At 42.6% G+C, this 72,089-nt stretch overlaps 1 long non-coding RNA gene across 1 annotated transcript; it reads left to right on the plus strand.

The window, feature by feature from the left end:
- Window positions 1–18,170: 18,170 nt before the first annotated feature.
- On the plus strand, window positions 18,171–22,658 carry LOC127334047 (uncharacterized). The gene is made up of 4 exons (XR_007871903.2): window positions 18,171–18,487; window positions 18,573–18,744; window positions 19,776–19,835; window positions 22,189–22,658. It is a non-coding gene; the product is annotated as an uncharacterized lncRNA (long non-coding RNA).
- Window positions 22,659–72,089: the final 49,431 nt, after the last annotated feature.

The following is a 72,089-nucleotide window of genomic DNA, read 5'->3' on the forward strand; positions in this document are numbered from 1 at the left end:
GCTTACAATTCCAATTCAAATATAAAAAGGGAGTTGATAATGGGGTGGTAGACTCCTTATCTCGTGTGGGGCATTTGATGGAGACATCTGTGTGCAAGCCTGCCTGGGTGTTGGAAGTGACTAACTCTTACACTACAGATAGTGACATGACTGCCTTGTTGCAGCAGCTTGCTATACAATCTCCAGATGAAAAAGGTTTTAGTTCGGAGCATGGTATTATTAAATATAAAGGTCGCATGGTAATTGGAGCCAATTTGGCCTTGCAAACCAAGTTGATTGCTCAACTACATGACACTCCAATGGGAGGGCATTCTGGGATTCAGGCTACATACCAGCGAGCTAAGAAGTTGTACTACTGGTCAGGCATGAAACTTGCAGTGGAGCTCTATGTTAGGCAGTGTCTTATCTGTCAACATGCCAAGCACTCCAACGTTAAACCTGCTGGTCACCTACAACCATTACCACCACCTGAATACCCTTGGGAGGCAGTCACCATGGATTTCATTGAAGGGTTGCCCTTATCAGATCATGCCAATACCATTCTTGTCGTAGTCGATCGACTGACAAAATATGCCCACTTTCTACCCTTGAAGCACCCATACACAGCCAATGCAGTTTCCAAAGTATATTTGGACAACATTGTCAAACTCCATGGTGTCCCTCTGTCCATCACGTCAGACCGAGACAAAATCTTTACAAGTGCTATTTGGCGAGAGTTAATCAAGGCTGTTGGCACAAAGCTCCATTATAGCACAGCATACCACCCGCAAACTGATGGACAAAGTGAGAGGGTGAAGCAATGCCTAGAGCAGTATCTCTGGTGTGCCGTACAAGATAATCCAAAAACGTGGCGTAGCATGCTGTCCATGGCAGAGTTTTGGTATAATACCAGTTATCACACTGCCATTGGCATGTCTCCCTTAAAGCCTTGTACAAGAAGGAACCCAACTTTGGTGCTTTTCCAAATATCACGGTTCCTACAACTTCACCAACGGCTGGAGATGCTGCAGACTATCAAGCTCATACTGATACTTTGCGAGACAAACTGTACCAAGCTCAACGACGCATGAAAGCGTATGCTGATAAGCATCGAACTGAGAGACAGTTGGCGGTGGGTGAACAAGTTATGTTGAAGCTTCAACCTTATGCACAACAATCAGTTGTCAATAGACCTACCCGAAGCTTTCTTATAAGTTCTTCGGCCCTTACTCTATCCTGGAACGAATTGGAGCAGTTGCCTACAAATTACAGTTACCCACTACTGCGAAGGTGCATCCTGTTTTTCACATTTCTCAACTGAAACCTTTTACTCCCAAGTATTCTCCTGTGTACAGTGAGTTACCAAATGTGCCGGACCTAGCGGCGTCTGCTGTTGAACCGGAGGAGATTCTGGAGCGCCGTATGGTACGGTCGGGCAATGTAGTTTTTGTGCAAGTATTTATCAAGTGGAGCGGCATGGAGGCAAAACAAGCAACCTGGGAGGACTATGATCTCCTGAAGCTTCGCTTTCCAAGTGCATCGCTATGGGAAGCCGATCAAACTGAAGGGGAGGGTAGTGTCACACCTGATGCCTCATCAGTGGACATTGAGTCAACAGTCCAAGAAGACCATGGAAAGCCGACGAAGGCGGGTCCACCGGCAGTCTCAACACCAAGTGGCTAAACTGGTGTGGACTTGTAATTCCTGGACCAAGTGCTGTGAGCCAGTGGGGCCCAGCTGTAATAGGTGTGCGTGTGGTTAAAAGGGGCAGGTTGGCCTGTCGTCAGGGTATGCTTGTAAATGAATCTGAGTTCATCTCATCTAAACGTTGTCTGTGTTTCCCACCCCGTATGCTTCTCCTCATCCTTGATCTAATTTCCCATCTCTTGCTTGCTGTTTGTGTGTGTGGTTCGATCCCATCATAGATCGGACACCACAATGATCACCGAGGCGGACGTCATCTAAGGATGAACTCGAGTTTGATGCTAAAATTGGCACAATCGGTATGGGTTTTACAAAGTGTCTCGAGAGAAACTTTGTGAATGAACGTGGTGGAGAATAACGATAGACGCACGGTGCTTTTCTTGGTTCTCATTGATATGAGCTGAGGAGAGAGATCGGGAAATGTATGCCGACGGGTGGCATTTGGGACGTTGGTTTGTTTGGACAGATGAAGACAACTAAATGGAATATCAACTGCCCTGAAAGGATTCTCCATCAAATATTGAGTAATTTACGTGCTGATGGTGAATTGAAACGTCCACTAGAATTGACGAGAGAGGGAAGGGAAAACCTAGTCATAACCATGGTTGTAATGTATGTGCCTGTATGTGCCAGGAGGAAGAAGAATACCGAGCGCTGCCTGGCTCGCAAGTACGCTAGTGGGCTGGGCTTTGATACGTCTCCAACGTATCTATAATTTCTTATGTTCCATGCTAGTTTTATGACAATACCTACATATTTTATTCACACTTTATAATGTTTTTATGCATTTCCTGGGACTAACCTATTAACAAGATGCCACAAAGGCGCTCGTTTTCTGCTGTTTTTGATTTCAGAAAAGTTGGTTTACAAATATTCTCGGAATTGGACGAAACAAAAGCCCACGACCCTATTTTCAACGGAGTGTTCCAGAAGACCGAAGAAGAGTCGAGGAAGGCCAGCAGGGGGCCCACCCCATAGGGTGGCGCGACAGTGGGGCCTCCCGCGCCAAGGTGTGGTGAGGGAGCCCCTGGCTCCCCCGATGCTTCCCCTTCGCCTATTTATTCCTTCGTCTCCGAAAACCCTAGCACCGAGAGCCAAAATACCAGAACAGTTCCAGAGACGCGGCCGCCGCGAACCCTAACTCGGGGGGTTCAGAAGATCTCCTCCGGCACCCTGCCGAAGAGGGGAATCATCACCGGAGGGCTCTACATCACCATGCCCGCCTCCGGACTGATGCGTGAGTAGTTCATCCTTGGATTATGGGTCCATAGCAGTAGGTACATGGTTGTCTTCTCCTATTGTGCCATCATGTTTAGATCTTGTGAGCTGCCTATCATGATCAAGATCATTGTAACATCCCAACCTTGTTATCATAAATAAATGAGTGTTCATGTGCATTGCATGCATATAGTTTGTATTTGAGTAAAATTTGCATCAAAGCTGAATTGTGTTCAATTATGCAAACCCTTCTCTTTCCTTTCTCATTCAAATCTCTCAAGATTTTCAACACTAAGCAACATGACTTTGTTGTTATTCAATAAGTCATGTGTGTTTCTTGTTCTCTGAAAAGTTTGAGTTTTCAAACTCTATTCAAAAACATATTTGAGTTTGGTTTTGAATTGGAAATAAAACCAGAAAAAATGGAGAAACCCTCTCTCTCCCTAACCTGGGCGCAGCCCACTCCCCTTCTCTCTATTTTCTCCCCCTGGCGCAGCCCACACGGCCCAGCAACGAGCCCAGCAAGCCCCACCAGCCCAACTTCCCCCGCAGGGGGTTTTCTGCAAAACCTCCATCGTCTCCTCGCGCCTCCAAGCAGCTCGGTGGCGCACGGCCGGCCACCCGATGCTCCGGCAGGCCAGGATCCTCGCCGCCGCCCCCTAGCGCCTACAAATAGCGCGCCGCCGCCGCCCCTAACCCTAGCCCCCACTTCTCCCCTCTCCCACGCTCCCCCGCGGCTCCAAGACCTAACCCTAACCCTTGCAGAGATGGCCAACCTTCGCTCAAATTCGTCGCCGGCGAGCTTCCCCGGCCACCGCCGACCCCTCCGGCGCGCTCCTGGTGAGGTCCCGCACCTCCCCATGCCCTCAGCTCCCTCTTTCTGCCCCTCTAGCTCCGCCCCCGCGTGCACTTGCCCACGGCCGCCGCTCGACCTCGCCGTCGGCCGTGCTCCGGCCACTAATCCATGGAGGCGCCGCCTCCTTTAGGTCGCCCGCGTCGCCCCGAGTATTTCCCCCACCCGCATGCCTCCAATCGCCCTCCCAATCAGTGGATTGGAGCTCCACCGGAGCTCAATTGCGAGCTCATGGCCGGCTGACGTTAGCATGACGTCATGCTGATGCCATATTTATTTTTCTTATTTTCTTATATTAATTTCTGTAAATAAAAAAACATGATAGGTGGACCCCATCTGTCAGGATTTTCATAATTTAGGAAATATTTTTAGTAAAGAATAAAATTATGACATGTGGGTCCAAATTGTTAAACTTTTATTATTTTTATAGAATTTTTCAGAACTTGATTTAAAATGAATTAAACTTTGGAAATTCATAACTAATTCATTTTAAATCAGGAAAATATAAAATTATATATCAAAATGATCAGAAAAACATTTCCTAACTGTTTATCCATGTTTCATACATTTTTGACCCAATTAAATGTGGACCCTTAATGAAACCCTAAATCGACCCCCCTTATGCCGGGATCGATGCCGAACACCCTCTTTTTTCTGTCGATGCACCTAGGGTTACCCAAACCCCTTTAATATGACATGTCATCATATTATATGTGCATTGCATTGTACCTTGTCTTGATTGTGCTCTTCCTTTCCGGTATTTGGTTCTTCTCGATAGGGACCGAACGCGAGCCTGAGATCAACGCCACCGAAGAGCAGCACCAGAACAACGAGGGACAAGGCAAGCCCTAACCTGGTTCATATATGGTTTCAAAATGCTTTACTTCTGGTTCTTACATATTACATTCGCTTCAAAATATGTTTTATCGGCAGTTGTAGATATCCTATGTGTGCGTAATTCCATCCTTGTAGCCCAGAGTTACTGACCCACCGCTCCCAGCAAAACTAGGTCTGAGCTTGTTCGCATCGCTAGAGCCGTATATGTCTTATGCTTAGTGTCACATCCCGAAATTTTCTAAATTTTGGAATGTCAAATAAAAATAAATTTAATGCTTGATTGTTTGAACTTGATTGAAAATTCACAAAGAATTAAAACTTTTTAAAGTTATTTACAGGTTAATCCCAAAATAGTGTTTTTAAAGACTTTTGGTTTTAAAGTATTTTAAAAAAATCAAACATAACCTTGCTTTCAAAGTTTTCAAATCCTTAATGGATTTGTATTTGAGAAAACAAAATCCTAGAAAACTCTATTTGCAAAATATTGCCCAAGTAGTCATATATGCCAAGTGCATATGATTATTATTTTATTTCAACTAATGGATTTTAAACAAGTTTCTTATTATCCTAAAACCCTATTTTGATTTTTACAAGTTTTAAGAAATTCGTTTGGTATACACATGTTGAAAACTAGCTCATATGGCCATAATGGCATAATTGTAATAAAATAATATAAAATAACAAAATCCAAAATTTAAGGTGTTATGTTATCCTATAATGAGCAAAATAATTTTACAAATTTATAGAAATTTGATTCACTCAAATCGAAGTTACGAAACTCATTTTATAAAAGAAATAAGTAAAGAGAAAAGGAAAAAAAGAAAAAAAAGGAAACGGGCCGGTCCAGCTGGACCGACCGGCCCAGCAGGCCAGCAGCCCACCCGGCCGACCGGACCAAGGCAAGGGCGACCGAATCGGTCGTGTCCACGGTAAACTACGAGCGATTTTTCGTTTTGCAAAACTTATCTACACTCAAATCAACTTTTCTTGAGCTACGCAACTTCGATTTCAGATCCGTTTGTTTCTACGCGTTCCTAACTTCGAGACCCACCTTTTCCACCTACCTATGGCCTATATAAAACCACCACCAGACCGCAGTTTCGTTTTCCCTTTCCTCCTCTCGAAACCATATATCAACGAAATCTTAACTCGTTGCTTTGACCACCTAAACCACTTCAAATCGCTTCGGGCTCTACACGAAAGTTGTAGATCTCGTCGAGATCTTTCAATCCCGACCAATCACATCTATTTTCATCCACTGTACACGGACAATTTCGTATCGCAAGGCGTCAGGTCTGACAAAGGGAATCTTCAATTAGTTTGTGCTCGTTCTACGAAATTCAAATTCCTTTGGTGAGTATGTAGATCCGATCATCCTCTACAACTTTCATGTTGGAAGTTTTTCGATTTGAAGTACCGATTTATCGCTCATCTACAGATCTAGTTCGAGTCAACCGGAGCCAAATCGAGTTTCAAAACTATCTCGAACCGTCATGACTTCTACACGGAAGTTGTTCCTCTCGTCAAGATCTTTCCATTGCCGCGAGTCTCACCTTGTTTCGTTCATTAAGCAAGGAGAAAATCGTGTTACAAGATCTTATCAAACTCATTAATCCGTTGTGAAAAGTAATTTGTGCGTTAGATAGATCTATTAATTCTATACAATTTTGATGTAGAAAGTTTTTCCATCTGAGCAAATTTTTCTGTCAACTTTATGACATCATCATGACATCAGCATAGTCAACTCAGTCCGGTCAAAGTCAAACTGCAGTCAGCAGTACAGTCAGCGATACAGTCAGCAGTACAGTCAGCGGTACAGTTAGCAGTCAACTATACAGTCATCAGTACAGTCAGCGTCTCAGTCAAACTCGGTCAAACTCATTTTAAATGTAAATTTTAAATATCAGATTATGTGTCCAACTTAGAAATTCGTTATAAAATCAACCACTAGGTCAAATTTTGCAAATTTTATAGTTTTGGAAAGCTCTTAACCTGTACAACAACTTTATGCAATAATACTGCATAGGTTTTGTGTTAGATTTTGCGTCATAATTCAAATAGTTAAATTAAGCCTTTTATACTATAAAATTTGTATAAAATAATCTACTAGGCCAAATCTTACGTTTTTGTACTTTCTGGAATCCTCAGATCATGTACTACAACATGGAATAAGAATTGTACAACTTTGATACACGCACAAATTTGTTTTAGTAAAATCTATCCGAATCAGTAATTCGAAGATAATTCAAATTCTATAAATTATTTTTGAATAATTCCAATTGGTCTAATCTTGTACTACTGTAACCTATCCAGGGAAGTCAAGTTTATATTTTTACTAAACATAAATCTTGCGGTAGCTAATTAATAAGGTTGAGTATGTTAAGTAGATACTCAATTATTGTTTTTCTAAACCAAATTAAATACCGAGGAAGCTTTATTATTATTGCACATATCAGAGAACACACAATACAACACATACACACTACCTCTCTCGTGAAATAAATTGGTGCATAGCATGCATGCATGTCTATGATTGTTCATATCGAATGTTTGTTTATTTTGTTGTTGTTGTTGAATGGTATGTTTATGTTGTGCTATATTCTATGTTATAGTTGTACAGAGAGGCACGTATTTTGATTAAGAGAAGTGAACGCGCTTCGATTACCGAAAAGGCAAGTGACACTCAAATCCTACTTATTTTAATTATGCATTAGTGTTTTGAAACTAGTATGCATGGTAGGTTTTGTTTTCAAAAGAAAAGTATTATGCTATGCTTAGCAAACCCTAGTAGTGTGTAGCTACTCCTGAACCTATTGATAGGATACTTTATTTCTGCTCCGCAACATCAAATGCCAAATATTGTTTCATTGTTTCGATTGTGTTGGTTTGAAAAGTGAAAATTAACAACCTTAATGAATCACCTGGGTGGATTGTTTGAGTGGTGGGCGGCTGCTCAGGGCTCCGATCCCTGGGGATGGACCAGTGGACGGGTGGGTGCCTGAGAGTGCGCAGTTGAATAGTGGTTGCCCTAGACTGCACCTCTGGTTTTCATCAGAGGATCGTGCGGGGGTTTATTATCGTTATGGTTTTAAGCCTGTGGGTTTCACTTGTGGATGGCCACCCAGGATTAAAGAGATTAATATGCCGTCCATGTATTAGTTAGTGATATGTCTCCGACGTATCGATAATTTCTTATGTTCCATGCCACATTATTGATGATATCTACATGTTTTATGCACACTTTATGTCATATTTATGCGTTTTTCGGAACTAACCTATTGACAAGATGCCGAAGTGCCAGTTGCTGTTTTCTGCTGTTTTTGGTTTCAGAAATCCTAGTAAAGAAATATTCTCGGAATCGGACGAAATCAACGCCCAGGTTCCTATTTTGCCCGGAAGCATCCAGAACACACGAGAACCGCCAGAGAGGGGGCACAGGCCCACCAAACCCTAGGCCGGCGCGGCCAAGGGGGGGCCCGCGCCCCCCTATGGTGTCGGCGCCCCTTCGACCTCCTGACGCCGCCTCTTTGTCTATATAAAGCCCCTGGACCTAAAACCTCGATACGGAAAAGCCACGGAACGAGAAACCTTCCAGAGCCGCCGCCATCGCGAAGCCAAGATCTGGAGGACAGGAGTCTCTGTTCCGGCACGCCGCCGGGACGGGGAAGTGCCCCCGGAAGGCTCCTCCATCGACACCACCGCCATCTCCATCACCGCTGCTGTCTCCCATGAGAAGGGAGTAGTTCTCCATCGAGGCTCGGGGCTGTACCGGTAGCTATGTGGTTCATCTCTCTCCTATGTACTTCAATACAATAATCTCATGAGCTGCCTTACATGATTGAGATTCATATGATGATGCTTGTAATCTAGATGTCATTATGCTAGTCAAGTGAATTTTACTTATGTGATCTCCGGAGACTCCTTGTCCCACATGTGTAAAGGTGACAGTGTGTGCACCGTGTGGGTCTCTTAGGCTATATTTCACAGAATACTTATTCACTGTTATGAATGGCATAGTGAAGTGCTTATTTATATCTCTTTATGATTGCAATGTGTTTTGTATCACAATTTATCTATGTGCTACTCTAGTGATGTTATTAAAGTAGTTTTATTCCTCCTACACGGTGTAATGGTGACAGTGTGTGCATCCGTGTTAGTACTTGGTTTATGCTATGATTGTGATCTCCTGTAGATTACAAAGTTAACTATTGCTATGATAGTATTGATGTGATCTATTCCTCCTACATAGCGTGAAGGTGACAGTGTGCATGCTATGTTAGTACTTGGTTTAGTCGTATTGGTCTTTCATGCACTCTAAGGTTATTTAAATATGAACATTGAATTGTGGAGCTTGTTAACTCCGGCATTGAGGGTTCGTGTAATCCTACGCAATGGTGTTCATCATCCAACAAGAGTGTAGAGTATGCATTTATCTATTCTGTTATGTGATCAATGTTGAGAGTGTCCACTAGTGAAAGTCTAATCCCTAGGCCTTGTTCCTAAATACTGCTATCGCTGCTTGTTTACTGTTCTACTGCGTTACATCGCTGCGTTACTCGCTTGTTTACTGTCCTGGGCAAAGCACTTTTCTGGTGCCGTTGCTACTGCTCATACTTATTCATACCACCTGTATTTCACTATCTCTTCGCCGAACTAGTGCACCTATTAGGTGTGTTGGGGACACAAGAGACTTCTTGCTTTGTGGTTGCAGGGTTGCATGAGAGGGATATCTTTGACCTCTTCCTCCCCGAGTTCGATAAACCTTGGGTGATCCACTTAAGGGAAAACTTGCTGCTGTTCTACAAACCTCTGCTCTTGGAGGCCCAACACTATCTACAGGAAAAGGAGGGGGCGTAGACATCAAGCTATTTTCTGGCGCCGTTGCCGGGTAGGAAAGGTAAAAGGCACTCATACTCCGGTTCCAGGTAACAGTACTTTTCTGGCGGCATTGTGTTTGTGCTCGAAGCTATTTCCTTTAGATCCTGCAATTGCAACTTTTTGTTTCTTGTTTACACTAGTTAGGCATAATGGAAAACAACAAAAATATGAGAGATCTTTATGAACTTTATCTTGAATTAGGACATGATGTGTTTGAAGAGAGAATTAAAAAACCCATGGAACTTTATATGCATGCTAATGGGAATGTTATTAATATGAATGCTTTGAACACTATTGTTGCTAATGCTATGGAAAATTCTAAGCTTGGGGAAGCTGGTTTTGATGAGCATGATATTTTTAGTCCCCCAAGCATTGAGGAGAAAATTTACTTTGATGATACTTTGCCTCCAATTTATGATGATTATAATGATAGTGGTCTTTTGGTGCCGCCTACCATGGAGAGTGAATTTGATTATGATTACAATATGCCTCCTATATTTGATGATAGCCACTTTGTTGAATTTGCTCCCACTATTACTAATAAAATTGATTATGCTTATGTGGGTAGTAATAATTTTATGCATGAGACTCATGATAAGAATGCTTTATGTGATAGTTATATTGTTGAGTTTACTCATGTTGCTACTGGACATTATTATGAGAGAGGAAAATATGGTTGTAGAGATTTTCATGTTACTAAAACGCCTCTCTATGTGCTGAAATTTTTGAAGCTACACTTGTTTTATCTTCCTATGCTTGTTACTTTGCTCTTCATGAACTTGTTTATTTACAAGATTCCTATGCATAGGAAGCATGTTAGACTTAAATGTGTTTTGGATTTGCTTCTTGATGCTCTCTTTTGCTTCAAATACTATTTCTTGCGAGTGCATCATTAAAACTGCTGAGCCCATCTTAATGGCTATAAAGAAAGAACTTCTTGGGAGATAACTCATGTGTTATTTTGCTACAGTACTTTGTTTTATATTTGTGTCTTGGAAGTTGTTTACTACTGTAGCAACCTCTCCTTATCTTAGTTTTGTGCATTGTTGTGCCAAGTAAAGTCGTTGATAGTAAGGTTCATACTAGATTTGGATTACTGCGCAGAAACAGATTTCTTTGCTGTCACGAATCTGGGCAAAATTCTCTGTAGGTAACTCATAAAATTATGCCAATTTACGTGAGTGATCCTCGGATATATACGCAATTTTCATTCAATTTGAGCATTTTCATTTGAGCAAGTCTGGTGCCTCAATAAAATTCGTCTTTACGGACTGTTCTGTTTTGACAGATTCTGCCTTTTATTTCGCATTGCCACTTTTGCTATGTGGGATGGATTTCCTTGTTCCATTAACTTCCAGTAGCTTTGTGCAATGTCCAGAAGTGTTAAGAATTATTGTGTCACCTCTGAACATGTGAATTTTTATTATGCACTAACCCTCTAATGAGTTGTTTCGAGTTTGATGTGGAGGAAGTTTTCAAGGGTCAAGAGAGGAGGATGATATACTACGATCAAGAAGAGTGAAAAGTCTAAGCTTGGGGATGCCCCGGTGGTTCACCCCTGCATATATCAAGAAGACTCAAGCGTCTAAGCTTGGGGATGCCCAAGGCATCCCCTTCTTCATCGACAACATTATCAGGTTCCTCCCCTGAAACTATATTTTTATTCCATCACATCTTATGTGCTTTCCTTGGAGCGTCGGTTTGTTTTTGTTTTTGTTTTGTTTGAATAAAATGGATCCTAGCATTCATTGTGTGGGAGAGAGACACGCTCCGCTGTAGCATATGGACAAGTGTGTCCTTAGGCTCTACTCATAGTATTCATGGCGAAGTTTCTTCTTCGTTAAATTGTTATATGGTTGGAATTGGAAAATGATACATGTAGTAATTTGCTAAAATGTCTTGGATAATGTGATACTTGGCAATTGTTGTGCTCATGTTTAAGCTCTTGCATCATATACTTTGCACCCATTAATGAAGAAATACATAGAGCATGCTAAAATTTGGTTTGCATATTTGGTCTCTCTAAGGTCTAGATAATTTCTAGTATTGAGTTTGAACAACAAGGAAGACGGTGTAGAGTCTTCTAATGTTTTCAATATGTCTTTTATGTGAGTTTTGCTGCACCGGTTCATCCTTGTGTTTGTTTCAAATAGCCTTGCTAGCCTAAACCTTGTATCGAGAGGGAATACTTCTCATGCATCCAAAATACTTGAGCCAACCACTATGCCATTTGTGTCCACCATACCTACCTACTACATGGTATTTCTCTGCCATTCCAAAGTAAATTGCTTGAGTGCTACCTTTAAATTTCCATTCTTCACCTTTACAATATATAGCTCATGGGACAAATAGCTTAAAAACTATTGTGGTATTGAATATGTACTTATGCACTTTATCTCTTATTAAGTTGCTTGTTGTGCGATAACCATGTTCACTGGGGACGCCATCAACTACTCTTTGTTGAATTTCATGTGAGTTGCTATGCATGTTCGTCTTGTCTGAAGTAAGAGCGATCTACCACCTTATGGTTAGAGCATGCATATTGTTAGAGAAGAACATTGGGCCGCTAACTAAAGCCATGATCCATGGTGGAAGTTTCAGTTTTGGACAATATCCTCAATCTCAAATGAGAAAATTAATTGTTGTTACATGCTTATGCATAAAAGAGGAGTCCATTACCTGTTGTCTATGTTGTCCCGGTATGGATGTCTAAGTTGAGAATAATCAATAGCGAGAAATCCGATGCGAGCTTTCTCCTTAGACCTTTGTACAGGCGGCATAGAGGTACCCCTTTGTGACACTTGGTTAAAACATGTGCATTGCGATGATCCCGGTAGTCCAAGCTAATTAGGACAAGGTGCGGGCACTATTAGTATACTATGCATGAGGCTTGCAACTTGTAAGATATAATTTACATGATACATATGCTTTATTACTACCGTTGACAAAATTGTTTCTTGTTTTCAAAATCAAAGCTCTAGCACAATATAGCAATCGATGCTTTCCTCTTTGAAGGACCTTTCTTTTACTTTTATGTTGAGTCAGTTCACCTATTTCTCTCCATCTCAAGAAGCAAACACTTGTGTGAACTGTGCATTGATTCTTACATACTTGCATATTGCACTTGTTATATTACTTTGCATTGACAACTATCCATGAGATATACATGTTATAAGTTGAAAGCAACCGCTGAAACTTAATCTTCCATTGTGGTTCTTCAATACCACTACTATGAATTATTGCTTTATGAGTTAACTCTTATGCAAGACTTATTGATGCTTGTCTTGAAGTACTATTCATGAAAAGTCTTTGCTATATGATTCATTTGTTTACTCATGTCATTTACATTGTTTTGATCGCTGCATTCACTACATATGCTTACAAATATTATGATCAAATTTATGATGGCATGTCACTCCAGAAATTATCTTTGTTATCGTTTACCTGCTCGGGACGAGCAGAAACTAAGCTTGGGGATGCTGATACGTCTCCGACGTATCGATAATTTCTTATGTTCCATGCCACATTATTGATGATATCTACATGTTTTATGCACACTTTATGTCATGTTTATGCGTTTTCCGGAACTAACCTATTGACAAGATGCCGAAGTGCCAGTTGATGTTTTCTGCTGTTTTTGGTTTCAGAAATCCTAGTAAAGAAATATTCTCGGAATCAGACGATATCAACGCCCAGGTTCCTATTTTGCTCGGAAGCATCCAGAACACACGAGAACCACCAGAGAGGGGGCACAGGCCCACCAAACCCTAGGCCGGCGCGGCCAAGGGGGGGCCAGCGCCCCCCTATGGTGTCGGTGCCCCTTCGACCTCCTGACGCCGCCTCTTCGCCTATATAAAGCCCCTGGACCTAAAACCTCGATACGGAAAAGCCACGGTACGAGAAACCTTCCAGAGCGGCCGCCATCGCGAAGCCAAGATCTGGGGGGACAGGAGTCTCTGTTCTGGCACGCCGCCGGGACGGGGAAGTGCCCCCGGAAGGCTCCTCCATCGACACCACCGCCATCTCCATCACCGCTGCTGTCTCCCATGAGGAGGGAGTAGTTCTCCATCGAGGCTCAGGGCTGTACCGGTAGCTATGTGGTTCATCTCTCTCCTATGTACTTCAATACAATAATCTCATGAGCTGCCTTACATGATTGAGATTCATATGATGATGCTTGTAATCTAGATGTCATTATGCTAGTCAAGTGAATTTTACTTATGTGATCTCCGGAGACTCCTTGTCCCACGTGTGTAAAGGTGACAGTGTGTGCACCGTGTGGGTCTCTTAGGCTATATTTCACAGAATACTTATTCACTGTTATGAATGGCATAGTGAAGTGCTTATTTATATCTCTTTATGATTGCAATGTGTTTTGTATCACAATTTATATATGTGCTACTCTAGTGATGTTATTAAAGTAGTTTTATTCCTCCTACACGGTGTAATGGTGACAGTGTGTGCATCCGTGTTAGTACTTGGTTTATGCTATGATTGTGATCTCCTGTAGATTACAAAGTTAACTATTGCTATGATAGTATTGATGTGATCTATTCCTCCTACATAGCGTGAAGGTGACAGTGTGCATGCTATGTTAGTACTTGGTTTAGTCGTATTGGTCTTTCATGCACTCTAAGGTTATTTAAATATGAACATTGAATTGTGGAGCTTGTTAACTCCGGCATTGAGGGTTCGTGTAATCCTACGCAATAGTGTTCATCATCCAACAAGAGTGTAGAGTATGCATTTATCTATTCTGTTATGTGATCAATGTTGAGAGTGTCCACTAGTGAAAGTCTAATCCCTAGGCCTTGTTCCTAAATACTGCTATCGCTGCTTGTTTACTGTTCTACTGCGTTACTACTGCTGCGTTACTACTGCTTGTTTATCGTCTCCGGGCAAAGCACTTTTTCTCGGTGCCGTTGCTACTGCTCATACTTATTCATACCACCTGTATTTCACTATCTCTTCGCCGAACTAGTGCACCTATTAGGTGTGTTGGGGACACAAGAGACTTCTTGCTTTGTGGTTGCAGGGTTGCATGAGAGGGATATCTTTGACCTCTTCCTCCCTGAGTTCGATAAACCTTGGGTGATCCACTTAAGGGAAAACTTGCTGCTGTTCTACAAACCTCTGCTCTTGGAGGCCCAACACTGTCTACAGGAAAAGGAGGGGGCGTAGACATCAGTTAGCTTCCAGTGCAGCCTTATGGTATTATGGGCTCTGCCGGGATTAAGTAAGTTGTGAGGTCCAACTTGTTTGATAGACAGGAAGATGTGGCTGCGGCCAAATGGGTAAGAGTCTATGCTAGTATGGTTGAAACCTCCCTCTGAAAGATCTTGTCTCATTCTTCTCTTGGGAAGGGTGGGTCGTAAGGTGAAAGTGTACAACCTCTCGAGAGTTAAACCTAAGATCTTAGCCGTGTCCCCGGTTACGGACAATTTGAGCTTTCTAGGCAGGGAATGTACGGAAGAATCTCATCATTGTTTTCTGAATGTATTTAAAATTTGATCAACCTTCGAAAACTCATGGGAGATGTAACCATGTGATTGTTCTAAAAACCCATGGAGGATTTAACCATGGTGTGATTTCATAATGTCACTCAAAGATTTTCAAAAATGTTTTGTTTTGAAATAAAATGTAGGATAAAATTGGCTTTATGCAAATTTGCCTAAACTCCACTTGCCAAATATCATGTAGATAGTCATGCCCAAAACAGCCACCATATAAGTGTCATTTGCCAGTACATCATTGTACTGACCTCCATTTGTGGGGCTGCATATTCAAACGTGCAGGATTTTCTGAGGAGAAGTACGTGGTAGGATCTCGAGTCTACATTCCAACATGACTGCCTGTGGCACATGAAGAAGATGAAGGCTCATTGATGACTTACTTTCCGCTGTGTATGTTCTGAATATTGTTGAGCTAGTCCATGTGACTATGCAATTTGTAAGGTTTTTCTTTACCCTTTGGATCAAAGATGTAGTAATTTGATACTATTGCAATGATTACTTTATTTTGTAATGTGTGTGCTATCAGTGATCCCGGGAATAGCACTATACACAGGTATCTTACCTTTATTAAAAGGTAGGGTGCTACAGAATGGTATCAGAGCATTGTGTTGCCTGTAGGATCGAGACCCTAGGTTTGGATTAGAAATAGGAAGACCCTAGGATGAAAAATTTGTCTAATCCTATTTTAATCAAAAAGATGTTTGCTTCGTGAACTTCTGGTATTCTCATCTCTTCCATCTTCAAAATTGTTTTCCTCTCACTTTAGATGACCACCTTATCAAAACTATCAACAAGGACCGGCGATGAATTGTGCCTGAAGTGAGGGACTACTGCTTCGTGTGACATTCTTCGACTCTGCAAGAAGTGTTTCATGGAGAATCAATGAAGAACTTGAAGGAAGACTTCAATGCAGACTGCACAACACACGAAGATACACTGAAGGAGTAGAATAGAAACTTGATGCATCCAATATAGAAATAGATTAGACCACCATTAGTTTTCTTTTAGTGAACCAGCGATAAAGTAACCAACTATTGATCTTACCAAATTGAGGTATGACCATACTAGTTATTTTGTGTTCTGAAACATATTGCTTGATGCTTGTTAGATGATTGTTGTTTGCTCAATTGCTTTGATCTAATGTGTTGGGTAGGAAATCTTCTTTAGAATCTTTCTATCTATTCTCATCTATACCCAACCCAGAGAATGTTTTCTTGGAAACTGCCCTGAAGAATACAGTAGTGAAATCAAGCTAGATGTTTCCTATCAGATGAAGAAGCATAGGATGTGAGATACGCAAAACCGCAGTTAAGGATCGATAGAGGTATTTTCAAAAAATTCAATAATGGGGATTGAAACATTGATTCAATCATTCCATGTAAGTTTTATCAAACTTGTGAGGTTGACCAAGAGTTAGAATACGAGATATACCAAACTGAAAACAAGGAAATGATTGGGTGCGACATGGATTGGCCCCCATGACGACTACTCATATTGTTTACTCTTGTATGAGGAATGGTAAATCTAGAGAGACATACCTACAAGAGAGACGTCGCTGATAAGCCTGAACTATATGATGAATAGATATTATGCCCTTATAGTAGGCAAGTGCTGCCAACCGTAGGACTACGGTGAGTTTGAAGACCCAACCACTAGATAAAGAACAGCGGAAGACCGTCGATGACACCGACAAGTAAGAATATGAAGGATGCCTTGAAGTAATCTCATGTTGGTCTTTCGTTTGACTCAAAGAGTGACCCATCAGTATCAAAAATTAGTTCAACCAACCATTTGGATTTGAAGCCGTACTATGAATGAACCTTTTTGACTCACCTTGGAGGGATATGTTGTTCACTATATGTGAATAAACATTCTCCTATTCGATTTTAACTCAGAAGCCCCAAGCCATAGATGTTTTCAAAATATGACCTATTGTCAAGTCTTATCCTCGGATGTGCCAAGTCATATCCAAGATGAGCTTAGCCTAAACCCAAGACCTAAGACCACCTAACAAAAGTCTCTTTTAAGGGTGGTAGAAGCCGTATCCTTGGATTATGATTTTTACGCCAGATGCTGCATGAGATGGTATTTGGAGAAGGAATCACAAGGAGTTTCCCCTGAGTATAGTCCTGTAAAAGCTAAATACCCATGGGATGAGTACTCTCATAAGAATGGATACCATTGATGGATATAACCGCATATGGTTTAGTGTAAAGTTTTCAAAGCCCAAGGTTAACTTCCGAAATCTCCTCGGAGATGTTCGAAAAGGAAGCACTAGTGAGTATGAACCTATTAGAAGACCTGAACTGAAACATTTTCTTTCTAGCCTTTCGCAAATCTCGAGGACGAGATTTCTTTTAAGGGTGGTAGTCTGTCACATCCCGAAATTTTCTAAATTTTGGAATGTCAAATAAAAATAAATTTAATGCTTGATTGTTTGAACTTGATTGAAAATTCACAAAGAATTAAAACTTTTTAAAGTTATTTACAGGTTAATCCCAAAATAGTGTTTTTAAAGACTTTTGGTTTTAAAGTATTTAAAAAAAATCAAACATAATCTTGCTTCCAAAGTTTTCAAATCCTTAATGGATTTGTATTTGAGAAAACAAAATCCTAGAAAACTCTATTTGCAAAATATTGCCCAAGTAGTCATATATGCCAAGTGCATATGATTATTATTTTATTTAAACTAATGGATTTTAAACAAGTTTCTTATTATCCTAAAACGCTATTTTGATTTTTACAAGTTTTAAGAAATTCGTTTGGTATACACATGTTGAAAACTAGCTCATATGGCCATAATGGCATAATTGTAATAAAATAATATAAAATAACAAAATCCAAAATTTAAGGTGTTATGTTATCCTATAATGTGCAAAATAATTTTACAAATTTATAGAAATTTGATTCACTCAAATCGAAGTTACGAAACTCATTTTATAAAAGAAATAAGTAAAAAGAAAAGGAAAAAAAGAAAAAAAAGGAAACGGGCCGGCCAGCTGGACCGACCGGCCCAGCAGGCCAGCAGCCCACCCGGCCGACCGGACCGAGGCAAGGGCGACCGAGTCGGTCGTGTCCACCCTAAACTACGAGCGATTTTTCGTTTTGCAAAACTTATCTACACTCAAATCAACTATTCTTGAGCTACGCAACTCCGATTTCAGATCCGTTTGTTTCTACGCGTTCCTAACTTCGAGATCCACCTTTCCCACCAACCTATGGCCTATATAAAGCCACCACCAGACCGCAGTTTCGTTTTCCCTTTCCTCCTCTCGAAACCATATATCAGCGAAATCTTAACTCGTTGCTTTGATCACCTAAACCACTTCAAATCGCTTCAGGCTCTACACGAAAGTTGTAGATCTCGTCGAGATCTTTCGAACCCGACCAATCACATCTCTTTTCATCCACCATACACGAACAATTTCGTATCGCAAGGCGTCAGGTCTGATAAAGGGAATCTTCAATTAGTTCGTGCTCGTTCTATGAAATCCAAATTCTTTTGGTGAGTATGTAGATCCGATCATCCTCTACAACTTTCATGTTGGAAGTTTTTCGATTTGAAGTACCGATTTATCGCTCATCTACAGATCCAGTTCGAGTCAACCGGAGCCAAATCGAGTTTCAAAACTATCTCGAATCGTCATGACTTCAACACGGAAGTTGTTCCTCTCGTCAAGATCTTTCCATTGCCGCGAGTCTCACCTTGTTTCGTTCATTGAGCAAGGAGAAAATCGGGTTACAAGATTCAGATCTTATAAGGTATAACTCAGATCTTGTCAAACTCATTAATCCGTTGTAAAAAGTAATTTGCGCGTTAGATAGATCTATTAATTCTATACAATTTTGATGTAGAAAGTTTTTTCCATATGAGCAAATTTTTCTGTCAACTTTATGATATCATCATGACATCAGCATAGTCAACTCAGTCCGGTCAAAGTCAAACTGCAGTCAGCAGTACAGTCAGCAGTACAGTCAGTAGTACAGTCAGCGGTACAGTCACCCAGTCAACTATACAGTCATCAGTACGGTCAGCGTCTCAGTCAAACTCGGTCAAACTCATTTTAAATGTAAATTTTAAATATCAGATTATGTGTCCAACTTAGAAATTCGTTATAAAATCAACCACTAGGTCAAATTTTGCAAATTTTATAGTTTTGGAAAGCTCTTAACCTGTACAACAACTTTATGCAATAATACTGTATAGGTTTTGTGTTAGATTTTGCGTCATAATTCAAATAGTTAAATTAAGCCTTTTATACTATAAAATTTGTATAAAATAATCTACTAGGCCAAATCTTACGTTTTTGTACTTTCTGGAATCCTCAGATCATGTACTACAACATGGAATAAGAATTGTACAACTTTGATACATGCACAAATTTGCTTTAGTAAAATCTATCCGAATCAGTAATTCGAAGATAATTCAAATTCTATAAATTATTTTTGAATAATTCCAATTGGTCTAATCTTGTACTACTGTAACCTATCCAGGAAAGTCAAGTTTATATTTTTACTAAACATAAATCTTGCGGTAGCTAATTAATAAGGTTGAGTATGTTAAGTAGTTACTCAATTATTGTTTTTCTAAACCAAATTAAATACCCAGGAAGCTTTATTATTATTGCACATATCAGAGAACACACAATACAACACATACACACTACCTCTCTCGTGAAATAAATTGGTGCATAGCATGCATGCATGTCTATGATTGTTCATATCGAATGTTTGTTTATTTTGTTGTTGTTGTTGAATGGTATGTTTATGTTGTGCTATATTCTATGTTATAGTTGTACAGAGAGGCATGTATTTTGATTAAGAGAAGTGAACGCGCTTCGATTACCGAAAAGGCAAGTGACACTCAAATCCTACTTATTTTAATTATGCATTAGTGTTTTGAAACTAGTATGCATGGTAGGTTTTGTTTTCAAAAGAAAAGTATTATGCTATGCTTAACAAACCCTAGTAGTGTGTAGCTACTCCTGAACCTATTGATAGGATACTTTATTTCTGCTCCGCAACATCAAATGCCAAATGCTGTTTCATTGTTTCGATTGTGTTGGTTTGAAAAGTGAAAATTAACAACCTTAATGAATCACCTGGGTGGATTGTTTGAGTGGTGGGCGGCTGCTCAGGGCTCCGATCACTGGGGATGGACCAGTGGACGGGTGGGTGCCTGAGAGTGCGTAGTTGAATAGTGGTTGCCCTAGACTGCACCTCTGGTTTTCATCAGAGGATCGTGCGGGGGTTTATTATCGTTATGGTTTTAAGCCTGTGGGTTTCACTTGTGGATGGCCACCCAGGATTAAAGAGATTAATATGTCGTCCATGTATTAGTTAGCTTCCAATGCAGCCTTATGGTATTGTGGGCTCTGCCGGGATTAAGTAAGTTGTGAGGTCCAACTTGTTTGATAGACAGGAAGATGTGGCTGCAGCCAAATGGGTACGAGTCTATGCTAGTATGGTTGAAACCTCCCTATGAAAGATCTTGTCTCATTCTTCTCTTGGGAAGGGTGGGTCGTAAGGTGAAAGTGCACAACCTCTCGAGAGTTAAACCTAAGATCTTAGCCGTGTCCCCGGTTACAGACAATTTGAGCTTTCTAGGCAGGGAATGTACGGAAGAATCTCATCATTGTTTTCTGAATGTATTTAAAATTTGATCAACCTTCGAAAACTCATGGGAGATGTAACCATGTGATTGTTCTAAAAACCCATGGAGGATTTAACCATGGTGTGATTTCATAATGTCACTCAAAGATTTTCAGAAATGTTTTGTTTTGAAATAAAATGTAGGATAAAATTGGCTTTATGCAAATTTGCCTAAACTCCACTTGCCAAATATCATGAAGATAGTCATGCCCAAAACAGCCACCATATAAGTGTCATTTGCCAGTACATCATTGTACTGACCTCCATTCGTGGGGCTGCATATTCAAACATGCAAGATTTTCTGAGGAGAAGTACGTGGTAGGATCTCGAGTCTACATTCCAACATGACTGCCTGTGGCACATGAAGAAGATGAAGGGAATATTGTTGAGCTAGTCCGTGTGACTATGCAATTTGTAAGGTTTTTCTTTACCCTTTGGATCAAAGATGTAGTAATTTGATACTATTGCAATGATTACTTTATTTTGTAATGTGTGTGCTATCAGTGATCCCGGGAATAGCACTATACACAGGTATCTTACCTTTATTAAAAGGTAGGGTGCTACACTTAGCCATGCTTAGATGTTGGAGTCTGATCCATCCGGTTGATGAATCAGAGCTACGAATGAACCTAGTTGGACAGGATGACGTGGTAAGAACAGTGGTGATGTTAATAAACATGCTAAAGGATTGGATGGGCCGCCACATGGGGATGTGGTGATTTGACTCGTTCTCGCCGATACTAGGACCTGAGTTCTCGCCTTCGGAACCAAGACTGAGCGTACAACCACATGGGGCCCATGGGAACCCCTTGGCCCGAACTTACCTAGTTTACCCGTGCGTCAATTAGTTTGCGAGTTCCATTTGCCATACGCATGGGGGAAAGGTGGAAAAGGTTTTCAAAGTGCATCATACAGGGCGTGGCCGGGGTGAAGGATGCTGGAGGCATTGAACTGGATCCCCTGCGCACAATGACCGGGACCGCCTCGAAGAATGGCTACCAACGATGATGGAGCTCCCCAGTTAGTTTGACTCATGGAATAGGCGAAGTAAGGGAAAGGTTTTGGTCGACCACCCTCTGCCGGCACGCCAAGGAAGCGTGTACATGACGGCGCTAAGAGTCGGTCGGCGCGTGTGGGTAAAGTTGTACACCCCTGCAGGGTAAGTCTTTTCGAAAAGCAGTGTCCACGGTTACGGACGACTTGGTGATGGATTCTGTGATCATAGACAACTTGAACCTAGTCGTAAAACTTGATGTCAATGTGTGATAAGGATCCCTTCTCAGGGTGTCGAGGGGGTGATCCTAGGTGATAGGTTCAGGTGATGATGAAGATTCGGTGGATTCAACATGATGATCTTAGAGCTAGAGTTGATATCGCTCTCTTACCCCTTTTGAAAATGGACTGAATAGACGAGCTTCTGCTCCCCCTGTTTACAAAGGAAAGTTGGCTTTCTGCAAAATAAGCTCCACATAAAGCCTCGCATACCCGCTTTGCTAACATGTTGTACTAAGTCTTGCTGAGTCCCTGTACTCAGCCTTGCATGCTTTGTTTCAGACGAAGTTCTTCCAACTGATGGTGGCTTCTACCTTGACGTCGACGAGTAGTTCGGAGTTCCTCAGGCGGCAGCCTGAGACTTATGGGCTGGGACATCGCATTATGTTATGGCCTCTTAGGCCCTTTGCAGTCTTGTTATCTAGATAACATAATTTGCTTTCCGTTGCTTGTTGAATTGTGGTCAGTGACTTCTGCGTGTAATAAATTTGGATCTTAACTCTGCTAAGAGTTGTAATATATTTGCTTTGAGTCGTAGAGTCAATGTTGTGTTACCGATTCTCACCCTGTAGGCCCTCGAGGTCTAGGTTAGGCTTATGCCAGATGAGGATCTGGGTTTGTCTAGCCCTGACCTGTCGGGGTCGCGACAATCATCTATTTGTAATGCTACATGCTGTGTTTGTTGGGATCCGATGAATATGGAATACTATGTCAAGTTGATTATTGATCTATCATATTTGTGTTGTTTATGATCTTGCATGCTCTCCGTTGCTAGTAGAGGCTCTGGCCAAGTTGATACTTGTAACTCCAAGAGGGGGTATTTATGCTAGATAGTGGGTTCATGCCTCCATTGAATCTGGGACAGTGATAGAAAGTTCTAAGGTTGTGGATTTGCTGTTGCCACTAGGGATAAAACATCAATGCTTTGTCTAAGGATATTTGTATTGTTTACATTACGCACAGTACTTAATGCAATTGTCTGTTGCTTGCAACTTAATACTGGAAGGGGTGCGGATGCTAACCCGAAGGTGGACTTTTTAGGCATAGATGCATGCTGGATGGCGGTCTATGTTCTTTGTTGTAATGCCCTAAGTAAATCTCATAGTAGTCATCATGATATGTATGTGCATTTTTTATGCCCACTCTATTTGTCAATTGCCCAACTGTAATTTGTTTACCCAACATGTTATTTATCTTATTGGAGGGACACCACTAGTGAACTGTGGACCCCGGTCCATTCTTTTACATCTGAAATACAACCTACTGCAATCATTGTTCCCTTTTGTTTTCTGCAAGCAAACATTATTTCCACACCATACGTTTAATCCTTTGTTTTCAGCAAGCCGGTGAGATTGACAACCTCACTGTTAAGTTGGGGCAAAGTATTTTGGTTGTGTTGTGCAGGTTCCACGTTGGCATCGGAATCTCTGGTGTTGCGCCGCACTACACTCCTTCACCAACAACCTTCACGTGATCTTCATCTCCTACTGGTTTGATAACCTTGGTTTCTTACTGAGGGAAAACTCGTTGATGTACTCATCATACCTTCCTCTTGGGGTTCCTAACGGATGTGTGCTTTACCGTCACAAGCAGCTACTTTTCTGGCGCCGTTGCTAGCTCTTTTATAATTTCTTATGTTCCATGCTAGTTTTATGCCAATAGCTAGAAAAGTAGTTGCTTGTGACGGTAAAGCACCTAAAAATTTCTCCATCACAGGATTTTTTCCTTTATGACGTTGTGGAGCTTGTTTACTCCGGCTTGAAGTGTGCTTTTGCAGCCCTACACAATGAATGGTGTTTGTTATCCAACAAGAGAGTGTTTGAGAGTAGCATTTATTTATTCAATTATGTGATCATTGTTGAGAGTGTCCACTAGTGAAAGTATGATCCCTAGGCCTTGTTGCTTGTGACGGTAAAGCACACGTCCGTTGGGAACCCCAAGAGGAAGGTATGATGAGTACAGCAGCGAGTTTTCCCTCAGTAAGAAACCAAGGTTATCGAACCAGTAGGAGATGAAGATCACGTGAAGGTTGTTGGTGAAGGATTGTAGTGCGGTGCAACACCAGGGATTCCGATGCCAACGTGGAACCTGCACAACACAATCAAAATACTTTGCCCCAACTTAACAGTGAGGTTGTCAATCTCACCGGCTTGCTGTAAACAAAGGATTAAACGTATGGTGTGGAGAATGATGTTTGCTTGGTGACAAGGTATCAACTTGTCAATGCCTATGGATTGTAGGCTAGGGTTTAGTTGGAAGTAGAGGGCAAGTAGATCTCGAAGGTTTCAGCCGAAAAGTACTCGACGATTGTAAAAACTAGGGTTTGTAGACAATGATTCGATTCTCTCTTCGTCCCTCGACTCCCCCTTTATATAGGAGGTGGAGCCGAGGGATTCGTGCTATACAAGTTACAGAGTCCGGGACGGTTTCTAACTCATCCCGCCAGATTACAAATAACACTTCCTATTACAACTCAACTTTCCTTAATACATCTTGGGCTCCCGAATCTTCTTATTCTTCGGGTAGTGGGCCTTCAATAAACCCCGGGTACTATCTTCGGCAGGCCCATTTGGGATGCCTATGTCAGTAGCCCCCGAGATTTTGCTTGAATCGTAGAGTCAAGGAAAATCTCCACTGTTTATTTTTATTCGAGAGCTTTTAACTTTTTTATATTTCTTCACATAAAGTTCTATATTGTACAGGGATAATGGTAATTGGGGCTAGTTCATCTGACAGATCAGGTACTAGTTAACTTCTCTAGTGGCAATCCGCAAAAACCTACTTCAAAATCACGTCCCTGGACATGATCTCGGGATACTGGTGTAAACTTCGACAGGTGCCGCTTAAGGTCTTACCATTCTGTCGAGTCCCAGTCAAATTTATCGGGTACCTAACGCGTCCGTTAGGATTTTTCTTCGTATCTGTTGATACGGATAAAAGTAGCAGAGCGCAGTCTTCGGTGATGCCACGCCCAGCAGAACGGATCTGGGGTCTTACCTTCGCAAATTTGCGGCATTCAGAAATTGATCGCAACTTTGGCGTTCTGAGAATATATTGTCGAGTGCTTTTCCGGCTGTTGGAATGGCACATTTTATCGAGTCAAATATGACTTATATTGCTCTCCCGATGGGAGTATATGTAGAGTTAATTATAACTCGAAATATACTCTCTTGCTTTTCTATCTTTCCTTTGTTAATTTCATCGGGCACGCGAACAGCGTTCCCGATGGGAGTAGCCCCCGAGGCTACAACTAAGAACTTGTGCTTGGTTGTAGGCTCGACATTTTAGTCCACCTTGTCGCTATATTGTCATTATTTCCCAATATGATCTCTCTCTTCTTTTTTTATCTCTCGGGTGCGCGAACAGCGCTCCCGATGGGAGTAGCCCCCGAGGCTACAGCCAAGGACTTGTGCTTGGTTGTAGGCTCCCGCAATTTCTATATTGCCATACTCGAAATTTTACTTTTTATCGAAGTAGCCCCCGAGCGTTTGGGCAAAAACTTGTATTTGATCAAAGGCTCCCGAAGTATTTAATAATTCCTCCTGTCGCCAATCTTTTTTTATTTTTCTTGTCGACATGCTTCCCTTAATCAAATTTACTTCATCTCTGTTTAATAGTCGTGACTTTTCTGCCCTGTGGGTCCATTGCTTCCACCACGTTGACACGTCATGCAAGTGGGGGACACATGTCCTCCGCTTTTCCTGGCGCACGTACGGTAACGCTTATCTCAGTAAAAATACCTTTTTACCCTTTTATCTAGAAGATTTGTTGTCACCACACGATTTCTTCATCCAACGGTGCATTGCTTCACCCGATTCTTATATAAACCTTTCTTCAACCTCCGTTCACTCCCTCGCTTGCGCCGCACATCTGTTCCTCTTCGCAAAAGCTTCCCCTGCGCCCAACTCTCTCTGATCTTCCGCACTCACGAACATTGCTTTGCCCATTGCCGTTGATGCCACCGCGCACGCGACTCACTCGCCACAGCACTCCAGAATCCAAGATGGCCGCTGAAGATCTTGAGTGGGAGAGATCTAAAATCTCCAACCAGGACGTCAACATACTGAAGAAGCTTGGCCTCATGAAGAAGGAAGACGCCATCCGCTTTCCCAGCGAAGAAAGCTATCCCAACCCTCCAATGGAGTACCGGGTTAGTTTCGTTGATCACCTCATCCGCGGCCTTTCGGCCCCAATTCACGATTTCCTCCGCGGCCTGCTTTTTGTTTACGGGATTCAACTGCACCAGTTGACCCCCAATTCCATCCTTAACATTTCCATTTTCATCACACTTTGCGAATGCTTCCTCGGAATCCCTCCTAATTGGGCTCTGTGGAAACGCATTTTCTGCCTCCGCCGCAATGGCTCCCACAACGTCACCTATAACATAGGCGGCGTTGTTATCTGTGTCCGAACTGACGTTGAATATTTCGACGTCAAGCTTCCTGATTCTGTCCAAGGATCGCGCAAAAGATGGCTCTACATTCACGAAGAAAGTGCCAACTCTGTGGAACACAACATAATCCCTTTCGACGGAAGTGCCAAAATTCAGCGCCGCCGTTCCTGGGACGCTGAAGCTTCCGAAGAAGAGAAAAAGGCGACAGAAGCACTTATGTCTCGTATTCATCAGCTTCAAAATACTCGAGGCAAAGAACTATCTGGTGTTCAAATCACTGCCTACTTCCTTAGGATTAGAGTGCAGCCTCTTCAGGCTCGCAAAAATCCCCTTTGGACGTATTCTGGTGAAAACGACGCCAACAGAATCTCCAGTGATCTTTCTGCAAAGGACTTGGAGAAGTTAATTCGAAGAGTTTCTCGCCTGGGCAAGAAGGATCCTATTCCCTCCTCTTGTCGCGTGGAGCCATACAGCTCCGCCAATCCTCTCCCCGAGGTATTTTTGTCTTCTCGAGTTTCTGTCTTGTTCCGAACTTTCCCTGCATCTCATTGTATTGATATCTCTCTAATTTTTCTTTTGTCGATATTTTCTTGCAGAACCATCCTACTATGACTTCCCTTCCTCCTCTTCCTGAGGATGGAGAAGTCGAAGAACAGGCTGTCGTTGCCGAAGACACCCAAGGTTCTTCTATTCCTGAAAGTGAAGTCGCAGGTTCTCACAAATCTGCGGCTTCCCATGAAAAAGAAGTTGAATCTTCAGCTAGCGAGTCGACGCAATCCCTTCCTCCTGCTGTTTCCCCAAGAAACAAAAGGAAAAGGAATGATGCCGAGGATTCTGGCACTTCTAAGGCTGAAAAAGTTGTTCCTTCTCATCCGAAGGCAGCTTATGATCCTTATATTGAATCCCTCGTCAGCTCGTAAGTTATCTTTATTTCTCCCTATTCTTGTACTCGAAATGTTTGTCTTGTCTTGCTTTTTATGCTGCCGATTTTTGATCAACAGTGATGACGAGGAAGAAGTACCAACTATTGACGTGGCTCCTCGGACAAGCACGTCACACACTGTACTTGCCTCAGACACGCTAGTTGAAGGAGAAGAATCCTCGCCTCCTCAACAAAACGTCGTCACCACAACTCCGCCAGCAAGCCCCCTTGCTCCTTCACCAAAAAGGACAAGGATTGAAACAAGTCTTGAACCTGCCCCTCAATTGGGCAGCTCGTCGACTCTGCTCTTAGATGATGTAAGTTTGTCGATATCTATATTTCCGCTATTTTGCTTCTTCACGCCTTCACTCTCTTTTTCATGCCGATGTTTCTCTTGCTGTGTTCTTCTTTAACAGCCCATGATCAAAGAGCTTCTCCGCATCGGATCCCAATTTATTGGGTACCGTGAGTATGCTAGCAGAGCCGAAGGTAACAACTTTTATACTTGCCGTTTTTCCTTGACTTTTTGCTCCTGTTGCTTGTCGTGATTTTTGATCTTTCTTCTCTCTCTTTTTATATCTCGACAGAGAAACTTGCAGAGGCCAACAAACGTGCCGACGTACTTGCTCAAAAACTTGAGCAAAGTGAGGCGGCTCGTAAGAAAGCCGAACTTGTTGCTAGCGAAGCCAAGGCCGAGGCTGATGAAGCCAAGGCAAAAGCTGCTAGTGTCGAGGAACTGCAGAAAAAACTTGAGGATACTGTATCTGCCTTAAACGAGCATAAAGCTGCACAAGCTTCTCGTGAACAGGGGATCCTCAAGCGCCTGAAAACCCAAAGTCGCCGCACTTTCAGTAATATTATTGATCCCTTCTATTTTTATGAGAGTCGTTGTTTCTTGTTGTTTGACCAACGCTTTGTTTCTTTGACAGACCAAACAAACCAAGATTTTGATCTGGCGAATCCTGTCGATGACCCTCTCCTTGACGCACTTTCCTATTTTTATTTCTATGTTTCTTTTGCTCTTGTCGCCAAAGTAGTCATTTGGCGACACGTACTTCCGTAGCTCCACTGTAATGCCTTTGTAATTATTCCGAGAGATTAATGAAAACTCTATCTTTGCTTGTTGTTTGATGTTGTCTTGTTTAAATTTCAGTTGATATTTGATAACTATACTCCATCTTCCGCTCCTTCCAATGTTTCGCCTTCTTCTTCTCACTCAAGGAGAACTCTTGCTGATGCTACACCTGTCGAAGATTCTTTGTCGCGAGAATTGGATGAACTTCGACAGCAACTTCAGTATGCGAAGAAGCAAACACTTGTGATGATGGAGAAATCTCGTAAGTCATCTGAAGCCGAAAAAGTTGCTCTTCAGCAAGCTCGCGAGGCCGTGGCTGCTAAGGAGATCGCTACTTCCGAGGCTGAAAAGGCGACTACTCGAGAAAATTTCATGCTCGAGTTAATGAATGAAGCCAGTGCGGATATGTCGGGTATGCTTGTTCCATCCTCCGATATTTTTCGTCTTCATGCTTCGTCTCTTAAAGTTTTCTAGTCCGTTGCTTTTAATAGGTTCTTTTACTGATGCTGTTGCCGAAGAAGAGAGGGTGAATACTAGGACGAACCTCCTTGTTAACCTTTCCCTTGATCATGGTTCTTTGTTTTGGGCTACCCCAGAGAGGACCCGCCAGATTGTCAGATTTCAGGATCGCACCTCTCAAACTCGCGATTTCCTTGACTTCTGTACCAAGACCTTGTCCATGGTTTATAACTCCATGTTTCCTCGGAACGTCCAACCAAAAACTCTTCCTGAATTGATGGAAAAATTCAAGGATGCCCGCAGTATCCATGATTTTGTCAGAGCTCAATTGGTAGCTGGCGCCAGATTTGCTCTTATCATGCTTCAGATCTGCCACTCAAATCTTGACCTGACCCAAGTTGTTGCGAAAGTTCATGAGAAGGTAAAGCGCCGAAGAGTTGGTGTCGACCGGATCAACACGAAGGTTTCGCCTATAGCCGAAGAAATGATTGAAGACCTTCTTCGGATGGATGCCGACTTTTTTGCAGATGGTCATTATGCTGATTTTCTTGGCGCTGCTCCCGAAGAAAACAGAATTACCCTTGATGACATTCTGAATCATGACTAATTTTTTTCCTTTGGTAGATAACTCTTCTTTTTGACCCATGATTGTGATTATATTGTAAAACAATCATCATAGTTCTATATTTGCCTAGCCCCCGAGTGTTTCGGTGGCTATTTGCTGTATTTGTATATTGCGAGGTTTTGAACCAAAGCATTTATTTAATATGTATTTATGGCGAACATCAGCCCCCGAGCTTCTTTATTGAGTACTATTTTGTATGTTTATTGACTCACGAGGTATTTTAATACCAAGGCAAGGCTTTTTTCTTTTTTGAGGAACTATATTGAATTTCGTCGAGTCAGAAACTTTGAGTATGTCGATAAAGAAAAATTATATTGGCACTATCTTTATTATATTGCAGCACCGCGAGCCCGCCTCATTAAAAACCTTTTCCGGCCCCACTCGGTGCCCCGAAAAAGGAAAAGAGTGCGTCTGAAAACTCGCGGGCGTTTCAGTACATTGAAGTTTTACAAGTACTATATTTCGACTCTAGGCGTAGAACCGCCTGAGTTGCGCCACGTTCCAGGGGTTTGGCTCCTCCACCCATGTCTTCTTGTCCTTTATCCTGTATGCTCCTCCTCCGATTACTTCCGTGACAATGTAAGGGCCAAGCCATGGTGACTCGAGTTTTTCATGACTTTTTTGTGTGAGCCGAAGAACTAGGTCTCCCACCTGAAAAGATCTTGGCCGCAAACGTCGACTGTGGTAATTCTTCAAGTCCTGTTGGTATTTGGTTACCCGAGACAGTACTTCATCTCGAGCTTCATCTAGTGCGTCGACGTCATCTTCTAGTGCTTTTCTCGACATTTCTTCATCATATTCGACGACGCGTGGAGAGTTGTGCTCTATCTCGATTGGTAATACTGCTTCTGCTCCATGAACCAAGAAAAATGGGGTTTCCTATGTTGCTGTGTTTGGTGTTGTTCGGATGCTCCACAACACACTTGGTAGTTCTTCCGGCCAGGTATGTCGAGCTTTTTCCAGTGGTCCTAACAAGCGTTTCTTGATGCCATTGCAGATGATGCCATTGGCTTTCTCGACTTGCCCATTGGTTTGAGGATGTGCAACTGACGCAAAGTGCAACTTGATACCCACCTCTTCGCAATAATCTTTGAATTCGTGGGATGTGAAGTTACTGCCGTTGTCTGTGACGATGCTGTGGGGCACTCCAAATCTGAAGACGAGGCCTTTTATAAATTTTACTGCGGATGCTCCGTCTGGTGAATTTATCGGCTTCGCTTCTATCCACTTTGTAAATTTGTCGACAGCTACTAACATGTACTCCTTTCCTCCTGGCCAAGATTTGTGTAACTTACCCACCATATCAAGTCCCCATTGGGCAAAGGGCCATGATAATGGTATTGGTGCTAGCTCTGCTGCTGGAGAGTGAGGTTTTGCGGCAAACCTTTGACACGCGTCGCAAGTTCTTACTATGTCCTTGGCGTCCTCGATTGCTGTCAACCAGTAGAATCCTGCCCGAAAAACCTTGGCTGCAATAGCTCGACTACTTGCGTGGTGGCCACATATTCCTTCATGTACATCCTTCAGAATTATTCTTCCCTCTTCGGGTGTGACACATCTCTGCAGGACGCCTGAAATACTTCGCTTGTACAATTCCCCTTTGACTACCGTGAAAGCTTTGGAGCGTCGAATTACTCGCCTTGCCTCGACTGGATCATCGGGTATTTCTTTCCTGAGGATGTACGATATGTACGTCTGCATCCATGGTATCTGTATCACCATGACCAGGTCCTGATCTTCTTCTTCTTCCTCATGCTTTTCCTTGGTAGCCCCCGAGGGTTTCTTCTCCTTCTTTTTTGATTTTGTCGATTTGGTGGATCTCTCTGTTATCTCTTCCCAGAATACACCTGGCGGGACTGCAAGGCATTGCGACCCAATGTTTGCAAGAACGTCGGCTTCGTCGTTGCTCAATCTACTAATATGATTTACTTCGCATCCATCGAACAACTTCTCGAGCTCGTTGTACACCTCCTTGTATGCCATCATGCTATCATTGACTGCGTCACGTTGGTTCATAACTTGCTGAGCCACCAACTGTGAGTCGCCAAAGATTTTTAGTCGAGTTGCACCGCAGGCTTTCGCCATCTTCATCCCGTGTATGAGAGCCTCATATTCTGCTTCATTGTTAGATGCGTTAGGGAACGTCATCCGAAGGATGTACTTCAACTTGTCGCCTTCGGGTGATATGAGTACTACTCCTGCGCCAGCTCCTTCTAGTCTTTTGGACCCGTCAAAGTTCATGGTCCAGGTTCTCGACAAGTCTGGAGGTCCTGTGTTTTGCAACTCCATCCACTCTGCGATGAAGTCCGGCAGTACTTGCGACTTGATCGCTTTTCTTTTTTCATACGTGATGTCCCGAGGGGAAAGTTCTATTCCCCAAAGGGAGACACGACCCGTAGCTTCTGGATTGTTCAATATATTTGATAAGGGAGCTTCATTGACCACTATGATCGGGTGTGCCGAAAAATAGTGGCGCAATTTTCTTGCTGTTGTGAACACCCCATATGCTAGCTTTTGGTACTGAGGGTATCTTTGTTTTGAGGGTGATAAAACTTCGCTGACGAAGTATACTAGCCTCTGCACGCCGTGGAGTTTTCCTTCTTCTTCCCTTTCGACAACTAGCACCGTGCTCACCACTTGGGGCGTGGCTGCGATATACAGCAGGAGAGGTTCCTTTTCCTTTGGCGCCACCAAAATTGGTGGTGTCGAGATTGTGCGCTTCAAATCCTTGAAAGCTCTGTCGGCTTCTTCGTTCCACTGGAATTTATCTCCTTGCTATATCAGAGCGTAGAATGGTAACGCTTTTTCTCCCAGCCTAGCGACGAATCTGCTCAAAGCTGCGACTCGCCCCGTTAGCTGTTATATTTCTTTCAACTTTGTTGGCTTCCTCATTGTTACGATAGCTTGTATTTTATCGGGATTTGCTTCAATCCCTCTTGCTAAGACTAGAAACCCCAGAAGTTCTCCTGCTGGGACGCCAAAAGAACACTTCGTGGGGTTCAGCTTCAGGCAGAATTTGTCGAGGTTGTCAAAAGTTTCCTTGAGATCCTCGATCAGTGTTGTCCCCTTTTTTGACGTTATGACGACATCGTCGATGTATACTTGCACGTTTTTCCCGATCTGTGTCGCCAAACACTTCTGCATCATCCTCTGATATGTTGCTCCCGCATTTTTTTAGACCGAAGGGCATTGTTCTGTAGCAAAACACGCCGTAAGGTGTAATAAACGCGGTCTTTACTTCATCTTCTTCTTTCAATCTGATCTGGTTATAACCAGAATATGCATCCAGGAAGGAAAGACGTTCACATCCAGCCGTGGAGTCGATAATTTGATCGATCCTCGGGAGGGGAAAGTGATCCTTTGGACAATGTTTATTGAGACACGTAAAGTCGACGCACATGCGAAGGACCTTAGTGTTTTTCTTCGGCACCAGCACAGGGTTTGCTACCCATGTGGCTTCTGTGAATATCTCTTTGATAAAACCAGCTTCTCGTAGTCGATTAATTTCTGACAGCATGGCTTTGCGGTTTGGTTCCGAAAAACGCCGCAAAGGTTGTTTGATTGGTCTCGCTACTGGATCCAAGTTTAGGTGGTGCTCGGCAAGTTCCCTGGGTACTCCTGGCATGTCAGCTGGACACCATGCGAAGATTTTCCAGCTCTCACGGAGGAACTCGACGAGCGCGCTTTCCTATGCGATATCCATGTCGTTTGCGATAGATGTCGTCTTTTTCGGGTCTGTCGGGTGAATCTGCACCTCTTTTGAATTTTTCTCGGTATTGAAAGTTGATTCTTTGTTTGGCCTTCCAACGTCTGGCAGTACGTCGTAATCAGTCATGCTTTTTGACGCCAAGTACTCAGCTTGCATCCCGAAAGTTTCTGACAGCCGGTGAAAATCCTTGTCGCACTTATCGGCTAAGGCAAAGCTTCCTTTGACTGTAATTGGTCCCTTTGGTCCAGGCAACCTCCACAACAGGTATGTATAGTGTGGCACCGCCATAAATCTAGCATATGCTGGTCGTCCCAACAGAGCGTGGTATTGCGACGGAAAATCCACGACTTCAAATTCGAGCCTCTCGATTCTATAATTTTCTCGGGTCCCAAACTGAACGTCGAGGTTGATCTTCCCCAATGGATAACTTGGTTTCTCCGGTGTGATGCCGTGGAACCTTGTGTCTGTTGGTTTCAAGTTTGCTAAGGATATGTTCATCTTCCTTAATGTATCAGCATACATAAGGTTTAGGCTGCTGCCGCCGTCTATGAACACTCGAGAGACATCAAATCCCGCGATAACTGGCGTAATAAGTGCTTGGCCTGCAGAGTCGAGGAACTTGCTGCGGATGATCTGCTATGGTGAAGCCAATATCTTGTCCTGACCAATTAAGGTACTCAACTGTTGGTGGAGGCATTTTCTCTGCCATAAACACCTGTCGTGAGATTACTTTCTGAGCTCTATTGGACGGCCTTCCCTTCTGAATCATCGACACTGCTCCGTTGGAGTTAGGATCAACATAAGGTGGAGGTGGAGGTGCTGTCGCTATTCTGAGCTGATGCCGATTGTCGTCTGTAATCGCAGGAGGAGGCGGCAAGTGAATCTCGCTTCTGGGTTCTCGAGGATTTCTCTGTGCTGCCCGCGCGTTAGCGTTCTGTGCATATCGCAACATTGCCTGAAAATTTCGACAGTCTTTCTGCAAGTGCCCTGACTGTCTTTTACCGTTGCTGTCGAGGAAAAAGTGCATCTAACACGGTCCATTCATCATCTCTTCAGGGGACACGAAAGGTCTTGGGAACCTAGGCCCGCTATTTTGCCTGTTGCGTGAATCATCCCTGTTATCACCTCGCTGCTCACTGCTTCTCTGATAATCATCTCTGTTGTTTCCTCCTGTATTTGTCCGAAAACCTGCCGAAATTTGTCCTGGAGCGTCATAGTTCTGGTACTGCCGAGGAAATCTTCGCCTCGGTTGATAGTTTCGACCGCGGTCCTCCTCTGGCGACCTGTGCCATTTGTTGTGGACAGCGTCTTCTCCATCTGCCCATTTATTTGCTATCTCCATTAATGCGGATACTGTCTTTGGATTGGTCCTTCCCAAGTCCTCGACAAAATCTCCATGCCTGACTCCTGCGACAAACGCGTCTATTGCTCTCTCGTCAGATATATTTTCTGCCGAGTTTTTGATGATATTCCACCTTTGGATGTACTTTCTCATTGGCTCGTCTGGCTTTTGTCGACATGCTCTCAACTCCTCTAACGACGCAGGTTTTTTGCACGTGGATCTGAAGTTCTTGACGAACACATCCTCGAAACTTTCCCAGCTGTCGATGGATCCTGGAGTGAGTTTCTTTATCCAAGATCATGCGGCTCCACTCAAATGCACCTGGATGCTTTGCATAGCTGTTGCCCTGGTTCCTCCTGTGAGCTTCACCGTCTCCAGATAGTCGACTAGCCAATCCTCTGGATCTTGAAGGCCGTCGAACTTCTTGAAATTATCGGGTAACTTGAATCCTGAGGGGACTCGAGTTTTTGGACTCTCCTCGTGAAGCATGGTAAGCCGCACATATCTTCGTCGTTAAGTTCTGGAGATTGCCGATGATCCCTTCTGCTTTGCCGCGCTCTGTCGACCCTTGCTTGTGCTGCTGTGTCTCTTGCTCCACTTGGTCCTTCAGGTGCTGCCGCTGTTGCTGCTGCAGGTCGTGGACTATTTTGCCTTGCCGCTCCTTCGGGAGGCGTTGATACAAACGCTGTCCCCATAGCTCCAACTCCTGCTACCGCCATATTGTACAGTGTTTCCCTTGGATCACCTGGAGGTGGTTTAGATGGAAGGATAAAAGCATGTGTCGCCATATACCCAGCTTCTGGTGTCTTAGGGATGATGTTTCCTCTTGTATCTATCGACATGAAGGACATGTCGAGGTTTTGGACCAAGTGTTCTCTTTCTGCTTCGGGTATATGTTGCAGCCTTGATCTTGCTCTGTTCCGCGCCTCCCTGTGGCTATCACCCAAAGTTCTAGATTGTCGACTTAGATCTGCCCTTCTCCTGCTGGATGCAGAAGCTGCCCCCTTTCTCCTGTTCAACTCAGCTGTCTGTTTTTCCAATTCCCTGGCAGCTCGTGCGAGCCTATATTGATATGCTTGTAATTCCTCTGGTGTGGCCGTGGTAGCCATTGGTTCTGTACCGTTCATAGCTCTCGCGGCTCTGTCCCACGCTGCTTGTGAAAGTTGAACTCTATCTCGCGGCTCTGGCCCGACGTATTTGTTGCCCAGGCCTTGTCGCAGATTGGAGGGATCGACGTATGGATTTCCCAGATCGTCGAAAGCCTCAGATGTTTCCTCTTGATCTTCAATGGCATAAATCTGATGATACTTTGTACTCAAATCTATGTTGGGTTTGGTGACATCATCGTTGAGATTGATGAAGACCTTGCCCACTGTGATAGATTTGTCGATGAAGTCATAACTGTCGACATCGCTTGAGCCATCGCTTATATATGAGTCCGCAGATGACTCAAACGACATGTTGCCGAAGATCTTGGCGAGTTTCTCTCTTGCTCTGGTGCTGACGTAGCGTGTTGCCGAAGTTTCTTCTTCTCCTGACTCGGTTGATGATGCATAGCTTGAAAAATCAGAATCGACCGCCGACGATCCCGACGAAATCGGAATTTCGACACGATACGATCCCTCCTTCTCGACGCGAAAGTGAAACCTTCCGAACGTCATCTCCATGGGCTCCGCCAGATACGCATATGCATCCAAACGGGAGGGTGGGTGAGGAACAAAATCGACAGGACCAGCAGCGATCTGTTTACCTCGATCCATTGTGTTGCTTGCGGTTGACGATGTCGAAGATCTTGAACGTGCCATCGAGATCAGATCCTTACGCCTCTAGTTCCCACAGACGGCGCCAATTGACAAGGTATCAACTTGTCAATGCCTATGGATTGTAGGCTAGGGTTTAGTTGGAAGTAGAGGGCAAGTAGATCTCGAAGGTTTCAGCCGAAAAGTACTCGACGATTGTAAAAACTAGGGTTTGTAGACAATGATTCGATTCTCTCTTCGTCCCTCGACTCCCCCTTTATATAGGAGGTGGAGCCGAGGGATTCGTGCTATACAAGTTACAGAGTCCGGGACGGTTTCTAACTCATCCCGCCAGATTACAAATAACACTTCCTATTACAACTCAACTTTCCTTAATACATCTTGGGCTCCCGAATCTTCTTATTCTTCGGGTAGTGGGCCTTCAATAAACCCCGGGTACTATCTTCGGCAGGCCCATTTGGGATGCCTATGTCACTTGGAAAGAACAACAGAGAACAATGATTGCAGTAGGTTGTATTTCAGATGTAAAAAGAATGGACCGGGGTCCACAGTTCACTAGTGGTGTCTCTCCAATAAGATAAATACATGTTGGGTAAACAAATTACGGTTGGGCAATTGACAAATAGAGAGGGCATAAACAATGCACATACATATCATGATGACTACTATGAGATTTACTTAGGGCATTACGACAAAAAACATAGACCGCCATCCAGCATGCATCTATGCCTAAAAAGTCCACCTTCGGGTTAGCATCCGCACCCCTTCCAGTATTAAGTTGCAAGAAACAGACAATTGCATTAAGTACTGTGCGTAATGTAAACAATACAAATATCCTTAGACAAAGCATTGATGTTTTATCCCTAGTGGCAATAGCACATCCACGACCTTAGAACTTTCTGTCACTGTCCCAGATTCAATGGAGGCATGAACCCACTATCTAGCATAAATACCCCCTCTTAGAGTTACAAGTATCAACTTGGCCAGAGCCTCTACTAGCAACAGAGAGCATGCAAGATCATAAACAACACATATATGATAGATCAATAATCAACTTAACATAGTATTCCATATTCATCGGATCCCAACAAACACAACATGTAGCATTACAAATAGATGATCTTGATCATGATAGGCAGCTCACAAGATCTAAACATGATGGCACAATAGGAGAAGACAACCATCTAGCTACTGCTATGGACCCATAGTCCAAGGATGAACTACTCACACATCAATCCGGAGGCGGGCATGGTGATGTAGAGCCCTCCGGTGATGATTCCCCTCTCCGCCAGGGTGCCGGAGGAGATCTTCTGAACCCCCGAGTTAGGGTCGACGGCGGCGGCGTCTCTAGAACTGTTCTCGTATTTTGGCTCTCGGTGCTAGGGTTTTCGGAGACAAAGGAATAAATAGGCGAAGGGGCAGCATCGGGGGAGCTAGGGGGCTCCCACCCCACATGTCGGCGTGGGGGGCCCCACTGCCATGCCGCCCTATGGGGTGGGCCCCCTACTGGCCTTCCTCGACTCTTCTTCAGTCTTCTGGAACACTCCGTGGAAAATAGGGCCGTGTGCTTTTGTTTCGTCCAATTCCGAGAATATTTGTAAACCAACTTTTCTGAAATAAAAACAACAGAAAACAGGAACTGGCACTGTGGCATCTTGTTAATAGGTTAGTCCCAGAAAAAGCATAAAAACATTATAAAGTGTGAATAAAACATGTAGGTATTGTCATAAAACTAGCATGGAACATAAGAAATTATAGATACGTTGGAGACGTATCAAGCATCCCCAAGCTTAGTTCCTACTCGCCCTCAAGTAGGTAAACGATAAAAAGAATAATTTCTGAAGTGACATGCTACCAACATAATCTTGATCAATAATATTGTAAGGCATATGAGATGAATGAAGTGACTCAAAGCAATGGTCTATAGTTTGCTAACAAAAAGATAATGATTAAACAACTGAATCATATAGCAAAAACTTTTCATGAATAGTACTTTCAAGACAAGCATCAAAAAGTCTTGCATAAGAGTTAACTCATAAAGCAATAGATTCTTAATAAAATGTTTTTAAGCAACACAAAGGAAGATTTAAGTTTCAACAATTGCTTTCAATTTTCAACATGCATATCTTATGGATAATTTTCAATACAAAGTAATATGATGAGGGCAATAAGCAAGCATGTAAGAATCAATGCACGCAGTTGACACAAGTGTTTGCTTCTAAGATAGAAAGAAGTAGGTGATACGTCTCCAACGTATCGATAATTTCTTATGTTCCATGCCACTTTATTGATGATACCTACATGTTTTATACATAATTTATGTCATATTTATGCATTTTCCGGCACTAACCTATTAACGAGATGCCAAAGAGCCAGTTGATGTTTTCTGCTGTTTTTGGTTTCAGAAATCCTAGTAAGGAAATATTCTCAGAATTGGACGAAATCAACGCCCAAGATCTTATTTTTCCATGAAGCTTCAGGAAGTCCGGAGAGGAAACGAAGTGGGGCGACGAGGCGGCGACATGCCAGGGTGGCGCGGCCCACCCCCTGGCCGCACGGCCCTGTTGTGTGGGCCCCTCGCGTCGCTCCTTGACCTATCTCCTCCGCCTACTTAAGCCTTCGTCGATAATAACTCTAGTACAGAGAGCCACGATACGGAAAACCTTCCAGAGACGCCGCCGCCGCCAATCCCATCTCGGGGGATTTAGGAGATCGCTTCCAGCACCCTGCCGGAGAGGGGAATCATCTCCCGGAGGACTCTTCACCGCCATGGTCGCCTCCGGAGTGATGAGTGAGTAGTTCACCCCTGGACTATGGGTCCATAGTAGTAGCTAGATGGCCGTCTTCTCCTAATTGTGCTTCATTGTTGGATCTTGTGAGCTGCCTAACATGATCAAGATCATCTATCTGTAATGCTACATGTTGTGTTTGTTGGTATCCGATGAATAGAGAATGCTATGTTATGTTGATTATCAATCTATTACCTATGTGTTATTTATGATCTTGCATGGTCTCCGTTATTAGTAGAGGCTCTGGCCAAGTTTTTGCTTGTAACTCCAAGAGGGAGTATTTATGCTCGATAGTGGGTTCATGCCTCCATTAAATCTGGGACAGTGACAAAAAGTTCTAAGGTTGTGGATGTGTTGTTGCCACTAGGGATAAAACATCGATGCTATGTCTAAGGATGTAGTTGTTGATTACATTACGCACCATACTTAATGCAATTGTCTGTTGTTTGCAACTTAATACTGGAAGGGGTTCGGATGATAACCTGAAGGTGGACTTTTTAGGCATAGATGCATGCTGGATAGTGATGCGCGTGGTTGATGTGTTGTCTTTCCGTTCGACACGCGTCCGTTGGGAACCCCAAGAGGAAGGTGTGATGCGCACAGCGGCAAGTTTCCCTCAGTAAGAAACCAAGGTTTATCGAACCAGTAGGAGTCAAGAAGCACGTGAAGGTTGATGGCGGCGAGATGTAGTGCGGCGCAACACCAGGGATTCCGGCGCCAACGTGGAACCTGCACAACACAAACCAAGTACTTTGCCCCAACGAAACAGCGAGGTTGTCAATCTCACTGGCTTGCTGTAACAAAGGATTAGATGTATAGTGTGGAATATGATTGTTTGCAGAAAACAGTAGAACAGTTGCAGTAGATTGTATTTCAGTATAGAGAATTGGACCGGGGTCCACAGTTCACTAGAGGTGTCTCTCCCATAAGATAAATAGCATGTTGGGTGAACAAATTACAGTTGGGCAATTGACAAATAGAGAGGGCATGACCATGCACTTACATATTATGATGAGTATTGTGAGATTTAATTGGGCATTACGACAAAGTACATAGACCGCTATCCAGCATGCATCTATGCCTAAAAAGTCGACCTTCAGGTTATCATCCGAACCCCCTCCAGTATTAAGTTGCTAACAACAGACAATTGCATTAAGTATTGCGCGTAATGTAATCAATAACTACATCCTCGGACATAGCATCAATGTTTTATCCCTAGTGGCAACAGCACATCCATAACCTTAGAGGTTTCTGTCACTCCCCCAGATTCGCGGAGACATGAACCCACTATCGAGCATAAATACCCCCTCTTGGAGTTACTAGCAAAAACTTGGCCCGAGCCTCTACTAATAACGGAGAGCATGCAAGATCATAAACAACACATAGATATAAATTGATAATCAACATAACATAGTATTCTCTATTCATCGGATCCCAACAAACACAACATATAGCATTACAGATAGATGATCTTGATCATGTTAGGCAGCTCACAAGATCCGACAATGAAGCATAATGGGGAGAAGACAACCATCTAGATACTGCTATGGACCCATAGTCCAGGGGTGAACTACTCACTCATCACTCCGGAGGCGACCATGGCGGCGTAGAGTCCTCCGGGAGATGAATCCCCTCTCCGGCATGGTGCCGGAGGCGATCTCCTGAATCCCCCGAGATGGGATTGGCGGCGGCGTCTCTGGAAGGTTTTCCGTATCGTGGCTCTCGGTACTGGGGGTTTCGCGATGAAGGCTATTTGTAGGCGGAAGGGCAGGTCAAGGGGCGTCGCGAGGGGCCCAGGAGACAGGCCGGCGCGGCCAAGGGCTGGGCCGCGCCGCCCTACCTCCTGGCCACCTCGTGGCCCCACTTCGTTGACTCTTCGGTCTTCTGGAAGCTTCGTGTGAAAATAGGCCCCTGGGCGTTGATTTCGTCCAATTCCGAGAATATTTCCTTACTAGGATTTCTGAAACCAAAAACAGCAGAAAACAAAGAATCGGCTCTTCGGCATCTTGTTAATAGGTTAGTTCCAGAAAATGCATAAATATGATGTAAAGTATGCATAAAACATGTAGATATCATCAATAATGTGGCATGGAACATAAGAAATTATCGATACGTCGGAGACGTATCAGCATCCCCAAGCTTTGTTTCTACTCGTCCCGAGCAGGTAAACGATAAAAAAGATAATTTCTGGAGTGACATGCCATCATAACCTTGATCATACTATTGTAAAGCATATGTAATGAATGCAGCGATCAAAACAATGTAAATGACATGAGTAAACAATGGAATCATATAGCAAAGACTTTTCATGAATAGTACTTCAAGACAAGCATCAATAAGTCTTGCATAAGAGTTAACTCATAAAGCAATAATTCAAAGTAAAGGCATTGAAGCAACACAAAGGAAGATGAAGTTTCAGCGGTTGCTTTCAACTTATAACATGTATATCTCATGGATATTGTCAACATAGAGTAATATAACAAGTGCAATATGCAAGTATGTAGGAATCAATGCACAGTTCACACAAGTGTTTGCTTCTTGAGATGGAGAGAGATAGGTGAACTGACTCAACATAAAAGTAAAAGAATGGTCCTTCAAAGAGGAAAGCGTCGATTGCTATATTTGTGCTAGAGCTTTGATTTTGAAAACAAGAAACAATTTTGTCAACGGTAGTAATAAAGCATATGTGTTATATAAATTATATCTTACAAGTTGCAAGCCTCATGCATAGTATACTAATAGTGCCCGCACCTTGTCCTAATTAGCTTGGATTACCGGGATTATCGCAATGCACATGTTTTAACCAAGTGTCACAAAGGGGTACCTCTATGCCGCCTGTACAAAGGTCTAAGGAGAAAGCTCGCATTGGATTTCTCACTATTAATTATTCTCAACTTAGACATCCATACCGGGACAACATAGACACCAGATAATGGACTCCTCTTTTATGCATAAGCATGTAGCAACAATTAATTTTCTCATATGAGATTGAGGATATTTGTCCAAAACTGAAACTTCCACCATGGATCATGGCTTTAGTTAGCGGCCCAATGTTCTTCTCTAACAAAATGCATGCTCTAACCATTAGGTGGTAAATCTCCCTTACTTCAGACAAGACGAACATGCATAGCAACTCACATGATATTCAACAAAGAGTAGTTGATGGCGTCCCCAGGAACATGGTTATCGCACAACAAGCAACTTAATAAGAGATAAAGTGCATAAGTACATATTCAATACCACAATAGTTTTTAGGATATTTGTCCCATGAGCTATATATTGTAAATGTAGAGAATGGAAATTTAAAGGTAGCACTCAAGCAATTTACTTTGGAATGGCGGAGAAATACCATGTAGTAGGTAGGTATGGTGGACACAAATGGCATAGTGGTTGGCTCAAGTATTTTGGATGCATGAGAAGTATTCCCTCTCGATACAAGGCTTAGGCTAGCAAGGCTATTTGAAACAAACACAAGGATGAAGCGGTGCAGCAAAACTCACATAAAAGACATATTGTAAACATTATAAGACTCTACACCGTCTTCCTTGTTGTTCAAACTCAATACTAGAAATTATCTAGACCTTAGAGAGACCAATTATGCAAACCAAATTTTAGCATGCTCTATGTATTTCTTCATTAATAGGTGCAAAGTATATGATGCAAGAGCTTAAACATGAGCACAACAATTGCCAAGTATCACATTAACCACGACATTATAGCAAATTACTACATGTATCATTTTCCAATTCCAACCATATAACAATTTAACGAAGAAGAAACTTCGCCATGAATACTATGAGTAAAGCCTAAGGACATATTTGTCCATATGCAACAGCGGAGCGTGTCTCTCTCCCACACAAAGAATGCTAGGATCCATTTTATTCAAACAAAACAAGAAACAAAAACAAACCGACGCTCCAAGCAAAGCACATAAGATGTGACGGAATAAAAATATAGTTTCAGGGGAGGAACCTGATAATGTTGTCGATGAAGAAGGGGATGCCTTGGGCATCCCCAAGCTTAGACGCTTGAGTCTTCTTGATATATGCAGGGGTGAACCACCGGGGCATCCCCAAGCTTAGAGCTTTCACTCTCCTTGATCATGTTGTATCATCTCCCTCTCTTGATCCTTGAAAACTTCCTCCACACCAAACTCAAAACAACTCATTAGAGGGTTAGTGCACAATCAAAATATACATGTTCAGAGGTGACATAATCATTCTTAACACTTCTGGACATTGCGCAAAGCTACTGAAAGTCAATGGAATCGAAAAATCCATCAAACATATCAAAACAGGCAATGCGAAATAAAAGGCAGAATCTGTCAAAACAGAACAGTTCGTAAAGATGAATTTTATTGAGGCACCAGACTTGCTCAAATGAAAATTCTCAAATTGAATGAAAGTTGCGTACATATCTGAGGATCACTCACGTAATTTGGCATAATTTTCTGAGTTACCTACAGAGAATTTTGCCCAGATTCGTGACAGCAAAGAAATCTGTTTCTGCGCAGTAATCCAAATCTAGTATGAACCTTACTATCAATGACTTTACTTGGCACAACAATGCACAAAACTAAGATAAGGAGTGGTTGCTACAGTAGTAAACAACTTCCAAGACACAAAATAAAAACAAAGTACTGTAGTAAAAACATGGGTTGTCTCCCATAAGCGCTTTTCTTTAACGCCTTTCAGCTAGGCGCAGAAAGTGTGTATCAAGTATTATCAAGTGATGAAACATCAACATCATTTTCAGAATTTATCCCATTAGGTATCTTAGATGCTCCCTTATCTATAGTGGTTTTAAGAGCTTTATCAATTTTAGGCCTATAATAGCTTTTTGGTTTAGGCCCCTTAGAGACATACATGAACTTTTGCTCCTTACCCACATAAGCTTTCTCTCTAAATTTTATAGATCAAAATGTTGAACCCAATGTTCCTATAGCCTCTTCAAGTTCACTAATCCTTTGGGTTTGATTATCATGAATAGCACAAGATTCCAAAATGGCAATTTTCTCATTAATTCCACCTAGAGATTTATCAATTTTATCAGTGCTATCAAGTAATGCTCCCAAAGTAGTATCAATACTTGGAAGGTTTTGTTCTATGGTTTCCAACTTTTTCATGACATCTTCAAGAGAGGTTTCAATTTTAACTTCATTAACAGGTGGTATTCCAAATAAACTCTCAATAATGCAACTAGCTTCTAAGGCAGGAGTACTTAGGAAGTTACCTCCCGCGAGACAATCAAGAACATACCTATTCCAGCTAGAGATACCAACATAAAAATTCCTGAGTAAAATAGTGGTGGAGTGTTTCTTAGTGCACCTATTATGGGCATTACTAATTCTATGCCAAGCATCTCTTAAACATTCTCCCCCTTGTTGCTTAAACGAACGAACTTCAACTTCAGGATTACTCATTTTAGCAATAGTAAATAAAGCAAACTAGATAAAGTAAATGCAAGTAACTAATTTTTTGTGTGTTTTTGATATAGCAAACAAGATAGCAAATAAAGTAAAACTAGCAACTAATTTTTTTTGTATTTTAATATAATGCAGCAAACAAAGTAGTAAATAAAGTAAAGCAAGACAAAAACAAAGTAAAGAGATTGGGATGTGGAGACTCCCCTTGCAGCGTGTCTTGATCTCCCCGGCAACGGCGCCAGAAATTTTGCTTGATGCGCGTGGTTGACGTGTTGTCTTTTCGTTCGACACGCGTCCGTTGGGAACCCCAAGAGGAAGGTGTGATGCGCACATCGGCAAGTTTCCCTCAGTAAGAAACCAAGGTTTATCGAACCAGTAGGAGTCAAGAAGCACGTGAAGGTTGATGGCGGTGAGATGTAGTGCGGCGCAACACCAGGGATTCCGGCGCCAACGTGGAACCTGCACAACACAAACCAAGTACTTTGCCCCAACGAAACAACGAGGTTGTCAATCTCACTGGCTTGCTGTAACAAAGGATTAGATGTATAGTGAGGAAGATGATTGTTTGCAGAAAACAGTAGAACAATTGCAGTAGATTGCATTTCAGTATAGAGAATTGGACCGGGGTCCACAGTTCACTAGAGGTGTCTCTCCCATAAGATAAATAGCATGTTGGGTGAACAAATTACAGTTGGGCAATTGACAAATAGAGAGGGCATGACCATGCACTTACATATTATGATGAGTATTGTGAGATTTAATTGGGCATTATGACAAAGTACATAGACCGCTATCCAGCATGCATCTATGCCTAAAAAGTCCACCTTCAGGTTATCATCCGAACCCCCTCCAGTATTAAGTTGCGAACAACAGACAATTGTATTAAGTATTGCGCGTAATGTAATCAATAACTACATCCTCGGACATAGCATCAATGTTTTATCCCTAGTGGCAACAGCACATCCATAACCTTAGAGGTTTCTGTCACTCCCCCAGATTCACGGAGACATGAACCCACTATCGAGCATAAATACCCCCTCTTGGAGTTACTAGCAAAAACTTGGCCAGAGCCTCTACTAATAACGGAGAGCATGCAAGATCATAAACAACACATAGATATAAATTGATAATCAACATAACATAGTATTCTCTATTCATCGGATCCCAACAAACACAACATATAGCATTACAGATAGATGATCTTGATCATGTTAGGCAGCTCACAAGATCCGACAATGAAGCATAATGGGGAGAAGACAACCATCGAGCTACTGCTATGGACCCATAGTCCAGGGGTGAACTACTCACTCATCACTCCGGAGGCGACCATGGCGGCGTAGAGTCCTCCGGGAGATGAATCCCCTCTCCGGCAGGGTGCCGGAGGCCTGAATCCCCCGAGATGGGATTGGCGGCGGCGGCGTCTCTGGAAGGTTTTCCGTATCGTGGCTCTCGGTACTGGGGGTTTCGCGACGAAGGCTATTTGTAGGCGGAAGGGCAGGTCAAGGGGCGTCGCGAGGGGCCCAGGAGACAGGCCGGCGCGGCCAAGGGCTGGGCCGCGCCGCCCTACCTCCTGGCCACCTCGTGGCCCCACTTCGTTGACTCTTCGGTCTTCTGGAAGCTTCGTGTGAAAATAGGCCCCTGGGCGTTGATTTCGTCCAATTCCGAGAATATTTCCTTACTAGGATTTCTGAAACCAAAAACAGCAAAAAACAGCAACTGGCTCTTCGGCATCTTGTTAATAGGTTAGTTCCAGAAAATGCATAAATATGATGTAAAGTATGCATAAAACATGTAGATATCATCAATAATGTGGCATGGAACATAAGAAATTATCGATACATCGGAGACGTATCAGATAGCGGTCTATGTACTTTGTCGTAATTCCCAATTAAATCTCACTATACTCATCATATCATATATGTGCATGGTCATGCCCTCTTTATTTGTCAATTGCCCAACTGTAATTTGTTCACCCAACATGCTTATTCTTATCGGAGAGACGCCTCTAGTGAACTGTGGACCCCGGTCCATTCTTTTAATCGAATACAATCTACTGCAATACTTGTTCAACTGTTTTCTGCAAACAATCATCATCCACACTATACATCTAATCCTTTGTTACAGCAAGCCGGTGAGATTGACAACCTCACTGTCACGTTGGGGCAAAGTAATTTGGTTGTGTTGTGCAGGTTCCACGTTGGCGCCGGAATCCCTGGTGTTGCGCCGCACTACACTTCGCCGCCATCAACCTTCAACGTGCTTCTTGGCTCCTACTGGTTCGATAAACCTTGGTTTCTTACTGAGGGAAAACTTGCTGCTGTACGCATCACACCTTCCTCTTGGGGTTCCCAACGGACGCGTGATGTACGCGTATCAAGCTCTTTTTCTGGCGCCGTTGCCGGGGAGATTGTAACATCCCAACCTTGTCTTTATGAATAAATGAGTGTTCATGTGCATCTCATGCATATAGTTTGCATTTGAATAAAATTTGCATCAAAGTTGAATTGTTTTCCAATTATGCAAATCCCTCTCTGTTTCTTCTCCATTCAAAATCTCTCAAGTTTTTATAAAATAGACAACATGACTTTGTTGTTGTTCAATGAGCCATGTGTGTTTATTATTATTGGACAATTTTTGAGCTTTCAAACTCTATTCAAAAACAGATTTGAATTTGGTTTAGAAATGGAAAACCAGAAAAAAAGAAAAGGAAAAAAAAGAGAGAGAGAGCCCTCTCTTTCTCTTCCCTGGCTGCAGCCCATCTCCCTCTCTCTTTCTTTCCTCCCTGGCTCGGCCAAGTGGCACAGCAGTCGAACCCACCACCGGCCCAACCACCCCCAGGGGGGTATTTGTAAAATGTCCATCGTCTTCCCGCCGACCGAAGCAGCTCGGTGGCTGCTCGCCGGTCACCTGATGCTCCGGCGCGTGGAGATCGACGCCGCCGCCCCCGGTGGCCTATAAAGTCTTCTCCGCCGCCGCCGGGAAGCCCTAGCCCCCACTCTCCCCCTTCCCCGTGCTCCCCCGCGCCCCCAGAGCAAACCCTAACCCTAGCATCTACGGCCGGCCTGCGCTCAAATTCATCGCCGGCGAAGCTCCTCCGGCGCCGTCGACCTCACCTTCGTGCTCAGGGTGAGCACCCGAACCTCCCCATGCCCTCGGTTCCCTCCCTAACCCTCTCTAGCACCGCCGCCACGGGCTACTGCCCTGGCCTCCGCCGCTCCTCGCCGCCGGCCACGCTCCGGTGGCCAATAGCGGGCGGCGCCGCCACCAAACGGCTCCCCGCATCGAGCCGCCTAGTTTGCCCCCACGCGCGTGTGCTATCGCGGCCCGAGTCGATGGATTCGAGCACCATCTGCGAGCTCCAGGCCGCGCTGATGTCAGCATGACGCCAGCGTGACGCCATATATGCTTTTCTATTTTCGTAAACTGTTTTTCTATTTCTGTAATTATTTTCTTTAATTAGAAAATGCTATGACATGTGGGTCCCCTGGTCAGAATTTTAATAATTTCATAAATGTTTAGAAAAGAATAAAATTATGACATGTGGGTCCAACTTTTATTATTTTTTATATAATTTTCAGAAATTGTTTTAAAATGAATTAAACTTTGGAAATTCATAAGTAATTCATTTTAAATCAGAAAAATATAAAATTATATATCAAAATGTTCAGAAAAACAAATCCTATTTAGTTATCCATGTTTCATACATGCTTGAACCAATTAAACATCAAGCCTTAGTAGAAACCCTAAATCGACCCCTCTCATATGTCGGGATCGATGCCGAACCCCCCCTTAATTTCCGTCGATGCACCTAGGGTTTAACCGAACCCCTTTAATATGACATGTCATCATATTGTATGTGCATTGCATTGTACCTTGTCTTGATTGTGCTCTTCCTTTCCGGTGTTTGGTTCTTCATCGATAGGGACCGAACGCGAGCCTGAGATCAACGCCCCCGAAGAGCAGCACTCGAACAACGAGGGACAAGGCAAGCCCTAACCTGGTTCATATATGGTTTCGAAATGCTTTACTTCTGGTTCTTACATATTGCATCCGCTTCAAATATGTTTTATCGGCAGTTCTAGATATTCTATGTGTGCATATTCCATCCTTGTAGCCCAGAGTTACTGATCCACCGCTCCCAGCAAAACTAGGTCTGAGCTTGTTCGCATCGCTAGAGCCGTATATGTGTTATGCTTAGCCATGCTTAGCTGTTGAAGTCTGATCCATCCGGTTGATGAATCAGAGCTACGAATGAACCTAGTTTGACAGGATGACGTGGTAAGATCAGTGATGATGTTAATAAACATGCTAAAGGCTTGGATGGGCCGCCACATGGGGATGTGGTGATTTGACTCGTTCTCGCCGATAGTAGGACCTGAGTTCTCGCCTTCGGAACCAAGACTGAGCGTACAACCACACGGGGGCCATGGGAACCCCTTGGCCCTAACTTACCTAGCTTACCCATGAGTCAATTAGTTTGCAAGTTCCATTTGCCATACGCATGGGGGAAAGGTGGAAAAGGTTTTCAAAGTGCATCGTACATGGCGTGGCTAGGGTGAAGGATGCTGGAGGCATTGAACTGGATCCCCCGCACACAATGACCGGGACCGCCTCGGAGAATGGCTACCTACGATGACGGAGCTCCCCAGTTAGTTTGACTCATGGAATAGGCGAAGTAAGGGAAAGGTTTTGGTCGACCACCCTCTGCCAGCACACCAAGGAAGTGTGTTAATTTATAGTGGCATTAAGAGTCGGTCGGCGCGTGTGGGTAAAGTTGTACACCCCTGCAGGGTAAATCTTTTCGAAAAGCCGTGTCCACGGTTACAGACGACTTGGTGATGGATTCTGTGATCATAGACAACTTGAACCTAATCGTAAAACTTGATGTCAATGTGTGATAAGGATCCCTTCTTAGGGTGTCGAGGGGGTGATCCTAGGTGATAGGTTCAGGTGATGATGAAGATTCGGTGGATTCAACATGATGATCTTAGAGCTGGAATTGATATCGCTCTCTTATCCCTTCTTAAAATGGTCTGAATAGACGAGCTTCTGCTTCCCCCTGTTTACAAAGAAAACTGGCTTTCCACAAAATAAGCTCCACATACAGCCTCGCATACCCGCTTTGCTAACAGGTTGTACTAAGTCTTGCTGAGTCCCTGTACTCAGCTTTGCATGCTTTATTTCAGACGAAGTTCTTCCAACTGATGGTGGCTTCTACCTTGACGTCGACGAGTAGTTCGGAGTTCCTCAGGCGGCAGCCTGAGACTTATGGGCTGGGACGTCGCCTTATGTTATGGCCTCTTAGGCCCTTTGCAGTCTTGTTATCTAGATAACATAATTTGCTTTCCGTTGCTTGTAGAATTGTGGTCAGTGACCTCTGCGTGTAATAAATTTGGATCTTAACTCTGCTAAGAGTTGTAATATATTTGCTTTCAGTCATAGAGTCACTGTTGTGTTACCTATTCTCACCCTGTAGGCCCTAGAGATCTAGGTTAGGCTTATGCCAGATCTGATATCTGGGTTTGTCTAGCCCTGACCTCCGGGGTCGCGACAGGTTTTGGTATCAGAGCAGGACTGCCTATAGGAAACCCTTTCGACTGGTCGATGTTGAGTCTAGTAGTTGTGATAACTATTTGAAAGCTAAAAGTATTTGCAAAAGCATCTGAATAGGATTCTTTTTACTCCTTATCTGGTGTCATTCTAATGCTGAGTCATCTTACCTTGTTTTGATTGAAAAAGGTTTTACCTCTACCCTGTTATTTCCAAACTTATAGGATCTACGGGTTTGAGTTGTTTTCTCCATAAGTACTCCGTACTTGGTTGCTTAACTCAGTGTTCCTAAAGTTACATCAGTTGATATGAATCTTGTTCCTTCTATTAAGTGAATGTTATCATTCCGTTGAATCCTTTCCAAGGAATTTGTTTCTCATGGTCTTTGTCTTTCTCTTCAGAATGGCTGGTCGTGGTCGTGGTCGTAACCGACGTGGACAAAACAATGCTAAACAGGAACTGCCGCCACCTCCCACAATGGCGCAGGTTCTTAACAACATTGAGACCAACCGTCTGAGGAATGAACAACTTCTGGAGCGTGTAGCTCAAAACACAGAGCGTCGTCCCGACAACTGTGTCACACTTGAGGACTTCATCCGTGCACTGCCTCCTATCTTCACCCACCCCAAGGAGCCTCTTGATGCTGATGATTGGCTTCGCACCATCGAGCGCAAGTTCAACGCTCTTCATGTTCCACCAGGTGAACGCGTGAACTTTGCCACCTACCAGTTAGAAGGTGCCGCTGGTTCTTGGTGGGAAGGTTTTCTGGCTCTTCAAGCGCCAGGACATGATGTTACCTGGGAGGAATTCGTCACAGCTTTCCGTGCAGCCTATATCCCAAAGACTGTCATGGACATCAAAAGGAGGGAGTTCCTGGACTTTTCTCACGGCAAGCTGGATGTGGAGACATATGGACGTGAGTTCACTCAGCTGTCTCGCTATGCACCCCGTGATGTGGTTGATGATGCTGATAAGCAAGATCTGTTCCGCAAAGGACTTAACCCTGAGCTTCGCTATGAGATGCTGCCCTTCACCTTCCAGTCATTCCAAGACCTGCATAACCGTGCTCTTCTGATGGAGAACGGGAGGAAGGATATGGAAAAATCCAAGAAGCGTGAAGAAGGTGATTCTCGTGCGTCTTCCTCTCACAACAAGAAGCGCCGAGTCTGGATCCCTTACAGTGATGTACCTCGTGCTCCCTATGCACCAAGGTCTTCTGGCAATAACTCAAAGCCACCCTCTGGTGGTTCAAGCTATCGTCCTACCATGGGTACTGTGCCTAGTGGTGCTTGCTACTCTTGTGGTCAGCCTGGCCACTACTCAAAGGAGTGCCCCCAGAAGTCTGCTGGTCGTGGATATTCTCGGCCCAAGAAGGATGATAAATATCCCTCTGGTCGTGCTCGTCTGACCCATGTCTCTGCTGATAAGGCTGAAGAGGATCCAAGCGTCCTAATGGGTACGCTCTATATAAACTCAATCCTAGCTACAATTCTGTTTGATTCCGGAGCATCACATACATTCATATCTCAAGAGTTTGCACAAAAGCATGATATACCCTTCGAGACAATGCCCTCCCCTCTAGAGATCACAACTCCTGGTTCTCATTGGCAAACTATCTGGATTACCCCTGAGGTTATAATCAGTATAGGGCCAGTGTGGTTCCCCACCTCTCTCATTGCCCTCAAGTCAACTGACATTGATATCATCTTGGGCATGGATTGGCTAGTAAAGCATAAGGCTGTCATTGATTGCGCAGCTAGGTCTGTTGTACTAACCAATCTTTCCGGCAAAAGTGTTCTGTACTGGGCTCCATCCGCAATACCTCCGTCAGCAAGGTTTACCCCTGAAGCCGAGTTGTATGCTATTGAAGCCCTGCCTAAACCAGAAATCTCTGATGTCTGGGTGGTCCGTGACTTCCCAGATGTCTTCCCTGAAGAGTTACCTGGCATGCCACCTGATCGAAGTGTGGACTTTGTCATTGAGTTAGTCCCCGGAACTGCTCCTGTTTCCCGGAGACCATATCGTATGCCTCCGGAAGAGTTGGTTGAACTGAAGAAGCAGTTAGAGGAATTAGAGGAGAAGAACTTCATACAACCCAGTACTTCTTCCTGGGGTTGCCCTGCCCTCTTTGTCAAGAAGAGAGATACCAACATTCCGCGGCTGGTTGTTGATTACCGCCCGCTCAACGCAGTGACAATCAAGAACAAATACCCTCTTCCTATAATCAATGATCTTTTTGATCAGTTGTCCGGTGCCACAGTCTTCTCAAAGATGGATTTGAGATCAGGGTACCATCAAATCAAAATCCGCAAGGAGGACATTCCAAAGACAGCGTTCACAACTCGTTATGGTCTTTACGAGTACACTGTCATGTCCTTTGGCCTTACAAATGCTCCAGCCACTTTTATGCGGCTCATGAACTCTGTTTTCATGGAGTATCTTGACAAGTTCGTTGTGGTCTACATCGACGATATTCTGATCTACTCCAAAACCGAAGATGAACATGAGGAACATCTCCGTCTGGTGCTAACTAAACTTCGTGAGCACCGTCTCTACGCCAAATTCTCCAAATGTGAGTTTTGGTTAAAAGAGCTCATATTCCTTGGTCATGTTATCTCTGAAAAAGGTGTTGCAGTCATTCCAGACAAAGTTCAAGCCGTTCTTGACTGGAAGACACCTAAGTCAGCTAAGGAGATTCGGAGTTTTCTCGGTCTGGCGGGTTATTACCGCCGATTCATTGAAAATTTCTCCAAGATTGCCAAGCCAATGACCGATCTTCTCAAGAAAGACAAGAAGTTCGAATGGTCAGAAAAGGCTGAAGAAAGTTTCTAGGTTTTGAAAACCAAGCTGACTACTGCTCCTGTGCTCGTCCTTCCGGACACAAGCAAAGACTTCGTTGTCTATTGCGATGCCTCTCTCCAAGGGCTCGGATGTGTGTTGATGCAAGATGGTCATGTGGTGGCCTATGCCTCTCGACAGTTCAAACCACATGAGCTCAATTATCCTACTCATGATCTCGAGCTTGCAGCTGTGATCCATGCTCTTAAGCAATGGCGACCTTACCTTTATGGTAATCGTTGCGAGTTGTACTCGGATCATCAAAGTCTGAAGTATCTTTTCACCCAGCCAGATCTGAATATCAGACAGAGAAGATGGCTGGAAGTCATCAAAGATTATGACTTGGGTCTCAACTATAAGCCCGGCAAAGCCAATGTCGTTGCTGATGCGCTAAGTCGGAAGTCCTATTGCAACAATCTGATGGTTAAGCAAGCGCAACCTTCTCTCTATGTGGAACTTGCAAAACTCAACCTTGAGATTGTTCCTAGTGGATACCTTGCTAATCTAGAGGTGAAGCCCTCTCTTGAAGACCAGATCAATAAGGCTCAGAAGCAAGATTCTTGCATTACCGAGATCAAGAAGAACATTGATAGCGGAGTTGCTAAATGTTTCTCCATTGATGATCAACGTACCGTTTATTTCGGTAAGCGTCTAGTCGTGCCGGATAAATCGGATCTCAAAGAGCTAATCCTTAAAGAAGCTCATGATTCACCCCTTTCTATCCATCCTGGTAGTACCAAGATGTATCGGGATCTCCGCCAACGATTCTGGTGGTCTGGGATGAAGCAAGAGATCGCTAAGTTTGTTGCTGAATGCGACGTTTGTCGTCGTGTAAAAGCTGAACATCAAAGACATGCGGGTACTCTCCAACCTCTATCAATTCCAGAGTGGAAATGGGATGAAATTGTCATGGATTTCATTACCGGTCTCCCCAAAACAAAAAATGGAAGAGATGCTATATGGGTAGTCGTTGACCGTCTATCCAAGGTTGCTCACTTCCTTCCTATCCGAGAAGACATAAAAGCTAGTCAACTAGCAGATTTGTATATATCACGGATAGTCACTCTTCATGGTGTTCCTAAGAAGATCGTCTCTGATCGTGGAAGTCTTTTCACCTCAAAGTTCTGGGCTAGTTTTCAACAAGCTATGGGAACTCGTCTTACCTTCAGCACAGCCTATCATCCTCAAACCGGTGGTCAAACTGAAAGAGTAAATCAAATTCTTGAAGACATGCTCAGGGCCTATGTTATATCCTTCGGTAAAGATTGGGAAAAGTGCCTTCCATTTGCCGAGTTCACCTATAACAACAGCTTCCAATCTAGCCTGGGCATGGCACCTTTTGAAGCTTTGTATGGCAGAAGGTGTAGAACTCCTTTGAACTGGTCCAAAACTGGAGAAAGAAAGTTCTTTGGACCAGATATGATCAATGAAGCAGAAGATCAAGTTCGCATCATTCGCGAGCGTCTGAAAACTGCTCAGTCACGTCAAAAGAGCTACTATGATCGCCATCATCAAGAAGTGAAGTATGAACTTGGTGATCAAGCTTATCTTCGGGTCACTCCTCTCAAGGGTGTCCGTCGCTTCGGTATCAAAGGCAAACTAGCACCTTGCTATGTTGGTCCTTTCCGCGTCCTTGCCAAGCGTGGTAATGTTTCCTACAAGTTGGAGTTACCTTCCAACTTTCCTGAAGTTCATGATGTCTTCCATGTGTCTCAACTCAAGCGTTGCTTCAAAGATCCTATTCGTGGTGTTGATCACGAGACTCTTGACCTCCAAGAGGATCTAACCTATCGAGAACATCCTGTTCGTATCCTTGATGAAGCCGAGCGTAAAACTCAATGTCAGAGCATCAAGTTCCTGAAAGTTCAGTGGTCTAATCATTCTTAGCAAGAAGCAACCTGGGAACGAGAAGATCGTTTACGATCTGAGTACCCTTCCTTCTTTTCTAAAATCTAGGAATCTCGAGGACGAGATTCTTGTAAGGGGGGTAGAGTTGTAACATCCCAACCTTGTCCTTATGAATAAATGAGTGTTCATGTGCATCTCATGCATATAGTTTGCATTTGAATAAAATTTGCATCAAAGTTGAATTGTTTTCCAATTATGCAAATCCCTCTCTGTTTCTTCTCCATTCAAAATCTCTCAAGTTTTTATAAAATAGACAACATGGCTTTGTTGTTGTTCAATGAGCCATGTGTGTTTATTATTCTTGGACAATTTTTGAGTTTTCAAACTCTATTCAAAAACAGATTTGAATTTGGTTTAGAAATAGAAAACCAGAAAAAAAGAAAAGGAAAAAAAAGAGAGAGAGAGAGCCCTCTCTTTCTCTTCCCTGGCTGCAGCCCATCTCCCTCTCTCTTTCTTTCCTCCCTGGCTCGGCCAAGTGGCCCAGCAGCCGAACCCACCACCGGCCCAACCACCCCCAGGGGGGTATTTGTAAAATGTCCATCGTCTTCCTGCCGACCGAAGCAGCTCGGTGGCTGCTCGCCGGCCACCCGATGCTCCGGCGCGTGGAGATCGACGCCGCCGCCCCCGGTGGCCTATAAAGTCTTCTCCGCCGCCGCCGGGAAGCCCTAGCCCCCACTCTCCCCCTTCCCCGTGCTCCCCCGTGCCCCCAGAGCAAACCCTAACCCTAGCATCTGCGGCCGGCCTCCGCTCAAATTCATCACCGGCGAAGCTCCTCCGGCGCCGTCGACCTCACCTTCGTGCTCAGGGTGAGCACCCGAACCTCCCCATGCCCTCGGTTCCCTCCCTAACCCTCTCTAGCACCGCCACCACGGGCTACTGCCCTGGCCTCCGCCGCTCCTCGCCGCCGGCCACGCTCCGGTGGCCAATAGCGGGCGGCGCCGCCACCAAACGGCTCCCCGCATCGAGCCGCCCAGTTTGCTCCCACGCGCGCGTGCTATCGCAGCCCGAGTCGATGGATTCGAGCACCATCTGCGAGCTCCAGGCCGCGCTGATGTCAGCATGACGTCAGCGTGACGCCATATATGCTTTTCTATTTTCGTAAACTGTTTTTCTATTTCTATAATTATTTTCTTTAATTAGAAAATGCTATGACATGTGGGTCCCCTGGTCAGAATTTTAATAATTTCATAAATGTTTAGAAAAGAATAAAATTATGACATGTGGGTCCAACTTTTATTATTTTTTATATAATTTTCAGAAATTGTTTTAAAATGAATTAAACTTTGGAAATTCGTAAGTAATTCATTTTAAATCAGAAAATTATAAAATTATATATCAAAATGTTCAGAAAAACAAATCCTATTTAGTTATCCATGTTTCATACATGCTTGAACCAATTAAACATCAAGCCTTAGTAGAAACCCTAAATCGACCCCTCTCATATGTCGGGATCGATGCCGAACCCCACCTTAATTTCCGTCGATGCACCTAGGGTTTAACCGAACCCCTTTAATATGACATGTCATCATATTGTATGTGCATTGCATTGTACCTTGTCTTGATTGTGCTCTTCCTTTCCGGTGTTTGGTTCTTCATCGATAGGGACCGAACGCGAGCTCGAGATCAACGCCCCCGAAGAGCAGCACTTGAACAACGAGGGACAAGGCAAGCCCTAACCTGGTTCATATATGGTTTCGAAATGCTTTACTTCTGGTTCTTACATATTGCATCCGCTTCAAATATGTTTTATCGGCAGTTCTAGATATTCTATGTGTGCATATTCCATCCTTGTAGCCCAGAGTTACTGATCCACCGCTCCCAGCAAAACTAGGTCTGAGCTTGTTCGCATCGCTAGAGCCGTATATGTGTTATGCTTAGCCATGCTTAGCTGTTGAAGTTTGATCCATCCGGTTGATGAATCAGAGCTACGAATGAACCTAGTTTGACAGGATGACGTGGTAAGATCAGTGATGATGTTAATAAACATGCTAAAGGCTTGGATGGGCCGCCACATGGGGATGTGGTGATTTGACTCGTTCTCGCCGATAGTAGGACCTGAGTTCTCACCTTCGGAACCAAGACTGAGCGTACAACCACACGGGGCCCATGGGAACCCCTTGGCCCTAACTTACCTAGCTTACCCATGAGTCAATTAGTTTGTGAGTTCCATTTGCCATACGCATGGGGGAAAGGTGGAAAAGGTTTTCAAAGTGCATCATACAGGGCGTGGCTAGGGTGAAGGATGCTGGAGGCATTGAACTGGATCCCCTGCACACAATGACCGGGACCGCCTCGGAGAATGGCTACCTACGATGACGGAGCTCCCCAGTTAGTTTGACTCATGGAATAGGCGAAGTAAGGGAAAGGTTTTGGTCGACCACCCTCTGCCAGCACACCAAGGAAGTGTGTTAATCTATAGTGGCATTAAGAGTCGGTCGGCGCGTGTGGGTAAAGTTGTACACCCCTGCAGGGTAAATCTTTTCGAAAAGTCGTGTCCACGGTTACGGACGACTTGGTGATGGATTCTGTGATCATAGACAACTTGAACCTAATCGTAAAACTTGATGTCAATGTGTGATAAGGATCCCTTCTTAGGGTGTCGAGGGGGTGATCCTAGGTGATAGGTTCAGGTGATGATGAAGATTCGGTGGATTCAACATGATGATCTTAGAGCTGGAATTGATATCGCTCTCTTATCCCTTTTTAAAATGGTCTGAATAGACGAGCTTCTGCTTCCCCCTGTTTACAAAGAAAACTGGCTTTCCGCAAAATAAGCTCCACATACAGCCTCGCATACCCGCTTTGCTAACAGGTTGTACTAAGTCTTGCTGAGTCCCTGTACTCAGCTTTGCATGCTTTGTTTTAGACGAAGTTCTTCCAACTGATGGTGGCTTCTACCTTGACGTCGAAGAGTAGTTCGGAGTTCCTCAGGCGGCAGCCTGAGACTTATGGGCTGGGACGTCGCCTTATGTTATGGCCTCTTAGGCCCTTTGCAGTCTTGTTATCTAGATAACATAATTTGCTTTCCGTTGCTTGTAGAATTGTGGTCAGTGACCTCTGCGTGTAATAAATTTGGATCTTAACTTTGCTAAGAGTTTTAATATATTTGCTTTCAGTCGTAGAGTCACTGTTGTGTTACCGATTCTCACCCTGTAGGCCCTAGAGATCTAGGTTAGGCTTATGCCAGATCTGATATCTGGGTTTGTCTAGCCCTGACCTCCGGGGTCGCGATAGATATCAAGACACGCTGCAAGGGGAGTCTCCACTTCCAATCTCTTTACTTTGTTTTTGTCTTGCTTTACTTTTATTTACTATTTTGTTTGCTGCACTTAAACAAAACACAAAAAAATTAGTTGCTAGTTTTACTTTATTTGCTATCTTGTTTGCTATATTAAAAACACAAAAAAATTAGTTACTTGCATTTTACTTTTGTTACCATGTCTAACTCTGCACCTGTTACTTCTTCACCTGAGGAATTAGTCTTCACTTTTAAACAAGGGGATGAGGAGAGTTTTAAAGATGCTTGGTCCAGAATTTTTGATTCTTATCGTAAAGCTGAACCTCAAATGACTCTAAGTTTGCTCCTTAGTAACTTTTATTTTGGGCTTATGATTCGCTATAGATATGCCTTGGATGCTATTGTGGGAGGAGATTTCCTTCATTGCAATGGGGATCAAGCTTTTAATGCCATTAATAAATTGGTTGCATCACATGATTCAGCTAATAACTTTGATTCGGCTCTTATTAGCATTATAATAGATTAAACACTCTTGAGACAAGTGCATCTTGCTTGAACGAAAATTATAGCTATGTTCGTAACCGTCTTGATCAAGTTTTAGTGAACTCTGAACCTTCATTATGGGACCCTACTATTAAAGTTGTTATCGGTGGTCAAACTTTTCATGCCAATTGTGATATTATGTCTGAATTTTGCCTTATGCCTAAGAGTATTTATGAATCTTTGACACTTTGGGGACTCGTTGAAGGGGGAGAAGGAATAACTCTTATTGATAACTATGTTATAATTCCTAAGGGAATAGCCGCGGGTGTGCATACAACCATTCTTGGAAGAACAGTATCCACTGATTATCTTGTTATTGAATGTGTAGGAACAGGACAAATCACACTCGGAAGATCCCTGCTGAAACTATTGGGAGCAGTCATAAATGTGGGAGAAGGCACCCTATAATTCACCTCTACACCGGGGGGTAGACATGTATTCCCTAAATCAAAGAGTAAGAAAAAGAATAAGAAGGGTAGGCGTAAAGCCCAAGGTAATGTAGATGCATCATCTCTTGATAATACTTGATACACACTTTATGCGCCTAGCTGAAAGGCGTTAAAGAAAAGCACTTATGGGAGACAACCCATGATTTTACTACTGAACTTTTATTTTATATTTGAGTCTTGGAAGTTGTTACTACTGTAGCAACCTCTCCTTATCTTAGTTTTGTTGCATTGTTGTACCAAGTAAAGTCGTTGATAGTAAGGTTCATACTAGATTTGGATTACTGCGCAGAAACAGATTTCTTTGCTGTCACGAATTTGGGCCTAATTCTCTGTAGGTAACTCAGAAAATTATGCCAATTTACGTGAGTGATCCTCAGATATGTACGCAACTTTCATTCAATTTGAGCATTTTCATTTGAGCAAGTCTGGTGCCTCTTAGAAATTCATCTTTATGAACTGTTCTGTTTTGACAGATTCTGCCTTTTATTTCGCATTGCCTGTTTTGCTATGCTTGATGGATTTTTCTACTCCATTAACTTTCAGTAGCTTTGTGCAATGTCCAGAAGTGTTAAGAATGATTATGTCACCTCTTAACATGTGAATTTTGATTATGCACTAACCCTCTAATGAGTTGTTTTGAGTTTGGTGTGGAGGAAGTTTTCAAGGATAAAGAGAGGAGGATGATACAATATGATCAAGGAGAGTGAAAGCTCTAAGCTTGGGGATGCCCCGGTGGTTCACCCCTGCATATTTCAAGAAGACTCAAGCGTATAAGCTTGGGGATGCCCAAGGCATCCCCTTCTTCATCGACAACATTATCAGGTTCCTCTAGTGAAACTATATTTTTATTCCATCACATCTTATGCACTTTGCTTGGAGCGTCTGTTTGTTTTTGTTTTTGTTTTGTTTGAATAAAATGGATCCTAGCATTCATTGTGTGGGAGAGAGACACGCTCCGCTGTTGCATATGGACAAATATGTCCTTAGGCTTTACTCATAGGGTTCATGGCGAAGGTTGAATCTTCTTCGTTAAATTGTTATATGGTTGGAAACGGGAAATGCTACATGTAGTAATTGGAATAATAACTTGGATAATGTGATACTTGGCAATTGTTGTGCTCATGTTTAAGCTCTTGCATCATATACTTTGCACCTATTAATGAAGAAATACATAGAGCTTGCTAAAATTTGGTTTGCATAAATGGTCTCTCTAAGGTCTAGATAATTTCTAGTAAGGGTCGAACAACAAGGAAGACGGTGTAGAGTCTTATAATGTTTACAATATATCTTTTATGTGAGTTTTGTTGCACCGGTTCATCCTTGTGTTTGTTTCAAATAACCTTGCTAGCCTAAGCCTTGTATCGAGAGGGAATACTTCTCATGCATCCAAAATCCTTGAGCCAACCACTATGCCATTTGTGTCCACCATACCTACCTACTACATGGTATTTCTCCGCCATTCCAAAGTAAATTGCTTGAGTGCTACCTTTAAATTTCTATCCTCTATCTTTACAATATATAGCTCATGGGACAAATAGCTTAAAAACTATTGTGGTATTGAATATGTACTTATGCACTTTATCTCTTATTAAGCTGCTTGTTGAGCGATAACCATGTTTCTGGGGACGCCATCAACACCTTGTTGAATATCATGTGAGTTGCTATGCATGTCCGTCTTGTCTGAAGTAAGGGAGATTTACCACTAGTTGAATGGTTAGAGCATGCATACTGTTAGAGAAGAACATTGGGCCGCTAACTAAAGCCATGATTCATGGTGGAAGTTTTAGTTTTGGACAAATATCCTCAATCTCATATGAGAACATTAATTGTTGCTAAATGCTTATGCATTAAAGAGGAGTCCATTATCTGTTGTCTATGTTGTCCCGGTATGGATGTCTAAGTTGAGAATAATCAAAAGCGAGAAATCCAATGCGAGCTTTCTCCTTAGACCTTTGTACATGCGGCATAGAGGTACCCCTTTGTGACACTTGGTTAAAACATATGTATTGCGATGATAATCCAGGTAATCCGAGCTAATTAGGACAAGGTGCGGGCACTATTAGTATACTATGCATGAGACTTGCAACTTGTAGGATATAATTTACATGATGCATATGCTTTATTACTACCGTTGACAAAATTGTTTCTTGTTTTCAAAACCAAAGATCTAGCACAAATATAGCAATCAATGCTTCCCTCTGCGAAGGGCTTTTCTTTTACTTTTATGTTGAGTCAGTTCACCTATTTCTCTCCATCTCAAGAAGCAAACACTTGTGTGAACTGTGTATTGATTCCTACATACTTGCATATTGCACTTGTTATATTACTTTACATTGACAATATCCATGAGATATACATGTTACAAGTTGAAAGCAACCGCTAAAACTTAATCTTCCTTTGTGTTGCTTCGATACCTCTACTATGAATTTATTGCTTTATGAGTTAACTCTTATGCAAGACTTATTGATGCTTGTCTTGAAAGTACTATTCACAAAAAGTCTTTGCTATATGATTCATTTGTTTACTCATGTCATATACCATTGCTTTGATCGCTGCATTCATTACATGTGCTTACAATAGTATTGATCAAGATTATGATGGCATGTCACTTCAGAAATTATCTTTGTTATCGTTTACCTACTCGGGACGAGTAGGAACTAAGCTTGGGGATGCTGATACGTCTCCAACGTATCGATAATTTCTTATGTTCCATGCCACTTTATTGATGATACCTACATGTTTTATACATACTTTATGTCATATTTATGCATTTTCTGGCACTAACCTATTAACGAGATGCCGAAGAGCCAGTTGTTGTTTTCTGCTGTTTTTGGTTTCAGAAATCCTAGTAAGGAAATATTCTCGGAATTGGACGAAATCAACGCCCAGGATCTTATTTTTCCACGAAGCTTCCAGAAGTCCGGAGAGGAAACGAAGTGGGGCGATGAGGCGGCGACACGCCAGGGCGGCGCGGCCCACCCCCTGGCCGCGCGGCCCTGTTGTGTGGGCCCCTCGCGTCGCCCCTTGACCTATCTCCTCCGCCTACTTAAGCCTTCATCGATAATAACTCCAGTACAGAGAGCCACGATACGGAAAACCTTCCAGAGATGCCGCCACCAATCCCATCTCGGGGGATTCAGGAGATCGCCTCCGGCACCCTACCGGAGAGGGGAATCATCTCCCGGAGGACTCTTCACCGCCATGGTCGCCTCCGGAGTGATGAGTGAGTAGTTCACCCCTGGACTATGGGTCCATAGAAGTAGCTAGATGGTCGTCTTCTCCTAATTGTGCTTCATTGTTGGATCTTGTGAGCTGCCTAACATGATCAAGATCATCTATCTGTAATGCTACATGTTGTGTTTGTTGGGATCCGATGAATAGAGAATGCTATGTTATGTTGATTATCAATCTATTACCTATGTGTTGTTTATGATCTTGCATGGTCTCCGTTATTAGTAGAGGCTCTGGCCAAGTTTTTTGCTTGTAACTCCAAGAGGGAGTATTTATGCTCGATAGTGGGTTCATGCCTCCATTAAATCTGGGACAGTGACAAAAAGTTCTAAGGTTGTGGATGTGCTGTTGCCACTAGGGATAAAACATCGATGCTATGTCTAAGGATGTAGTTGTTGATTACATTACGCACCATACTTAATACAATTGTCTGTTGTTTGCAACTTAATACTGGAAGGGGTTCGGATGATAACCTGAAGGTGGACTTTTTAGGCATAGATGCATGCTGGATAGCGGTCTATGTACTTTGTTGTAATGCCCAATTAAATCTCACTATACTCATCATATCATGTATGCGCATGGTCATGCCCTCTTTATTTGTCAATTGCCCAACTGTAATTTGTTCACCCAACATGCTTATTCTTATCGGAGAGACGCCTCTAGTGAACTGTGGACCCCGGTCCATTCTTTTAATCGAATACAATCTACTGCAATACTTGTTCTACTGTTTTCTGCAAACAATCATCATCCACACTATACATCTAATCCTTTGTTACAGCAAGCCGGTGAGATTGACAACCCCACTGTCACGTTGGGGCAAAGTAATTTGGTTGTGTTGTGTAGGTTCCACGTTGGCGCCGGAATCCCTGGTGTTGCGCCGCACTACACTTCGCTGCCATCAACCATCAACGTGCTTCTTGGCTCCTACTGGTTCGATAAACCTTGGTTTCTTACTGAGGGAAAACTTGCTGCTGTACGCATCACACCTTCCTCTTGGGGTTCCCAACGGACGCGTGTTGTACGCGTATCAGTAGGTAAACTGACTCAACATAAAGTAAAAGAAAGGCCCTTCGCAGAGGGAAGCAGGGATTAAATCATGTGCTAGAGATTTTCAAGTTTTGAAATCATAAAGAGAGCATAAAAATAAAGTTTTGAGAGGTGTTTGTTGTTGTCAACGAATGGTAGTGGGCACTCTAACCCCCTTGTCAAACAGACTTTCAAAGAGCGGCACCCATGAAGGACGTTATCTCTACCAGCAAGGTAGATCATCCCTCTTCTCTTTTGTTTACACATGTATTTTAGTTTTATTTATAGATGACACTCCTCCCAACCTTTTGCTTTCACAAGCCATGGCTAACCGAATCCTCGGGTGCCTTCCAACATTTCACATACCATGGAGGAGTGTCTATTGCAAAATTAAGTTGCTTACTGATAAATCAGGGCAAAACATGTGAAGAGAATTATTAATGAAAGTTAATTAATTGGGGCTGGGCACCCCGTTGCCAGCTCGTTTTGCAAAATTATTGGATAAGCAGATGTATATGCCACTAGTCCATTGGTGAAAGTCTGCCCAACAAGATTGAAAGATAAAACACCACATACTTCCTCATGAGCTATGAAACATTGACACAAGTAAGGAGTAATAAAGTTTTGAATTGTTTAAAGGTAGCACATGAAGTATTTACTTGGAATGGCAGAAAAATACCACATAGTAGGTAGTTATGGTGGACACAAATGGCATAGGTTTTGGCTCAAGGTTTTGGATGCACGAGAAGAATTCCCTCTCAGTACAAGGCTTTGGCTAACAAGGTTGTTTGAAGCAAACACAAGTATAAACCGGTACATCAAAACTTACATAAGAACATATTGCAAGCATTATAAGACTCTACACTGTCTTCCTTGTTGCTCAAACACTTTTACCAGAAAATATCTAGACCTTAGAGAGACCAATAATGCAAACCAAATTTCAACAAGCTCTACGGTAGTTCTCCACTAATAGGTTTAAACTACAAGATGCAAGAGCTTAAACATGATCTACTTGAGAGCTCAAAACAATTGCCAAGTATCAAATTATTCAAGACAATATACCAACTACCACATGAAGCATTTTCTGTTTCCAACCAAATAGCAATAAATGCTGCGGCTTTCAGCTTTTTCCATGAACATGAAAAATAAAACGAAGAACACAAGTGTTCAAATGAAAAAGCAGAGCGTGTCTCTCTCCCACACAAGCATGTTAGGATCCGATTTATTCAGAAAACTAAAATAATAAACAAGAATAAAAGCACACGGACGCTCCAAGTAAAGCACATAAGATGTGATGGAATTAAAATATAGTTTCACTAGAGGTGACCTGATAAGTTGTTGATGAAGAAGGGGATGCCTTGGGCATTCCCAAGCTTAGACGCTTGAGTCTTCTCAAAATATGCAGGGATGAACCACGGGGGCATCCCCAAGCTTAGACTTTTCACTCTTTTTGATCATATTATATCATCCTCCTCTCTTGATCCTTGAAAACTTCCTTCAGACCAAACTCAAAGCAATCTCATTAGAGGGTTAGTGCATAATCAAAAATTCACATGTTCAGCAAGGACAAAATCATTCCCAACACTTCTGGACATTACCCAAGGTTACTGAAATTTAATGGAGCAAAGAAACCCACTCAAACACAGTAAAAGAGGCAATGCGAAATAAAAGGCAGAATCTATCAAAACAGAACAGTCCGTAAAGACGAATTTTTTCGAGGCACTTAACATGCTCAGATGGAAAATCTCCAGTTGAATGAAAGTTGCGTAAATATCTGAGGATTAATCATGAATTGTTTTAGGATTTTTAGATTTTTATACAAAGAGAAAAACTCAAAACCGTGACAGCTAAAAATCTGTTTCTGCGCAGAAATCCAAATCTAGTATCAACTTTCTATCAAAGACTTTACTTGGCACAACAATGCAATAAAATAAAGATACAAGGTATTGCTATAGTAGTAACAAGCACCTTGACTCAAATATAAAAAAAATTTGCAGAAATAAAATAATGGGTTGTCTCCCATAAGCGCTTTCCTTTAACGCCTTTCAGCTAGGCGCAGAAAGTGAAAATCAAGTAACATCAAGAGAAGAAGCATCAACATAGGAGTTGGGAGTTTTCTCAACGATGCATTGTATCTTATCTATGTAAGTTTCAGAAGCTCCTCTTTCATTACTTTTAGGCTCACTATCCTCCTCAAATAAATTTTCAGGAACAATCCAATCAAAATTCTTTTCTTGTGCCTCATGCATTCCTATGAGCTTATAAGGTATTGGAACTTTAGTCTCCCCCTCACAATTGGCTTCATTAGTGTACTTTAGCCTATCTTTTTCCATCCTTTCAAGGGTATTTTCAACATTGATATAAAAGTGAAGCATCTTATGTTGAATAAAGACTTTTCTAGCTTCACTAGCTACATCACCAAATTCTTTAAGAAGGGTTTCTAAAACAAAATCGTTCTTCTCTCCTTCTTCCCTATCACGGAGTGTAAGAAACATATATTGCATTATAGGATTAAGATTAACAAATCTAGCTTCCAACATGTGCACTAAAGAGGCAATAGCAATTTCATAATTAGGAGCAAGTTCTACCAAGGATCTATCTTCAAAATCTTCAACCTTACTAACATGATTGAAAAATTCTTCTATATTATCTCTTCCAATGATAGACCCAATCCCTACAGATATATCTTTCAAAGTGAACTTAGGGAGAAGCATGATGAAATAAACAAGGGTAAACCGATAAAGTAAATCCGATTAACTAATTTTTGTGTGTTTTTGATATAAAGAAAGCAAACAAGACAGAAAATAAAATAAAGCAAGACAATAAACAAAGTAAAGAGATTGGGTGTGAGAGACTCCCCTTGCAGCGTGTCTTGATCTCCCCGGCAACGGCGCCAGAAAATAGCTTGATGTACGTTTACGCACGCTTCTATTCCTGTAGAGAGTGTTGGGCCTCCAAGAGTAGAGGTTTGTAGAATAGCAGCAAGTTTCCCTTAAGTGAATCACCCAAGGTTTATCGAACTCAGGGAGGTAGAGGTCAAAGATATCCCTCTCAAGCAACCCTGCAATTAAGATACAAGAAGTCTCTTGTGTCCCCAACACACCTAATACACTTGTCAGATGTATAGGTGCACTAGTTCGGCGAAGAGATAGTGAAATACAAGTAATATGGATGATTATAAGTAGTAATTGCAATCTGAAATAAAAATAGCAGCAAGCGAACATGTAGCAGAACTTGTTGGAAACGGTGTTTCAATGCTTAGAAACAAGGCCTAGGGTTCATACTTTCACTAGTGGACACTCTCAACAATGATCACATAATTGAATAAATAAATGCTACTTTCAAACACTCTCTTGTTGGATAACAAACACCATTCATTGTGTAGGGATGCAAAAGCACACCTCAAGCCGGAGTAAACAACCTCCACAACGTAAAGGAATCACACACGATGCGCACACTGTCACCATCACGCCGTGGAGAGTGACTCCGGAGTTCATATTAAAGTAACCTCTAGAGTGCATAATAGACAAGAGTAACATCTACATATTCAACTAGATTACAAAGCTCATGATAACATAACGATCACACCATGGGAGAGAGAGATGAACCACATAGCTACCGGTAGAGCCCTCAGCCTCGGGGGAGAACTACTCCCTCCTCATCACGAGAGACAGCAATGGCGATGAAGATGGCGATGGAGTCGATGGAGATGGCTCTGGGGGCAGAAAATAGCTTGATGTCTACGCACGCTTCTATTCCTGTAGACAGTGTTGGGCCTCCAAGAGCAGAGGTTTGTAGAACAGCAGCAAGTTTCCCTTAAGTGAATCATCCAAGGTTTATCGAACTCAGGGAGGTAGAGGTCAAAGATATTCCTCTCAAGCAACCCTGCAATTAAGATACAAGAAGTCTCTTGTGTCCCCAACACACCTAATACACTTGTCAGATGTATAGGTGCACTAGTTCGGCGAAGAGATAGTGAAATACAAGTAATATGGATGTTTATAAGTAGTAATTGCAATCTGAAATAAAAATGGCAGCAAGCGAACATGTAGCAGAACTTGTTGGAAACGGTGTTTCAATGCTTAGAAACAAGGCCTATGGATCATACTTTCACTAGTGGACACTCTCAACAATGATCACATAATTGAATAAATAAATGCTACTCTCAAACACTCTCTTGTTGGATAACAAACACCATTAATTGTGTAGGGCTGCAAAAGCACACCTCAAGCCGGAGTAAACAAGCTCCACAACATCATAAAGGAATCACACACGATGCGCACAATGTCACCATCACGCCGTGGAGAGTGACTCCGGAGTTCATATTAAAGTAACCTCTAGAGTGCAAAATAGACAAGAGTAACATCTACATATTCAACTAGATTACAAAGCTCATGATCACATAAAGATCACACCATGGGAGAGAGAGATGAACCACATAGCTACCGGTACACCCCTCAGCCTCGGGGGAGAACTACTCCCTCCTCATCATGGGAGACAGCAACGGCGATGAAGATGGCGATGGAGTCGATGGAGATGGCTCTGGGGGCAATTCCTCGTCCCGGCAGGGTGCCGAAACAGAGACTTCTGTCCCCCGAATTAGGGTTTTTGGTGGCGGCGGAGCTATGGAACTCTTCTGGAGAAATCGTCGATCCCCTTAGGGTTTTCAGGCAAGGAGCTTAATATAGGCGAAAGGGCGGCTTGAGGGGGTGCCCGAGGGGCCCACCCCATAGGGTGGCACCGCCCCCCTCCTGGCCGCGACAGTGGATGGGGAGGAGGCCGTGGGCCTCCTCTGGCCTGGCCCTTCTGGCTCTGTGGGTCTTCTGGCGAAATAGAATTTCGGTAATTTTTCTGGATTTTTCCGAGCACCTTGGTTTTTGGTCCTTTTCTGCAATAAACAGACATAATAAACAGAATCTGGCACTGTGGCATCTTGTCAATAAGTTAGTCCAATAAATTCCATAATATGATATAAAGTGCATATAAAACATGTAGCTATTGGCATAAAACTAGCATGGAACATAAGAAATTATAGATACGTTGGAGACGTATCAAGCATCCCCAAGCTTAGTTCCTACTCGCCCTCAAGTAGGTAAACGATAAAAAGAATAATTTCTGAAGTGACATGCTACCAACATAATCTTGATCAATACTATTGTAAAGCATATGAGATGAATGAAGTGACTCAAAGCAATGGTCTATAGTTTGCTAACAAAAAGATAATGACTAAATAACTGAATCATATAGCAAAAACTTTTCATGAATAGTACTTTCAAGACAAACATCAAAAAGTTTTGCATACGAGTTAACTCATAAAGCAATAGATTCTTAATAAAAAAAATTGAAGCAACACAAAGGAAGATTTAAGTTTCGGCAATTGCCTTCAACTTTCAACATGCATATCTCATGGATAATTGTCAACACAAAGTAATATGATGAGTGCAATAAGAAAGCATGTAAGAATCAATGCACACAGTTGACACAAGTGTTTGCTTCTAAGATAGAAAGAAGTAGGTAAACTGACTCAACATAAAGTAAAAGAAAAGCCATTCGCAGAGGGAAGCAGGGACTAAATCATGTGCTAGAGCTTTTTAAGTTTTTGAAATCATAAAGAGAGCATAAAAAATTAAAGTTTTGAGAGGTGTTTGTTGTTGTCAACGAATGGTAGTGGGCACTCTAACCCCCTTGTCAAACAGATTTTCAAAGAGCGGCTCCCATGAAGGACGTTATCTCTACCAGCCAGGTAGATCATCCCTCTTCTCTTTTGTTTACACATGTATTTTAGTTTGGTTATAGATGACACTCCTCCCAACCTTTGCTTTCACAAGCCATGACTAACCGAATCCTCGGGTGCCTTCAAACATTTCTCATACCATGGAGGAGTGTCTATTGCAAAATTAAGTTGCTTACTTATAAATCAGGACAAAACATGTGAAGAGAATTATTAATGAAAGTTAATTAGTTGGGGCTGGGCACCCCGTTGCCAGCTCTTTTTGCAAAATTATTGGATAAGCGGATGTATATGCCACTAGTCCATTGGTGAAAGTCTGCCCAACAAGATTGAAAGATAAAACACCACATACTTCCTCATGAGCTATAAAACATTGACACAAATAAGGAGTAATAAAGTTTTGAATTGTTTAAAGGTAGCACATGAAGTATTTACTTGGAATGGCAGAAAAATACAACGTAGTAGGTAGTTATGGTGGACACAAATGGCATAGGTTTTGGCTCAAGGTTTTGGATGCACGAGAAGCATTCCCTCTCAGTACAAGGCTTATGCTAGCAAGGTTGTTTGAAGCAAACACAAGTATAAACCGGTATAGCAAAACTTACATAAGAACATATTGCATGCATTATAAGAATCTACACTGTCTTCCTTGTTACTCAAACACTTTTACCAGAAAATATCTAGACCTTAGAGAGACCAATCATGCAAACCAAATTTCAATAAGCTCTACGGTAGTTCTCCACTAATAGGTTTAAACTACATGATGCAAGAGCTTAAACATGATCTACTTGAGAGCTCAAAACAATTGCCAAGTATCAATTATTCAAGACAGTATACCAACTACCACATGAAGCATTTTCTATTTCCAACCAAATAGCAATAAGTGATGCGGCTTTCAGCTTTTGCCATGAACATTAAAAATAAAACGAAGAACACAACTGTTCAAATGAAAAAGTGGCTCGTGTCTCTCTCCCACACAAGTATGTTAGTATCCGATTTATTCAGAGAATGAAAATAACAAAATGAAAATAACAGCACACAGACGCTTCAAATAAAGCACATAAGATGTGACGGAATTAAAATATAGTTTCACTAGAGGTAACCTGATAAGTTGTTGATGAAGAAGGGGATGCCTTGGGCATCCCCAAGCTTAGACGCTTGAGTCTTCTCGAAATATGCAGGGATGAACCACGGGGGCATCCCAAGCTTAGACTTTTCACTCTTCTTGATCATATTATATCATCCTCCTCTCTTGATCCTTGAAAACTTCCTTCACCAAACTCAAAGCAATCTCATTAGAGGGTTAGTGCATAATCAAAAATTCACATGTTCAGCAAGGAAACAATCATTACCAACACTTCTGGATATTACCCAAGGTTATTGAAATTTAATGGAGCAAAGAAACCCACTCAAACACAGTAAAAGAGGCAATGCGAAATAAAATGCAGAATCTGTCAAAACAGAACAGTCCGTAAAGACGAAATTTTTCGAGGCACTTAACATGCTCAGATGGAAAAGCTCCAGTTGAATGAAAGTTGCGTACAATCTGAGGATTACGCATGAATTTTTTCATGATTTTTAGATTTTTCTACAGAGAGAAAAGCTCAAATTCGTGACAGCTAAAAATCTGTTTCTGCGCAGAAACCCAAATCTAGTGTCAACTTTCTATCAAAGACTTTACTTGGCACAACAATGCAAGAAAATAAAGATACAAAGATATTGCTACAGTAGTAGGCGGTACCTTGACTCAAAAATAAAACAAAAATTGCAGAAATAAAACAATGGGTTGTCTCCCAAGAGCGCTTTTTCTTTAAAGCCTTTTAGCTAGGCATGATAATTTTCATGATGCTCTTATAAAGATGAGAGTTGAATATAAGAGAGCATCAAAAAGCAAATACCAAACACATTTAAGTCTAACCCACTTTCTATGCAAACGAATCTTGTAAGAAAACAAATTATTGAAGCATGAAGCTACTATCATAGAAAGACAAAGCAAGTGCAACTTCAAAATTTTCAACAAAAAGAGAGGTGACTTAATATTATTGAGATATATAAAACCATGTCTCTCTCTCTCATAATAATTTTCAGTGGTTTCATTGATAAACTCAATAATATAGCTATCACATAAAGCATTCTTATCATGATCCACATACATAAAAGTGTTATTACTCTCCACACAAGCATAATCAATTTTATTAGTAATAGTGGGAGTAAAACTATCACATCCATCAATATAATCATCATAAATTGGAGGCATAGAATAATCATAATGAATTTTATCCTCAATAGTAGATGGACTGAAAATATCACAATCACTATAACGAACTTGAATATGATAGACAAGTCGTATATTAGAGAGATGGTTTTGGGTAATCCCTCCATAACTATGAAAGTTTCATGAGGATGACAGTAATTATAACCTATGTCATAGTATTCTTTATAATAACTAGCATAGTGTCCCGCTCAATGAGCGGGCATCATCTTTATATGTTTATATGAATCTAAGCTGACCATGTGGATATACTCTAAAATAACCGTAAGCGTAGCCGGTTACCATCAAAGTGAGACAAATATGTATTATCGTTGTGTTGTTTGTGTAAAACAGATTGTAGACCTATTGTTTTTAGAGATCATTTGTAATCTAGCCTTCTTTGTTAACATGATATTTCTTCATTGCCGGATATTTCTAGAGCTATAATCAACCATAATGTTATCTAGATTAATTCTATATTGACGAATTCTCTAAGAATTACTATTATTATGCTACATGTAATTATAATGAGGCCTAATTCAAATGTAGCATTATTATCTCCCTACGTCCATTGAAGAGAAGAAGTCAATTTCTTGTCATTGGCGGTGTAATTTTTTAATGGACTTATTCATAGGAATATAGCAGCTCCATTAGCGCGAGACCTGAAACCAATGATGCGGTACTGGAAGAGTTCAAAACCATGCCATCTTTCATTGCACAACTTGAGAACGACATTGCATGAGATGAATAGCAAGGTATGATGCAGCAAGCTGGAGCCAAACTGTGGTATCAACATTTGCAACCTCTGCAACTCAATTCGATACTTATTATGATCACTTGACCATTGGCAAACAAATTGCATGATCTTAAAAGACCATCAAGGATTTCCAAGTCATAATGCACAATTTTCTTTAAGGAG

Source organism: Lolium perenne, chromosome 2 (genome assembly GCF_019359855.2).
Source record: "Lolium perenne isolate Kyuss_39 chromosome 2, Kyuss_2.0, whole genome shotgun sequence".
In the NCBI taxonomy this organism is placed as follows: domain Eukaryota; kingdom Viridiplantae; phylum Streptophyta; class Magnoliopsida; order Poales; family Poaceae; genus Lolium; species Lolium perenne.